The following is a 72,089-nucleotide window of genomic DNA, read 5'->3' on the forward strand; positions in this document are numbered from 1 at the left end:
TAGAGGTACGCATGTCATCATAGCCAAACTAACAAAGTAGCATTACACAAGTTCGGCAGGGACCGTGGACATCACAAAGTTTCATCGCTACAGAAAGTATACAAGTTCAACTGACACATATCATCATCATCGGCATCGTAAATCACTAGAAATTCCATCCTTCCATATCATCAAGGATGGACCCTAGCTTCTTGAACGACGTGAGGTCTTAACGTTGCATGCCTATGCGAGTTCGAACGTCATCTCATGATGTAGGGCCGTGGTGGAACACCCCCTTCTCATCGATGACTTCTTTCATGATGATCTTCGCAATGTCCCTCTGGATGCGAAAGAAGTCATCTCTAAGTTTATAATCCGCTTCTCCATGAGATTCTACCCACTTGCGGATATGATCATCATTTCTGCTTCTCTTGCAAAGCTTTTGGTGATCCGTGTTGAACTCAATCATGAGATGGAGGAGGTAGAATCCATCTTTCTTGCTTGGTTTTGGGACATGGATGCAGCAGAAGTTAGTTTTATGCGAGAAACCCAACTTCTTGTTCCTTTGTTTCCTGATCTGCAGGTGGCCACCCCTAATGCTGAAGCCTTGGAGAGCATCATCTAGAATATTCATTATGTGGGTGTAGTCCTTCTTCTCGTAGTTTCTGGTAGGGTCGAAATACACGGAGTGGGAGACTCGCGGGTAAAGAACGATAAGGATGGCATGCCCGTTGCTGCGGGGAAAAAACACCTCCAATTATTCTCCATATGAGCGAGAAGGATTGATTGAAATGTATGAAAGGGTTATCCGGCACGGACTTACTTTGGATGATGAGGCAGGAGGACAATTTCCTGGTCCTTATTCTGTACCATGAAGTTTTGGAGGTACTCCCTAGCAGTTTCACGCTCAAAGTCGCCGAGACTCAAGAAGGACTCATGCATGTAGTATGGATCCACCACACAGATTTGTGGGACTTCTTCTCTCTTCATGACAGAGCTCATATGTAGCGCAAAAAGGTGGACGATTGTAAAATGAAGCCACCTTGTCAGAAACATCTCGAAGATATGGTCAACCCGCAGGAGGAACACCTCTGCGGGCAGTGTGTCGACGTAGCACTTCCCCTAGGGCACACGAGTCGCGTATGTTGGATATCCTGGATCCTTCGAGGCTAGTAGGCTTTTCTCAGTCGAGAACACATGGTCGTGCAGTCTACTGAGATCCCCTGATAGTGCCTCCAGCGGTTTCGGCGGTAGCATCGGCTCGCCCGTGACATGGAACATGGCTGCACCTTTGACGGGTACACACTCTTCAAAATCCACCGTCTGGCTGCTATGTCCTCTAGCTTGTTTCTAGGCACCTATGTATTCGACTTGATCAGGAGCTAAATGTAAGGTGGTAAAAGAATAATTACCAATATTCTAATCAATTGCCTCGTGATCTACTCCGTGTGAAAAACCTTCTTTTCCTTGTCCCACTTGTAGCGGGCCCTGATGAAGTCACGCTCCAAGGGGTTGGTGAACTTCACAAAGGGGTCTGGGAGACCCGCAACTTCACGTTCCGCGTCCTCCTTATCCCATATGGGCCTTTTGCAAAGGTAGCCATGGCTTCCGAGGCGATGTTTCCCAGTGTTCCTTTGCTGAAGGCTCTTGAATTTTGTAGCCTTAGCCTTGGCTGCTTCGGTAGCGCAAGTGTCCTTGAACTTTTCAAAGTCCTCTTCCGTAATTTTCGGATTTTCCTCCAGAATCTTGGACAGGGGTTCCTCAGCCTCAATATCTCGTTTCACCCTCCCTTTCCATGAGGCCAAATCATTGCTGAACATGCGCATGGCATGATTGTTAATCTTTTTCATCTTCGGATCATCCCACGATTGTTCTATGCTATCATCTCGATCGGGGAACTTGAATCTCTTGTGGAACTTTGACAGGAGCAACTGCCTCAAATGTTCTTTACTCCTTAAGTCATTGTCGTTGATGCTCGCGCATTCCCGTCGGATGCATCCTACTTGGTTCACATAGCACTTGCGAGGTTCTTCCGGCTTTAATGGCTCAAGCTTGCCAGGGGCCATCTTTGTGATCACCGGTCGTTCGATGCCAAGTTTGTTAGGTTTTCGTATCGTCTGCTTCTTCTTTTCGGTTGCGGCATCGGCATCGGTACCTTCCCCGCCGGTATCTTCCCCGCCGGTACCTTCCCCGCTGGTCTCGGTGCCGCCATCGGTGCCGGCGCCGTCGGTATCGATGTCGGCGTCAGTACCATCATCGAGGCCGACCTGTAAACCTTGACTCTGCTTAGCAGACAAAAAGTCGAGGTACTGTTGTTCGCCCTCATAATCCATCTCATCTGCATCTTGGTCAGAAGGCCTGGTTTCTTCGTTGTTCGACATGTTTCCTATGATTAAGTCTCCTCGTTTAATTCTAAAACTATAAAAAAATGAGAAATGACATAAAAAAGATCTATGTTTGCCCGAATATCGTTTCCCAACAAATCCCGGCACTCGATATGCCTACTTTCTAGCACACGTCATGCCAAAATTGACGAAAAATTTCGGCATGACCTTGCTAAAAAGTGGACATATCGAGCGCCTGAAATTCACCGGAACAGAAATGAATCAACATTCCGGTGAAACATAGGCCACTCGGATCATTTACCCTACACATAATCATCATTTTCCAAATATGACATGTCCAAAACATCACATGTCCAAATATGACATGTCCAAATTCCAAATATGGCATGTCCAAATCACATGTCCACATATCACATGCCCACTTCAAAATTGCATATAGAAGGAAGAAATACTGGTTTGCAACTTAAAAAATTCAGCCTACCTAAATTTGAAACTAAAAAATTTCCAAATATCACATGTCCACATAGCACAAGTCATTTTTCTTCACAATATTTGAAACTAAATAGCAATGGTTGCTTTAACAAATTTTTCATAGGTTTCATACTAATTCTAAATAACTGACTAGCACTATAAAATTTAAATAGCAACAATTGCTTAAACTAACTAGCACTATAATCAATTCTGTTTTTTTTTTCTTTTAACTACACCTACTGCCCTAACTAAAACCTAACTAAATTAACATCATTAACCTAGATAGCAGAGAGAGGAGGAGCGGTGGGGGCTTACAAAGGGTGCAGAGGCGAGGAGGCAGGCCCGACGACGACCGAGGTTGGGAGGTCGGGGGCGACGACTAGGTCACCGGGGTCGAGGGAGAGGGCGAGGTCACCGGGGTCGGGGGGAGCACCGGGACGGGGGCGAGCGGCATGGTCGGGGGCGAGCGCAGGTGCGCGGCGAGGGCAGGGCTGTGGCGATGATGGGGGGTGAGGAGAGAGTGGGGATTTGTGGGAAGAAGCAGAGGCGGGAAGAATAAGAGAGTGGAGATTTGGGGGGTTAAGTCAACATAGCAAGAGCGCATTTCGACAAAACGCGCTATAGCTAAGTTAGCTATAGCGCTTTTAGCGAAAAAGCGCTACTGCTAGTTCTACAAGATATATCTCTTTTTCAGAAAAGCGCTACTGCTATAACCAGAACCTATAGCAGTTTTCCTGTTTTGTTTCTTCTTGTTTTCTTTTCCTTTATTTTCTTTTCCTTTTCTTTTCTTCTTTTTCTTTTCTTTTCCTTTTTTCCGACAGCGGGAACGAAGGGAAGGTGATACAATGTATATAACTAAGGTGATATATATATTGCATCATTTGATGGTTAAGTATGTATACAAAATAGGAATATATAGATTACATCATTTGACCCATGCATAACGGTTAAGTGTTTACACAAAATAGGAACATATATATTACATCATTTGACCGATAACGGTTCCTCAGCGTCGACGTTTTCTTTTTTGAGTGAGCTTCTTTCCCTTCTTGTTCGTGGAAGAATAATTGAGCCCCTCATTGTGACTTTTCCTTTTCCATGGAGTACGATCTTTCTTAGGTAATGTAGTATTGATTCTTATTTTGACGTATACTTCATCGTCATCGTCATCTTCCCTCATTGGGTTGCCGTACTGTTCGTAGTCTTCCTCATTGGCGACTCCATCCATTCCAATGATGTTCCTTTGCCTCTCCTCATGAAAACACGGCTGGGATTACACGGGTCGGTTATGAAGACGCATTGTGTCACGTGCTTAGCATGTACCCATGGCTCGTTTTTTGCGATAGCGTTCACGGTTGCGCTCTTGGCGTCGGGTATAGTCATGGTAGTGAAATACCGGTTTTCTCTTTCAACATTCTTAGCCCATCTGACATGGAACATCATCGTATTGTGTAGTCCAGAGTAGTCAAGCTCCCAGATCTCCTCGACCCTTCTGTAAAATCTCTCAGTTGTGCCGTTGTCGCTGCCGGTCATGCATTCCATCGTCACCCCTGAGTTCTGATCATCACTGTCCATATCTTTGGCCTCCATTTAGAACATGTATCCGTTGATATCGTATGCCTGATAGGTGACGAGGTTGGGCGAGGGGCCATGTGCTAAGGCGTATATGAACAATCCGTCCTTAGAGCCCTCTTCCGGGGGATTATCAATAATATGCTCTTTGAACCAATGCAGGAAAGTGGAGTTGTGCTCTCTAGTAACTTCGGCGTCCGTCCTGCATACCCCCCAGTCACGAAACTTCTTTGCGATAATTTCTTTGTGCAGTGCCATGAAAGGATCTACCTCGTCTAGGTGTTCTAGCACTACCAATTTTGCTCTGTCAAAGTCGTTGCGTCGATCTGAATATGCCACGTGCAGTTCCCTGTGACCGTTGGAGTGACCTTCTCCTTCGAACCTCCCATCGTGCTTATTAACGGGCAAACCAACACCAACACCAGGCGGCTGGTCTGCACCATATAGAAAATTCTCGCAGAAAGAGAAGCACTCTTGTGTCAGATAGGCCTGGACGATGCTTCCATCCGGACGGGACATGTTACGAACGAATCCTTTGATGATCCCATTCATCCTCTCAAACGACATCATGTTTTGCAGGAATGCCGGCCACAGGTCTATTATGCCGTCCATAATATGGACACACAGATGCACCATGACATTAAAGAACGCGGGCGGGAAGTACATCTGAAGCTCATTCAGTATCACAACGATCTCTTCCTGTAGCCTTCGGAGCTTCTGCACACTGATCGAATTTCGAGAAATGACATCGAAAAAGTTGCAGAGACCAATAAGCGTGTCACGGACGTGCTTGTCCATTTTCTTTTTTTTCTCTAAGGGCAATAGGTAGTATCTGCGTGATCATCACATGATAGTCATGGGACTTCATCCTGCTGAACCTTTTCTTGTTCGTGTCTAGATATCTGCTTATCTTGCCACAGTAACTGGAACTAACTTTGACTCCCGTAAGGCACTTCAAGAATTGATTGATCTCAGCCGGACTTAAGGTGAAGCAAGAAGGGGGGCAATAATCCTCTTCCTTTACTTTTTTGCCCTTCTTCTCCCGTGCCTCTGTCTCCGTCTCTGTCTCCTCTGACTTTTTACGGGGCGGCATGTGCAGATTTTCCCTGATTTTCAAATCTTGCAAGTCTTTTTTTGCTTTCGGCCCATCCTTGATCTTATTCGGCATGTTCATCAGTGTCGCAAGCAAGCTATCAAGGACATTCTTACAGATATGCATTTGATCAAGGAAATGAGTTGTGTCGAGTTTGTGCCAGTACTCCAAGTCCTAGAAAATAGATCTCGTCTTCCATACCTTCAGTAGCGGCTCCGGTTCCTTTTTCATCATCTTTCCCGGCGCGGGGCACTGTTCCCAGTTTTTCAACAGCTCATCGATTTCGGGGCCACTCCGCTTACGTGCAGGTCCTCGATGCTCAGCCTCACCATTGAATATATCTCCATGGTTTCTCCATGGGTCGTCCTTCTCGAGCCATCTTCGATGCCCCATGTACACGATTTTCCCAGACCCGCCATCTTTCCTTGACGTTACCTGCTGAGACATCGTACCATCCATGCACCGCGTGCATCCGCAATATCCATGACACACATGGCCTGCGACATATGCGTAACTGAGATAGTCGTGCACCGTCGTGATCAACGCGTCTATCATATAGAAATACTCGCCTTTGTTGGCGTCCCATGTCTTGGCCGGTGTTTTCCATAACGTGTCTAACTCCTCTTGAAGTAGCCCCAGATATAGATTAATATTATTTCCTAGTTGTTTCGGCCCTTGAATCAGCATGCTCATTGGTTTTCCCTTGAAGAGGAAAGGGTGATGCAGTAAAGTAGCGTAAGTATTTCCCTCAGTTTTTGAGAACCAAGGTATCAATCCAGTAGGAGATCACACACGAGTCCCTCAAACCTACACAAACAAATAAGAACCTCGCAACCAATGCGATAAAGGGGTTGTCAATCCCTCAATGGTCACTTACGAGAGTGAGATCTGATAGATATGATAAGATAATATTTTTGGTATTTTTATGATAAAGAGAAATAAAGATGCAAAGTAAAATAAAGGCAATAGAAATAACTAAGTGTTGGAAGATTAATATGATGGAAAATAGACCCGGGGCCATAGATTTCACTAGTGGCATCTCTCAAGAGCATAAGTATTACGGTGGGTGAACAAATTACTGTTGAGCAATTGATAGAATTGAGCATAGTTATGAGAATATCTAGGTATGATCATGTATATATGCATCACGTCTGCGACAAGTAGACCGAAACGATTCTGCATCTACTACTATTACACCACACATCGACCGCTATCCACCATGCATCTAGAGTATTAAGTTCATAAGAACAAAGTAATGCTTTAAGTAAGATGACATGATGTAGAGGGATAAACTCATGCAATATGATATAAACCCCATCTTTTTATCCTCGATGGCAACAATACAATACGTGTCGTTTCCCTTTCTGTCACTGGGATCGAGCACCGCAAGATTGAACCCAAAGCTAAGCACTTCTCCCATTGCAAGAAAGATCAATCTAGTACGCCAAACCAAACTGATAATTCGAAGAGACTTGCAAAGATAACCAATCATACATACAAGAATTCAGAGAGATTCAAATATTGTTCATAGATAAACTTGATCATAAACCCACAATTCATCGGTCTCAATAAACACACCGCAAAAGAAGATTACATCACATAGATCTCCATTAGAATCGTGGAGAACTTTGTATTGAGATCCAAAGAGAGAGAAGAAGCCATCTAGCTAATAACTATGGACCTGAAGGTCTGAGGTAAACTACTCACACATCATCGGAGAGGCTATGGTGTTGATGTAGAAGCCCTCCGTGATCAATGCCCCCTCCGGCGGAGCGTCGAAAAAGGCCCCAAGATGGGATCTCACAGGTACAGAAGGTTGCGGCGGTGGAAATAGGTTTTTGGCTCTGTCTCTGACAGTTTGGGGGTACGTAGGTATATAGGAGGAAGAAGTACGTCGGTGGAGCAACATGGGCCCCACGAGGGTGGAGGGCGCGCCTGGGGGGGGGGTTAGCCGCGCCCCACTGCCTCGTGCTCTCCTCATTGATTACTTTGCGTAGACTCCAAGTCCTCTGGATCACGTTCGTTCCTAAAATCACATTCCCGAAGGTTTCATTCCGTTTGGACTCCGTTCGATATTCTTTTTCTGCGAAACACTAAAATAGGCAAAAATACAGCAATTCGGGCTGGGCCTTCGGTTAATAGGTTAGTCACAAAAATAATATAAAAGTGTATAATAAAGCCCGTTAAACATCCAAAACAGAATATAATATAGCATGGAACAATCAAAAATTATAGATACGTTGGAGACGTATCAAGCATCCCCAAGCTTAATTCCTGCTCGTCCTCGAGTAGGTAAATGATAAAAACAGAATTTTTGATGTGGAATGCTACTTAGCATAATTTTCAATGTAATTCTCTTAATTGTGGTATGAATATTCAGATCTGAAAGATTCAAGATAAAAGTTTAATATTGACATAAAAATAATAATACTTCAAGCATACTAACTAAGCAATTGTGTCTTCTTAAAATAACATGGCCAAAGAAAGTTATCCCTACAAAATCATATAGTCTGTTCCCCTACAGTTCCCAGTCAAAAAAAATCATATAGTCTGGCCATGCTCTATCTTCACCACACAAAGTATTTAAATCATGCACAACCCCGATGACAAGCCAAGCAATTGTTTCATACTTTTGGTGTTCTCAAACTTTTTCAATCTTCATGCAATACATGAGCGTGAGCCATGGACATAGCACTATATGTGGAATAGAATGGTGGTTGTGGAGAAGAAAAAAAGGAGAAGATAGTCTCACATCAACTAGGCGTATCAACGGGCTATGGAGATGCCCATCAATAGATATCAATGTGAGTGAGTAGGGATTGCCATGCAACGGATGCACTAGAGCTATAAGTATATGAAAGCTCAACAAAAGAAACTAAGTGGGTGTGCATCCAACTCGCTTGCTCACGAAGACCTAGGGCATTTTGAGGAAGCCCATCATTGGAATATACAAGCCAAGTTCTATAATGAAAAATTCCCACTAGTATATGAAAGTGATATCATAGGATACTCTCTATCATGAAGATCATGGTGCTACTTTGAAGCACAAGTGTGGTAAAAGGATAGTAACATTGTCCCTTCTCTCTTTTTCTCTCATTTTTTTGGGACTTTTCTCCTTTTTGTTATGACCTCTTTTTTTTCGTCCTGAGTCTCATCCCGACTTGTGGGGGAATCATAGAGTCCATCATCCTTTCCTCACTTGGGACAATGCTCTAATAATGATGATCATCACACTTTCATTTACTTACAATGCAAGAATTACAACTCAATACTTAGAACAAAATATGACTCTATGTGAATGCTTCCGGCGGTGTACCGGGATATGCAATGAATCAAGAGTGACATGTATGAAAGAATTATGAACGGTGGCTTTGCCAGAAATACGATGTCAACTACACGATCATGCGAAGCAATTTGCCAATGATGGAGTGTGTCATAGTAAACGGAATGGTGGTAAGTTGCATGGCAATATATCTCGGAGTGGCTATGGAAATGCCATAATAGGTAGGTATGGTGGCTGTTTTTAGGAAGGTATATGGTGGGTGTATGATATCGGTGAAAAGTGCGCGGTATTAGAGAGGCTAGCAATGGTGGAAGGAAGAGAGTGCGTATAATCCATGGACTCAACATTAGTCATAAAGAACTCATATACTTATTGCAAAAATCTACAAGTTATCAAAGCAAAGTATTACGCACATGCTCCTAGGGGGATAGATTGCTAGGAAAAGACCATCGCTCGTCCCCGACCGCCACTCATAAGGAAGACAATCAATAAATAAATCATGCTCCGACTTCATCCCATAACGGTTCACCATACGTGCATGCTACGGGAATCACAAACTTTAACACAAGTATTCCTCAAATCCACAACTACTCAACTATCATGACTCTAATATCACCATCTTCATATCTCAAAACAATTATCAAGCATCAAACTTCTCATAGTATTCAACACACTCATAAGATTTTTTTTACTAATCTTGGATGCCTATTACTTTAGGACTAATTTTTCAATTTAAGGAAATTACCATGATGTTTTTTAGTACTCTCAAAATAATATAAGTGAAGCATGAGAGAACAATAGTTTCTATAAAACAAATCCACCACCGTGCTCTAAAAGATATAAGTGAAGCACTAGGGCAAAAACTATATAGCTCAAAAGATATAAGTGAAGCACATAGAGTATTCTAATGAATTCCGAATCATGAGTGTCTCTCTAAAATGGTGTGTACAGCAAGGATGATTGCGGTAAACTAAAAAACAAAGACTCAAATCATACAAGACGCTCCAAGCAAAACACATATCATGTGGTGAATAAAAATATAGCTCCAAGTAAAGTTACCGATGGTAGTAGACGAAAGAGGGGATGCCTTCCGGATCATCCCCAAGCTTTGGCATTTTGGTGTCCTTAGATTATCTTGGGGTGCCATGGGCATCCCCAATCTTAGGCTCTCGCCACTCCTTGTTCCATAATCCATCAAATCTTTTACCCAAAACTTGAAAACTTCACAACACAAAACTTAACAGAAAATCTCGTGAGCTCCGTTAGCGAAAGAAAACAAAACACCACTTCAAGGTACTGTATTGAACATATTATTTATTTATATGGGTGTTAAACCTACTTAATTCCAACATCTCTATGGTTTATAAACTATTTTATTAGACATAGATTCATCAAAATAAGCAAACAACACACGAAAAGCAGAATCTGTCAAAAACAGAACAGTCTGTAGTAATCTGTAACTAACGCAAACTTCTAGAACTCAGAAAAATCTACCAAAATAGGACTACCTATACAATTTGTTTATGTATCTGCTGCAATTGGAAACAGTATTTTCTCACGTTCTGGTGATTTTTAACAATTGTTTTCGTGAACAGAAAGTTTCTGGAATTTTCAGCAAGATCAAATAACTATCATCCAAGAAGATCCTATAAACTTGGCACAAACACTAATTAAAACATAAAAATAAATCTAACCAGAGGACAGATCAAATATTTATTCCTAAACAGAAGCAAAAAACAAAAAACAGAAATAAAATTGGGATGCCTCCCAACAAGCGCTATCGTTTAACGCCCCTAGCTAGGCATAAAAGCAAGGATAGATCTAGGTATTGCCATCTTTGGTAGGCAATCCATAAGTGGCTCTCATAATAGATTCATAAGGTAATTTTATTTTCTTCCTAGGGAAGTGCTCCATGCCTTTCCTTAACAGAAATTGGAATCTAATATTCCCTTCCTTCATATCAATAATTGCACCAATCGTTCTAAGGAAAGGTCTACCAAGAATAATAGGACATGAAGGATTGCAATGTATATCAAGAACAATGAAATCTATGGGCACATAGTTCCTATTTGCAACAATAAGAACATCATTAATTCTTCCCATAGGTTTCTTAATAGTGGAATCCGCAAGGTGCAAGTTTAAAGAACAATCATCAAAATCACGGAAACCTAGCAAACCACATAAAAATTTTGGAATCATGGAAACACTAGCACCCAAATCACACAACGCATAGCATTCATGATCTTTAATTTTAATTTCAATAGTAGTTTCCCACTCATCATAAAGTTTTCTAGGGATAGAAACTTCCAACTCAAGTTTTTCTTCATAAGATTGCATCAAAGCATCGATGATATGTTTAGTAAAAGCTTTATTTTGACTATAAGCATGAGGAGAATTTAGCACGGAATGCAACAAGGAAATACAATCTATCAAATAGAAATTATCATAATTAAATTCCTTGAAATCCAAAATAGTGGGTTCATTAATATCTAGAGTTTTGATCTCTTCAATCCCACTTTTACCAATTCTTGTATCAAGATCAAGTGGCTCATACAGTCCGATCATTATCAAAATCCATATTGCTAAACAAAGATTTAATAGGAGAAACATCAATAACTTTTAGATCTTCATCTTTATTTTCATAGAAACTAGAAGAACACGCTTTCACAAAGCAATCTTTCATAGCACGCATCCTAGTATTTCTTTGCACTCATCAATGGAAATTCTCATGGCTTTGAGAGACTCATTGATATCATGCTGAGGTGGAATAGATCTAAGTTTCAAAGAATCAACATCAAGAGAAATTCTATCAACGTTCCTAGTCAATTCATCAACGTTGAGCAATTTTTCTTCAAGCAAAGCATTGAAATTCTTTTGTGAATTCATAAACTCCTTAACACTAGTCTCAAATTCAGAGGGCATCTTATTAAAATTTCCATAAGAATTGTTGTAGGAATTACCATAATTATTATAGGAAATACTAGGGTACGGCCTAGGATTAAAGTTTCCTCTATACGCGTTGTTACCAAAATTATTCCTACCAACAAAATTCACATCCATAGATTCATTATTATTCACAATCAAAGTAGATAAAGGAATATCATTAGGATCAGAAGAAACACTTTTAGTAGCAAATAATTTCATAAGTTCTTCCATCTTTCCACTCAAAATATTAATTTCTTCTATCGCATGCACTTTTTTATTAGTAGATCTTTCGGTGTGCCATTGAGAATAATTAACCATAATATTATCTAGGAGTTTAGTAGCTTCTCCTAAAGTGATTTCCATAAAAGTGCCTCCCGCGGACGAATCTAAAAGATTTCTAGAAGCAAAATTCAATCCGGCATAAATTTTTTGTATAATCATCCAAAGATTCAAACCATGTGTAGGGCAGTTACGTATCATTAATTTCATCCTCTCCCAATCTTGTGCAACATGTTCATGATCAAGTTTCCTAAAATTCATAATATCGTTTCTAAGAGAGAAGATTTTAGCGGGAGGAAAATACTTAGAGATAAAAGCATCTTTGCACTTATTCCATGAATCAATACTATTTTTAGGCAAAGACAAAAACCAAACTTTAGCACAATCTTGATACGTCTCCGTTGTATCTAGTTTTCCAAACACTTTTGCCCTTGTTTTGGACTCTAACTTGCATGATTTAGATGGAACTAACCAGGACTGATGCTGTTTTCAGCAGACTTTCCATGGTGTTATTTATGTGCAGAAACAAAAGTTCTCGGAATGACCTGAAACTCCACGGAACTTATTTTTGGAAAATATTAAAAATGTTGGCGAAAGAATCAAGGCCAGGGAGCCCACCACCTGTCCACGAGGGTGGGGGCGCACCTGCCCCCTGGGCGCGCCCCTGCCTCGTGGGCCCCCTGGTGCTCCACCGACCTCAACTCCAACTCCATATATTCGTGTTCGGGGAGAAAAAAACAGAGAGAAGGATTCATCGCATTTTACGATACGGAGCCGCCGCCAAGCCCTAAAACCTCTCGGGACGGCTGATCTGGAGTCCGTTCGGGGCTCCGGAGAGGGGAATCCGTCGCCGTCATCATCATCAACCATCCTCCATCACCGATTTCATGATGCTCACCGCCGTGCGTGAGTAATTCCATCGTAGGCTTACTGGACGGTGATGGGTTGGATGAGATTTATCATGTAATCGAGTTAGTTTTGTTAGGGTTTGATCCCTAGTATCCACTATGTTCTGAGATTGATGTTGCTATGACTTTGCTATGCTTAATGCTTGTCAGTAGGGCCCGAGTGCCATGATTTCAGATCTGAACCTATTATGTTTTCATGAATATATGTGAGTTCATGATCCCATCTTGCAAGTCTAAAGTCACCTATTATGTGTTATGATCCTGCAACCCCGAAGTGACAATAATCGGGACCACACCCGGTGATGACTATAGTTTGAGGAGTTCATGTATTCACTATGTGTTAATGCTTTGGTCTGGTACTCTATTAAAAGGAGGCCTTAATATCCCTTAGTTTCCATTAGGACCCCGCTGCGACGGAAGGGTAGGACAAAAGATGTCATGCAAGTTCTTTTCCATAAGCACGTATGACTATATTCGGAATACATGCCTACATTACATTGATGATTGGAGCTAGTTCTGTGTCACCCTATGTTATGACTGTTACATGATGAACCGCATCCGGCATAATTCTCCATCACCGATCCAATGCCTACGAGCTTTTCACATATTGTTCTCCGCTTATTTACTTTTCCGCGGTACTGTTACAATCACTACAAAACCCAAAAATATTACTTTTGTTACCGTTACCGTTACTTCCATATTACTTTGCTACTAAATACTTTGCTGCAGATACTAAGTTATCCAGGTGTGGTTGAATCGACAACTCAACTGCTAATACTTGAGAATATTCTTTGGCTCCCCTTCTGTCGAATCAATAAATTTGGGTTGAATACTCTACCCTCGAAAACTCTTGCGATCCCCTATACTTGTGGGTTATCAGATCTCTAAGCGAAAAAGGAAATAGCTTCAATTTAACAATATCATTGTCCACATCTTTCTTCTTTTGCATATCACACAAATCGACGAAGCTATTTAGATGGGTTGCGGCATCTTCACTAGGAAGGACGGCGAATTGATCTTTCATGACAAGATTCAACAAAGCAACATTAAATTCACAAGATTCAGCATCGGTAAGAGGAGCAATCGGAGTGCTAAGAAAATCATTGTTGTTGGTATTGGTGAAGTCACACAATTTAGTATCATCTTGAGCCATCGTGACAAGCAAGCAATCCAACACACGAGCAAACAAGAAGCAAGCGAAAAAGAGGCGAACGGAAAAGAGAGGGCGAATAAAACGGCAAAGGTGAAGTGGGGTAGAGGAAAACGAGAGGCAAATGGCAAATAATGTAATGTGAGGGATAAGAGTTTGTGATGGATACTTGGTATGTTTTGACTTGACTTGACTTTGCGCGAATCTCCCCGGCAATGGCGCCAGAAATCCTTCTTGCTACCTCTTGAGCATTGCGTTGGTTTTCCCTTGAAGAGGAAAGGGTGATGCAGTAAAGTAGCGTAAATATTTCCCTCAGTTTTTGAGAACCAAGGTATCAATCCAGTAGGAGATCACGCACGAGTCCCTCATACCTACACAAACAAATAAGAACCTCATAACCAACGCGATAAAGGGGTTGTCAATCCCTCAACGGTCACTTACGAGAGTGAGATCTGATAGATATGATAAGATACTATTTTTGGTATTTTTATGATAACGAGAAATAAAGATGCAAAGTAAAATAAAAGGCAATAGAAATAACTAAGTGTTGGAAGATTAATATGATGGAAAATAGACCCGGGGCCACAGATTTCACTAGTGGATTCTCTCAAGAGCATAAGTATTACGGTGGGTGAACAAATTACTGTTAAGCAATTGATAGAATTGAGCATAGTTATGAGAATATCTAGGTATGATCATGTATATAGGCATCACGTCCGCGACAAGTAGACCGAAACGATTCTGCATCTACTACTATTACTCCACACATCGACCGCTATCCAGTATGCATCTAGAGTATTAAGTTCATAAGAACAGAGTAATGCTTTAGTAAGATGACATGATGTAGAGGGATAAACTCATGCAATATGATATAAACCCCATCTATTTATCCTCGATGGCAACAGTACAATATGTGCCGTTTCCCTTTCTGTCAGTGGGATCGAGCACCGCAAGATTGAACCCAAAGCTAAGCACTTCTCCCATTGCAAGAAAGATCAATCTAGTAGGCCAAACCAAACTGATAATTCGAAGAGACTTGCGAAGATAACCAATCATACATCAAATAATTCAGAGGAGATTCAGATATTGTTCATAGATAAATTGATCATAAACCCACAATTCATCGGTCTCAACAAACACACCGCAAAAGAAGATTACATTGAGTAGACCTCCACGAGAATCGTGGAGAACTTTGTATTGAGATCCAAAGAGAGAGAAGAAGCCATCTAGCTAATAACTATGGACCCGAAGGTCTGAGGTAAACTACTCACACATCATCGGAGAGGCTATGGTGTTGATGTAGAAGCCCTCCGTGATCAATGCCCCCTCCGGCGGAGCGCCGAAAAAGGCCCCAAGATGGGATCTCACGGGTACAGAAGGTTGCGGCGGTGGAAATGGGTTTTTGGCTCTGTCTCTGATAGTTTAGGGGTACGTAGGTATATATAGGAGGAAGAAGTACGTCGGTGGAGCAACATGGGCCCCACGAGGGTGGAGGGTGCGCCTAGGGGGGTAGGCGCGCCCCCTGCCTCGTGTTCTCCTCGTTGATTACTTTGTGTAGACTCCAAGTCCTCTGGATCACGTTCGTTCTGAAAATCACGTTCCCGAAGGTTTCATTCCGTTTGGACTCCGTTTGATATTCTTTTTCTGCGAAACACTGAAATAGGCAAAAAACAACAATTCGGGCTGGGCCTCCGGTTAATAGGTTAGTCCCAAAAATAATATAAAAGTGTATAATAAAGCCCGTTAAACATCCAAAACAGAATATAATATAGCATGGAACAATTAAAAATTATAGATACGTTGGAGACGTATCACTCATGTGTGTACTTCGACTTCATACACAACCAGGGGGGAGGTTGGACATTCGTACAAACACGGGCCATGTGCTATGGTTGGTGTTCTGGTTGCCAAACGGATTCATGTCATCGGTACACGCGCCAAGCATGATGTTCCTTGCATCACATTTGAAATACCGATATTCGTCGTTGGACGCTCTCCACTGTCTTCCATCCTGGACGTGTCTCAGCTTCGGATCATCTCTATCGTCGGGCTTCTTCCTCTCCACATGCCAGAGCATGATCTTTGCTTCCTTGGGATCTATGAAATACCGCTCGAGACGGGGAGAGATCGGTAAGTACCATACAACTTTCTGGGGAGATTTCTTCCCGGCCTTCTTGTATCGAGAAGCATTGCACACCGGACTGCTTATTTTTTCTGCGTGCTCCTTCCGATAAATTATGCAATCGTTGATGCATGCATGGTATCTAACGTGCGGCGGATCAAGAGGGCACAAGATCTTCTTGGCCTCATGCACACTAGTTGGACATAGATTCCCCGTGAGAAGAACATCCTTTAGGTACTTGAGATGCTCATCAAGGCTAGTGTTGGTCCATTTGTTTTTAGCCTTCGTCTTTAGGAGTTCGAGCGTGAAACTCAAGCGAGTCACCTCAAGATTGCAACCATGATACAATGGAGTGTTCGAGTCTACCACTAGTTGCTGCAGCTTGGCCTCCTCTCTAGAAGCCACTCTCTCAGTACTCGACTCCTTGCGAAGCAGTGCTTGAACATAGCCCCGTGTATGATGAATTTTGCAGTGTGGAGTCGGCGTTCTCTCCGCCGCAATGTCCGGTCCCTTCTCCGCCGCCATGTCTGGCCCCTTCTCCGCCGCAATTATCGATCATCTCTTCGTCTAGCCCCGTGTCGTCATTGCCTGCCCCGTCAGCATCCTCAACATCATCATCCTCATCTTCCATTATCCACCGAGTATAGCCATCCATGAAACCAGTCATGAGCAGGTGCGCTTCGACACGACCATTTTCATAGGGGTCGAGCCAAGCTCGTCCTTTGCATCTTCGACACGGACACAAAACCTCTGTTAGGTTATTTTCTTTCATGTCCTGCACGGCCGACCGCAACCACTTGTCCACCATCGTTCCACTGAACATCGTGAATGCCCGCACGGTAATAATAAACCAATTGATTATAAAAATGCATGCATGCATCAAAGTCATACAAAAATTCAGCATGACCTTCCCTAAAAATAGGACATATAGAGTTTGCCCAGAATTCGCCGAAACGGAAATAAATCAACATTTCGGTAAAACATAGGCAACTCACAAGCACAATTCGGCATCAACTCATGCCACACACGCAATTTCCATCATATCACCCGATTATGTCATATTGCACAAACATACACATATTTCCATTCTTGCAAAAGCATAAATTTTGAATCACCTATCTCGATATTGAGCATGGTGAGCTGGTGATGTAGTTAGGGATCGAAGATCGAAAGTGGACAAAGCTCTTATTGACAAGGCTAGATCTAGTTAGGGGGTACATAGGTCACTTCACTAAATGCTACATCTACCTAGCTAGCTAGTTTGGGAGGAGACAAGTTCAACTAGTGGAGGGGTAAGGAAAAAGAGAGGAGATGCATTAATGGAGGTGGTGTAGTTAGCTAGGAGTAATAAAGAGAGAGAAAGGTAGGTAGAAGGAGTGTAATGGGGGCAGAAGTAGTGAGGAAGAAGCAAAGTGAGGGAGAGAGGAGTGGGGGCTAGGGGAAAGTGAGGAAGAGAGGAGGGGGAGGGGGAGGGGGAGGGAAAAGGTGGTATGGTTGCGGCTTAGCAGTAGCGCTGGTCGCAAAACACGCTGCTCCTAATAAGATAGCAGTAGCGAGCTTTTGGCACAAGCCTTACTACTAAGCGAGGCCCGCCATGTGGCCAGTTTCAAAATTAGCAGTAGCGACCTGCGAAAAAAGCATGCTACTACTATTACTTTAGCAGTAGCGCAGTTCACACGGGCGTGCTACGGCTAAACCTAGGGTGGCGGGAACGGTCGGTCAATTTTAGTAGCAGCATGGTTCGACAAAGCAGCGCTACTGCTAAGTTGGTAGCAGTAGCGTCTGTCTGGGGCACGCACTACTCCTAATTTGTAGTAGCGCCTCTTCTTGACCTGCGCTGCTGCTAAGATTATGTGTATAAGGTTTACCCTAGTTGTGGGTGGTCGTGGTTTCCCGTGACATCTTTGGTGCGCCAGGTAGGGGCATCGCTTGCGTGAACCTAAAAGCGTGTGCAGCGCGTCATCTTCATCACCATCTTCACCTTCAACGGCGCCATCGACCATGGTGCCCAAGAAGAAATCCGATGCTTTAGCTCATCCATCCACCTCGAAGGCTCCGCCGCCCGCAGCCTCTAATGCAGCGGGGGATGCGGAGGCACGCGAGGACGTGGATGCTGCTGGGGATGTGGTTGAAGCAGGTGGCACCGTTGTCGGTCATCACACATGGGCTCGGACCTTCATGAACTTAATACTCTACATGTAGGCAGGAGTCGGTCGATGTGTGGAGTAATAGTAGTAGATGCAGGCAGGAGTCGGTCTACTTGATACGGACGTGATGCCTATATTCATGATCATTGCCTTAGATATCATCATAATTATGCGCTTTTCTATCAATTGCTCGGCAGTAATTTGTTCACCCACCATAATATTTTCTATCTTGAGAGAAGCCTCTAGTGAAACCTATGGCCCCCGGGTCTATTTTCCATCATATAAGTTTCCGATCTACAATTTTAATTTCCTATTTACTTTCTTTGAAATCTTTTACTTTCCGTTCCATAAACCAAAAATACCAAAAATATTACTTTACCGTTTATCCATCTATATCAGATCTCACTTTGCAAATAACCGTGAAGGGATTGACAACCCCTTTGTCGTGTTGGGTGCAAGTGTGTTTGTTTGTGCATGTATTCGTTGGTTTGTGCGTTGTCTCCTACTGGATTGATACCTTGGTTCTCAAAAGCTGAGGGAAATACTTACTCTGCGTTGCTGCATCACCCTTTCCTCTTCAAGGGAAAAACCAACGCAAGCTCAAGAGGTAGCAATGGTGTTTTCCTACCAATCTATCCCCCTAGGGGCATGCGTAGTAGTAGTTTGCTTCAAGGGCTAATAAACTTTTGCAATAAATATATGAGTCCTTTATGACTAATGTGAGTCCATGGAATATACGCACTCTTACCTTTCCGCAATTTGCTAGCCTCTACGGTACCGTGCATTGACCTTTCTCACCTCGAGAGTCAGTGCAAACTTCTGAGGTACATCCAAACCCCGTGATATAATACGCTCTATCACACATAAGACTTAGTATATCTTCCACAAAACAGCCACCATACCTACCTATTATGGCCTTTCCATAGCCATTCCGAGTTATATTGACATGCAACTTCCACCACTTCCGTTTTGATATAGAGTCATACTTTGTTATAGGTATCGAGTTGTAATATTTAGTTGTAAGTAAATAGAAGTGTGATGATCATCAATTTTAATTATTAGAGCATTGTCCTATTAAGGAATGGATAATGGAGACTAAGATTCCCCCACAAGTCGGGATGAGACTCCAGACCAAAAGAAAAAAAAATAAAAAAATAAAAAAAAGGAAAAAAGGAAAAAACTAAAAATAAAAAATGAAAGAAAGAAGGAAGAGAAGGGGCATGCTAGTCGCAACACTTGTGCTTCAAAGTAGCACCATGTTTTTCATATAGAGAGTCTCCTATGTTGTCACTTTCATATACTAGTGGGAATTTTTCATTATAGGATTAGATGCACACCCACTTAGTTCTCATACTGAGCTTTCATACACTCAGAGCTCTTAGTGCATTCGTTGCATGGCAATCCCTACTCCTCGCATTGGTATCGATTGATGGGCATCTCCATAGCCCATTGGTTAGCCGCGTCGATGTGAGACTTTCTTACTTTTTTGTTTTCTCTATATTTACCACTATCATCGTACTCTATTCCACCCATAGTGCTATATCCATGGCTTGCGCTTATGTATTGCGTGAGGGTTGACAAAGCTGAAGTGCGTTAAAAAGTATGAACCAACAGCTCGGCTTGTCATCGGGGTTGTGCATGATAAATACTTTGTCTTAAGAATACAGAGCATGAAAAGACTATATGATTTTGTAGGGATAGCTTTTTTTAGCGTTGATATTTTGAAAGACATGATTGTTTGTTGGGATGCCTAAGTATTGATGTCTTTATGTCAAATTATAGACTATTGCTTTGAATCAGTTGTGTCTTAATATACATGCCATGATTATACATATGATCAAGTTTATTCAAGGTAGCATTCCACATCAAAAATTATCTTTTTTATCATTTACCTACTCGAGGATGAGCAGGAGTTAAGCTTGCGGATGCTGATACGTCTCCATTGTATCTATAATTTTTGATTGTTTGATGCCAATATTATACAACTTTCACATACTTTTGGCAACATTTTATATGATTTATTGGACTAACCTATTGATCCAGTGCCCGGTGCTAGTTCCTGTTTTTTGCATGTTTTTTTGTTTCGCAGAATATCCATATTGTTGGGGATATAACTACTGAGTATGACCCGCCCAGGAGGGGCCGGGTCATGCCTCTAGCAGCTTAAGATGAGAAGGCCCAAGAGGATGATGAAGATGGCGGCCCATAGAGAAAGCTGATTGAAGGCCCAAGACCCGGGGGCGACTTGAGGCCCATGAGTATGAACCCCCATATGTTTAACTTGTATTGTAAGGCAAGCTTAGTTGGTCACCGAGCCGGACACGTTGTGTATTAGACGGCCGGGACTCTGTAAGCCGCCGGGCATCAACCTGTGTATATAAAGGGGTGACCCAGCGGCGGGTTAACTCAAGAAACAACTCCTCATGATCTAGGTCAAGAGTATTCGCTCCCTGGTAATCGAAACCCAAGCAATACAACCTAAAGCAGGAGCAGGCTTTTACCTCATTGAGAGGGGCCGAACCTGGGTAAACTCTCTGTGTCCTTTGTCCCGTTTAACCCCTTCAAGCTAACCTAGCTGTGATGGCTCCACACCTAAGTCCTTTTGCTAGGGCGTCTGCCGTGTTAAGTCCATGACAGTTGGCGCCCACAATGGGGCCAACGCACAGTGGTTTCGAGTTCTTGATGGGCGACTTCACAGGCATCAAGGGATACGTCATGGGCTGGATGACCATGAGTCGTCGCGGAGCTCTACATCGACGATGCTGGCTGGGGCCCCGACGCTGGCTTAATTGAGTATGGGTACCGGGTCCCCTTCGGCGGAATCCATGTCTTCATCGGCAAGATCGGTGAGTCGGGGCATGAGCCAGACGTCTGCACCGACATCATCGAGACGGCTCAGCGCACACGACCCGCCAAGGTTCAAGGCGCCGCAAAGCATGCCTTTGTTGGTTTCATCCATGGGGCGGATCTTGAGGAAGGATCTGTGTCCAGGGGAGAGACGGTAACCTGCTCTGATGGTGAGTCTTCAACTGGGGAGACCAATTCAATGTATCAATTGCAAGATGGCGGGTTTGGGGGCTGTTCCGATGCCGACAGTATTCTGGACACCTATGAGCCGTCGAACCAGGTTGCGATCTTCATGGCTGGTACACAACCAGTGCTCAATTCATCAACTGTTGCGGCCATGACTTCTAGTTCAACAGCTGCGGGGTCGGCTGGAGCAAGCGGCTCTGCACGCCCGCCGGCTCAGGTTTTGACCGAGCTGTTGGATGCTTTGGCAACTTTAATGGGGGGGCAGAGGTAACCCCAGAGACTGAAGAACAGCACAAAGTGGATGTTGCGAAGCAGCGAGATGAGATAGCCCAAGCCAAGGAAGAGCTTGCTGCTGACAATGCTAGGATGGCGACAGAGTGAGCCGCCTTGGACGCACAATCACAACGGATTTATTCAGAGTCATTCCGGCTCACCTTGGATCAGAACGCTTCAAACGCTATTATGAGGAGGAGGCACCAGACCCGTTTACCCATAGAGTTTGAGGCTAGAAACCTTTTCAACACGCTTGGGGTAGGGACCAGTGACCCGCCCGTGGTGAACCAGGCCGTTAAGACCCGTGACCGGAGCGCAGGTTCAGCCACGTGTTGTAGACCCGCCTCGTTTGAATTTGACTCCGCCGCAGCATGTTCCGACACTGCTGAGTCATTATTCTAACCCTCTAGACAATATGATTGTTGTGGCTACACGATTGGCGGCTCTCCCTGTGGAAGGCGAGTCACCAGCCGCGATGGAGATACGGAGCCGGAGAGCTTCTTCTGACAGCGGTGGCGCAGTAGGCGGCTTATTCGTACAGCTGTGAATGGATTCATTCAACCCCTTGTCCAAGACGGAGTTATAGCAGGCATATTGACTCGCCAGCAGTTTCTAGTAGTGAGCGACACCATAACCAGCCTCGTAGGCATGACCCGCCGCGTGCTGGTAACGATGCTCAGACTTTGGTGGATCAGGGCAGGGCCCGTCGTGAGGCTGAACTGGTGGCTCAACAACAATCTCCGATTTACCCATCGGCGTCTGTGGAGGCAGGAGTGACCTCTAGAACCCTTGGTGTGCCATGGTTAGTACCGGCTCTACGTAACGAGCGCTTTCCTAAGGATTTCAAGGGCCCCCGCAAGGTGCCTAATTACACAGCGAATCAGCCCCCAAAGGCCTTGATTGATTGTTATGAGATGGCTATGGAGATGTTGGATGTTAGTGATGTTGCATGTGCTAAGTACTTCACCATGATGTTGGATGGGCCGACATGCACTTGGCTAAAAGGATTGCCCCCTAACTCCATTAGGTCATGGGCCGAATTGAAGATGCGTTTTATCCAAAATTTCAAAGACACGTGCAAGCAGCCTATGTCGATCCTTGATTTAGACTCTTGCGTCTAGGGTGAGGGCGAGTCAACCACCAATTGGGTGCGCCGGATCTCGACCGTTATACACTTATTGGACAGTATCAACGCCGGTTCAGCCGTCCTAATGTTGGAAAAGAATTGTCGTTTCCTTCCCCTTAAGCAGAAACTAGGGCGGCTTAAGCGCCACTGCAATGATATGGGAGAGCTCATGGTGGCTCTCGTTAAATACGCCGACTCTGATAGTACTAAGGACCCCGAGTCTGATGAGGAGAAGGTTGGTAAGGGGAAGAAGAGTGGCAATGCGAAGGGACATCAACATAATACAGCGGGTCAAGGTGGCAACGGTAAGCGCAAAGCTGACGGCGGTTTAGACTTTGTGGACAACACGAATGCACAAGAATAATAATCAGCATCGTAAGGGGAAAGCGTCAACGCCCTGGTTTGGAGGGCCAAAGTTTAACCTTGAGGCAATGATGAATCAACCTTGCCCGAAGCACGGTACGCAAGAGAAGCCGGCAAGTCATCTATGGAAGGATTGCTTCATCACGAGGGAGTACAGAAATTCCATCTTTTTCCAAAATAATCATGGCCCGAATGGTGGCTCAGGGTCCGGCTCTCAAGGACCTGGCTTTGAGGGTGGCGGCTCAAGCTCCGGTTTTCAGGGCCAAGGCTATCAAGCTGGTTTTAATCAGCAATCTGGTCAAGGGAATCAACAGCAGAAGTCTGGTTATCAGACCAATCCGAAATAGCTAAATAATGGTCAGTATCATGTGTTTACCACGAGCTTGTGCAAACGAGATCAGAAGATTCATAAGCGAGCGGTGAACGCGGTTGAGCCGGCAGTCCCTCGATACTTACAATGGTCTGAACATCCTATTGTATAGAGACGTGAGGATCACCCGCCCCGGGTCGATAATCCGCGTCAGTTTGCTTTGGTGGTTGCGCCCCAGGTTGGAGGGTACAAGTTCACTTAAGTGCTTATGGATGGAGGCAGCAGCATCAATATCCTTTATTATGATACTTTTCGCCGTATGAATTTGATTGACAAAGATCTTAAGCCGTCTTCTACTATTTTTCATGGGGTGGTGCCTGGTAAGTTGGTGTACCTAGTGGGTAAGATAGCTTTGGAAGTAGCTTTTGGAGAAGATCGTGATTTCAGAGTTGTGACATTGACTTTTGAAGTAGTCAAGATCAAGAGCCCTTATCATGCCCTGTTTGGACGGCCGGCTTATGCTAAATTCATGGCACGACCTTGTTATGTTTACTTGCAGCGTAAGATGCCGGGTCATAAGGGCACCATCACAGTACACAACAACAGGAAGATAGCTTTGGAGTGTGAAGAAGGAGATGCTGCTTATGCTGAGTCTGTTTGTGCAACCGAGGAGCTTAAGTTCTACAAAGACAATGTTGACCCGACTGATATGACACCTTTGAAAAAGCCAACCACAAAGCATGACCCTTTGTTGAAGTTTAAGTCGGCAGATGACACTAAGCTGGTTGACTTTGTTCCTAGCGACTCATCCAAGCAGTTCAGTATGAGTGCTAATATGGATCCGAAATAGGAAAGCGCGCTCATCGAGTTCATCCGTGAGAACAGGGACATCTTTGCATGGAAGCCTTTAGACATGCCAGGTGTACCGAGGCAACTCGTTGAGCACACTCTCAATGTTGATCCAATGTTTAAACTGGTCAAGTAATTTCTTCGTCGTTTTAATGAAGAGAGGTGTAAGGCCATTTGTGAAGAAGTGGCCCGGCTCTTGGCGGCTGGGTTTATCATTGAAGTGTTTCGTCGTGAATGGTTGACTAACACGGTGCTGTTACTTAAGAAAAACGGCACCTGGCGCATGTGTGTGGGTTACACAGACCTTAATAAAGCCTGTTCGACTGATCCTTTTGCTCTCCCTCGTATTGACCAGATTATTGATGCTACGGCGGGTTGTGAGCGTTTGAGTTATCTAGATGCTTATTCTGGGTATTATCAGATCAAGATGGCAATTAAGGACCAAGAGAAGATGCTTTTATCACTCCCTTTGGAGCCTTCTGCTATATGTCTATGCCCTTCGGGCTCAAGAGTGCCCAGGCGACTTATCAGCGGTGTGTTCAAAATTGCCTTCATGACCAGATTGGACACAATGTTCATGCTTATGTGGATGATATTGTTGTGAAGTCTAGGAAGAAGGAGACCTTGATCGATGACTTGAAAGAGACCCTTGACAATCTCCGGGTCTACAAGATGATGCTTAACCCGGCCAAGTGTGTCTTTGGTGTGCCAGCAGGCAAGCTCTTGGTTTTTTTGGTTTTTGAAAGAGGCATTGAAGCTAACCTGGAGAAAATCAAGGCTATCACTTCCCTTGGCTAAGCCGGCATGTATTAATGATGTCCAGCGTCTGGCGGGTCATATTGCGGACTTAAGCCGGATTATAAGCCGTTTGGGCGAAAAGGCTATCCCTCTGTATCAGATGATGAAGAAGACATATCAGTTTGTCTGGAGTGATGCGGCCGATTAGGCGTTTGAGGCATTGAAAAAGGAGTTGGCTGAGCCACCGATCCTTGCAGCTCCTATTGATAAGGCGCCCTTACTGTTATATGTGGCTGCTAATAGCCGAGCCATCAGTGTGGCAATTGTTGTGGAACGGAAGGAATCAGGCAAGGAATATCCGGTTCAGCGTTCGGTTTATTATGTAAGTGAGGTACTCATTGAATCTATGCAGAGGTACCCACATTGGTAGAAGCTGGTTTATGGGGTGTTCATGGCTAGTCGTAAATTGAAGCAGTATTTCTTCGGTCATCCCATCACTTCGGTCAGTTCTGCTCCTTTGGGGGATATTATTCAAAACAGAGAAGCCATAGGTCAGGTAGCTAAGTGGGCCATTGAGCTTGGACCCCATAGTTTGAAGTATATGCCTCGGACAGCTATCAAGTCTCATGCACTTGTGGATATCATCAATGACTGGATAGAGTTGCAGATGTGTAACACCCCAAGAATCATGCTACAGTAATCTCCCCTAATGATGGCCATGTCATCATGATTACTAAGCAAATTGCCACTTGTCCTTATTCAAACTCAAATTCAAATTTTAATTGCAAGTGAAATTATTATTTCTTCAAACAATAAAAATAAAATGTTTGCATTATTCTATAAATTCCCCTGATCATTTGTCATGTTGGAACCAACATCATCTGACTCGCCAGTTAATCCCTAGTAAAGTATAAAGTGGTTCAAAAACAACAAAAATGACCTTTTCAAAATAATCAAATGTTTATGTATTTCCATTTGATTTGAAACTTTGTGAGCATCATCAGATCACTGTGTGGCATTTATGTGCTAGGTTTCATATTTTACTAAAATCATTTAGTGCCTCAAATAAATAGAAAACAGTGTCTAAAATAGAAAAGAGTAAAGGAAAAAGAGAAAAAAGAATAAGAACTAAAGTCTCCTATGCACTTTGGCCCACCGTTAATAGTACATGGCCCAGCCCAACTGGGTCTTCCCTGACCTTTCGCTACAGTAGGAGGAGGCGGGAAGCCGTGGCGGCCATCCCACGGCCATGGCCACGTGCCGGCCATCCCCTACCTCCCCGGCGCCTACAAAACGCCAACGCAAACCCTAGGCCGCTTTCGTCCATTCCCCCCGTCTTTTCCCCATCACCTCCCTCCTCATCCGCTTGAAATCGAGATCGGGCTCGATGCGGTGACCGCCCTCGTCGTCGTCATTGCCGCGGCCACCGTCGTCTCCGTCACATGGGAAGGTGTCCAAGAGCATCGCCACGGTCGACTTCGTACGTCCCGGGGACCGAATCAAGCCGAGGCACCGCGTAGACGACGCCTTCACCATCTTCTCCGCGCTCGGCCGCCACCACATCGCCATCGATTCAGCGGCTTCCAGCCATCCCCGAGCTCGCCGTCCGCTCTGTTCGAATCACCGTGAGCTCCTCCCTTGGGTCCCCTTTCCCCCTTCAATTTATAAGCCGTAGGCCGCCGTCACTGTCATGCCTGAACCCGACATACGCGTACGTGCGTGCGATTGCTGCTGCCTGTTCTGTTGCCGCTGTTACCGCTACACTCCTGCTACTAACTACTGCCTCTAGCTGTCGCTGCTGCCTCCGCTAGCAGCCGCCGCCGCTGCTTGCCTGCCTGAAACTGCTGCTGCCGCTGCTACATCCTCCTATGGCTGCTGCTCTCGCGCTGATGCCACGCTCCGATGGAATCTTGAACGCCAGGCGCACGCCCGCGACCACACGCCCACGCGCCGGTCGCCCCTGCTCCGCTCCGCCCTGACCTCGGCACAACCACCGCCACCGCCGCGGCCTCCGGCGCTCCCCCCACCCGCGCGCGCCCATCGGAGCTCTACTCCCGCGTCTGCTCACTGCTTTGGCCGGCCCTGCGTGAGCTGGGCATTAGCCACCGGCGCTCTCTGTGAGCGGTTGCGCGTGCGTGTCCCAGCCACGGCCTTGAGCCACGGCATGAAGGGGCCGGCCCTGTTCTTTTGGGATTAGCCTTGTTGTTTTAATCATAGTGTAGTAGATGCCCTATGACTAGTCGCCCCCCTGTTTAGTTGTTTTTTTACTAGTTTAGTTAATTTCAATTAGCACTTGTGTCTATTACATGTGGGACCGTTGACCCTGTTGACTAGTCAAAGCAATCTGGTCAAATGCTGCTGACTGGACCCCTGGACCCTACTGTCATACTAATGAATAGCCTACTACTATGTATAAAAAGTAAACAGGGGCATTTTTTAAATCAAATGCATAATCCAATAAACTTTGGAAATTAATTGAAATTAAACCGTAGCTCGGATTAAAATACTTTGTACATGAAAGTTGCTCAGAACGACGAGACGAATCCGAATACACAGCCCGTTCGTCCGCCACACATCCCTAGCATAGCAAACACACAACTTTTCACCTCCGGTTCATCTGTCCGGAAACTCGAAACACTGGGGATACTTTCCCGGATGCCCCACCCCCTTCGCCGGCATCGCCTAGTACCACGTTAGGGCATACCTAGCACCGCGTATTGCCTCGTTATGTTTTATGTTTTGTGATGCTTTGTTTGCTCCGTATTTACTGTTTCTTCCCCCCTCTTCTTCTCCGATAGACCCCGAGGTTGTTGCTGATGCCACTGAGTTTGACTACGTTGTTGACGACCCCTCCTTGCCAGAGCAACCAGGCAAGCCCCCCCCTTGATCACCAGATATCGCCTATTCCTTCTCTCTACTGCTTGCATTAGGGTAGTGTAGCATGTTACTGCTTTCGGTTAATCCTATTCTGCTGCATAGCCTGTCATTGTTGCTATAATTGTTGATACCTTTACCTGCTATGCTAATGCTTAGAATAGGATGCTAGTGTTCCATCAGTGGCCCTATACTCTTGTCCGTCTGCCATGCTATACTATCGGGCCGTGATCACTAGGGAGGTGGTCATGGGTATATACTATATACTTTATAAACATGACACATCTGGTGACTAAAGTCGGGTCAGCTCGTTGAGTACCCGCAAGTGATTCGGATGAGGGGGCTGAAAGGACAGGTGGCTCCATCCCGGTAGAGGTGGGCCTGGGTTCCTGACGGCCCCCGACTGTTACTTTATGGCAGAGCGACAGGGCAGGTTGAGACCACGTAGGAGAGAGGTGGGCCTGGCCCTGGTCGGCGTCCGCGGATACTTAAAAATAACACGCTTAATGAGTTCTTGGTATTTGATCTGAGTCTGGCCATTTGGTCTATACGCACTAACCAACTACGCGGGAACAGTTATGGGCACTCGACGTCGTGGTATAAGCCGAAGCCTTCGTGACGTCAGCGACTGAGCGGCGCGTGCCGCATTGGACCGTAAGCTCGCGCTTGTATTAAGGGGGCTAGGTCTGCTTCCGGCCGCGTACGCAACGTGCAGGTGTGCAATGGGCGATGGGCCCAGACCCCTGCGCCATAGGATTTAGACCGGCGTGCTGACCTCTCTGTTGTGCCTAGGTAGGGCTGCGACGTGTTGATCTTCCGAGGCCGGGCATGACCCAGGAAAGTGTGTCCGGCCAAAGGGGATCGAGCATGTTGGGTTATGTGCTGCACCCCTGCAGGTAAGTTTATCTATTCGAATAGCCGTGTCCCTCGGTAAAAGGACGACCCGGAGTTGTACCTTGACCTTACGACAACTAGAACCAGATACTTAATAAAACACACCCTTCCAAGTGCCAGATATAACCCGGTGATCGCTCTCTAACAGGGCGACGAGGAGGGGATCGCCGGGTAGGTTTATGCTATGCGATGCTACTTGGTGAACTTAGCATCTACTCTCTTCTACATGCTGCAAGATGGAGGTGGCCTGAAGCGTAGTCTTCGACAGGATTAGCTATCCCCCTCTTATTCTGGCAATCTACAGTTCAGTCCACCGATATGGCCCTTTACACATATACCCATGCATATGTAGTGTAGCTCCTTGCTTGCGAGTACTTTGGATGAGTACTCACAGTTGCTTTTCTCCCTCTTTTCCCCCTTTCCCTTGTACCTGGTTGTCGCAACCAGATGCCGGAGCCCAGGAGCCAGATGCCACTATCGGCGACGACTCCTACTACACTGGAGGTGCCTACTACTACGTGCAGGCCACTGACGACGACCAGGAGTAGTTTAGGAGGATCCCAGGCAGGAGGCCTGCGCCTCTTTCGGTCTGTATCCTAGTTTGTGCTAGCCTTCTTAAGGCAAACTTGTTTAACTTATGTCTGTACTCAGATATTGTTGCTTCCGCTGACTCGTCTATGATCGAGCACTTGTATTCGAGCCCTCGAGGCCCCTGGCTTGTATTATGATGCTTGTATGACTTATTTATGTTGTAGAGTTGTGTTGTGATATCTTCCCATGAGTCCCTGATGTTGATCATACACATTTGCGTGCATGATTAGTGTACGATTGAATCGGGGGTGTCACAAGTTGGTATCAGAGCCAACTGCCTGTAGGTAGCCCCCTTTCCAACTCCTTGGCCGAAGTTGAGTCTAGTCAATGAAAAACTTTTACTAACTTGGCTGTGTGGCTTACGGGCCCACATCGCCATTGGGTGGTATTAGGATCTTTTACTCCTCGTCTATACTCTGGGACTCTGATCTCTCTTCCATTCGGGTCAAACATTTTACTAACTCTGACATTAGGTTCTCGTACCCACTTCCTCCCGGAGAGCCCCGACATTACCGATGATCGCTTGCTTCGCCAAAAGATTCTGTGGATACTCCTCGATGTTTCCCGAGACCCTGTGCCCACTGCTTTGCAGTTCCTTACCACCGATAAGTCCCCATGGATAACATCCTTGCCGTTTGTACCTTCATCCCTAGTTGTTCTTATTATTACAAGATACCCGAAAGTATTCTTCGACTTTCGAGAATCCTTTTTCCAACCGCCTGGTAGTTCTTTTCCGCCTGAATAACCCTACGAAAAAATCCTCACACTTATCGGGGATTCGTTCATCCCCAGTTGATCTTATGTCTCACAAAATTCTTCGAATGCAATTTGATCTCCCAAAGATCCTCTATAGCCTAGTGCTCCCAAAAGTCTTGTCTGCCTGCATTATGATTAAATCCATATGTCTAGAAATATTCATTAACATCCTTTGTCCTTGTCATCCTGAGCCTATTGATTCTTTTTTGTTGCGATTGCTCGCAATCATCAGTCAAACCCTGAAATTTGACCTTCCTGCTCATACGTCATTCTAGACATGAGTTGGATCTCGGCCAATCATGTTGTAATGATTGTCCACCTAGTTCCCTTCAACTTGAACGTCGAATTATTCAGTTGTTTCCATAATCTGATGCCTTTACATTCTTTCCCTCTTCTGATTGAGTACTGATACTCACATCAGATCCATTGAGGACCGCTAAATCCTTTGTTGGATTATTATCCAACAATGTCCTTCATATTCAAAATATCATGCGCTCTTCCCCTGATACATATTGTCTTCGGTAAATTGTATCCTCTGCTTATTGTCAACCATGCTCTGCTATTGAGCTGATGTTATATGCTCTGGAAGTTAGTGGTAGGTGTTCCTAAGATACCCCTACGGGTTGAACCTATGACTTCCCTAATCCGTGTGAACTCAAAAGAGATGTGAGTCTTACTCTTCTGGTACTTCGCCAGATAAATCTTCTGCACTACAATTTCTTCGAAAACGAGGAGTGAATGAAAGGTTATGCGTTGAAGAAGTGGGAGTCGACCTTGAACCTTTGTGTTCATGCCCATGGACCCGATGTAGAACTTATCGTGGAAGCTGCTCGTAAATGATTACTCCTTGTTATAAGTTCATCTTGTATCGGTGGTTTGATCATTCATAACCGTGGTTCCGACCATAGTTTCTCCTTAATTCCATTTCCCGGACAAGTTAAAATACGTGTCTCCTGCAAGTCATTTCACCTGTCCAACTTCTAATTTGATCTACCTTCAAGTATTGCCTCATGTTATCTCGAGGATATTGTGTCATTGCACTACTTCTTGTAAATTCTTAGTTGAAGTGATACTCCTTCACATCATTCCTAGCCCTATTGGCTACATCATTATCATCCTAAATTTTAACTGTGCTACCTGGTCCTTCCCGGAGCACAATTTTTCAACGATGAGCTAAGCTTACGTCGCTCTTCCCCGTCTTATCATTTCTCTTTGAACAACAAGCTTGGTTTCGAGTTCGTGTCGTACCCGTGGTTCCAATAACCTTTCGCTCATCATTCCTTTGACTTGATGGCATCGCCGATCGATTACATCTTCATGAAACCTCTCGACAAATTTGTCATGATCATCAGCAATATTCTGAGCTCTTCTAGCATATCAATCAAATTCGTGATGAGAAATACCATCCTTGACATTCGATGATTTGAGTTGTCATTGACAACCCCCCTTGTCTTCTTTCCAACACATGTTTGATCATGTCTTGGTTATACCTTGGACTCCTTGCTATTCCTGCAATTATTCCTTGAGTATTTCTTGTGATCTTCAACTCCAACCCCTACTTGTAAGACCATGTTAATGCTACCTCGAAGCATGGCTGAGGTATTCCGAATACCAACAAGAACATTGGAAGCACATTGTCGAATGTTTCTTGATCTATTATCCAAACACCGTTGCATGGATAACATCATGAATTCCCTTGCCCCTTTATCCAAATGGCGATGTACTTGTTGATCTAACATGTATATCATGCTCTACTTTTCCACGGGAAAAGTTACACTCCTAAATCTTGTGTTTAAACACATTTTCCTTTCCATTGGTTTGCTTAACCTTTCTTGTGATCTATATATGTTATAAGAAGAAATAATTCCCTGCTTATGGAAACACCTCGGTTTACAACTCTGTCAGTGTGACCCTGTTACTATTGCTGACAACATCCTGGTAACCCCCGATAGACGAGAACTTTGCCTATTGGTCCGCCTCGTTCAACGAGCAGGAAAATGGTTCTCTTCGTCCCACGCCCTTGGTACCGACGATGTTGCCAACATAACTGACAGGCTATGCTCTGACATGCCTTGCTATCATGACCGTGCAAGATGTCAACACTCTTTCTACTTTCAACCCACATGGTGGGCCCATAACCCACAGATCCCCAGGATCGAAACCTGACTCTCCTATACACCCTTGTTGCCAAAGTTATTCCTCACTAGCTTCGTATGTAAATCACTCCCCACCTTCCTAGTGATCTATTCTGGTATCAGACGCAATACTTATTCCCATTGCTCTGAACCCCCCCTGTTTCAGATATCAAACGATTGTCCATCCGCTTGAAGCTTCTTATTGCACCTTCTAGCCTTGCTCTCGACGACTTTCTTGAATTTCAACTCGAGAGATGCCTCTATGCCACGTTCGCGAGATAGCTCCCAGGTACCTATCTTGTGTTGAGCCCCGTCCTTCCCGAGTCTTTCCCCTTACTCCACCTCTTGAATCTCGGGACGAGATTTCTTGTAGTGGAGGAGATTTGTAACACCCCAAGAATCATGCTACAGTAATCTCCCCTAATGATGGCCATGTCATCATGATTGCTAAGCAAATTGCCACTTGTCCTTATTCAAACTCAAATTCAAATTTTAATTGCAAGTGAAATTATTATTTCTTCACACAATAAAAATAAAATGTTTGCATTATTCTATAAATTCCCCTAATCATTTGTCATGTTGGAACCAACATCATCTGACTCGCCAGTTAATCCCTAGTAAAGTATAAAGTGGTTCAAAAACAACAAAAATGACCTTTTCAAAATAATCAAATATTTATGTATTCCATTTGATTTGAAACTCTGTGAGCATCATCATATCACTGTGTGGCATTTATGTGCTAGGTTTCATATTTTACTAAAATCATTTAGTGCCTCAAATAAATAGAAAACAGTGTCTAAAATAGAAAAGAGTAAAGGAAAAAGAGAAAAAAGAATAACTAAAGTCTCCTGTGCACTTTGGCCCACCGTTAATAGTACATGGCCCAGCCCAACTGGGTCTTCCCTGACCTTTCGCTACAGTAGGAGGAGGGGGGAAGCCGTGGCTGCCATCCCACGGCCATGGCCACGTGCCGGCCATCCCCTACCTCCCCGGCGCCTACAAAACGCCAACGCAAACCCTAGGCCGCTTTCGTCCATTCCCCCCGTCTTTTACCCATCACCTCCCTCCTCATCCGCTTGAAATCGAGATCGGGCTCGATGCGGTGACCGCCCTCGTCGTCGTCATTGCCGCGGCCACCGTCCTCTCCGTCGCACGGGAAGGTGTCCAAGAGCATCACCACGGTCGACTTCGTACGTCCCGGGGACCGAATCAAGCCGAGGCGCCGCGTAGACGACGCCTTCACCATCTTCTCCGCGCTCGGCCACCACCACATCGCCATCGATTCATCGGCTTCCGGCCATCCCCGAGCTCGCCGTCCGCTCCGTTCGAATCACCGTGAGCTCCTCCCTTGGGTCCCCCTTTCCCCCTTCGATTTATAAGCCGTAGGCCGCCGTCGCTGTCGTGCCTGAACCCCACATACGCGTACGTGCATGCGATTGCTGCTGCCTGTTCTGTTGCCGCTGTTACTGCTACGCTCCCGCTACTAACTACTGCCTCTAGCTGTCGCTGTTGCCTCCGCTAGCAGCCGCCGCCGCTGCTTGCCTGCCTGAAACTGCTGCTGCTGCTGCATCCTTCTATGGCCGCTGCTCTCGCGTTGATGCCACGCTCCGATGGAATCTTGAACGCCAGGCGCACGCCCGCGACCACACGCCCACGCGCCTGTCGCCCCTGCTCCACTCCGCCCTGACCACCGCCACCGCCTGCTGCCACCAACGCGGCCTCCGGCGCTCCCCCCACCCCCGCGCGCCCATCGGAGCTCTACTCCTGCGTCTACTCCCTGCTTTGGCCTGCCCTGCGTGAGCTGGGCATTGGCCACTGGCGCTCTCTGTGAGCGGTCGCGCGTGCGTGTCCCAGCCACGGCCTTGAGCCACGGCATGAAGGGGCCGGCCCTGTTCTTTTGGGATTAGCCCTGTTGTTTTAATCGTAGTGTAGTAGATGCCCTATGACTAGTCGCCCCCCTGTTTAGTTATTTTTTACTAGTTTAGTTAATTTCAATTAGCACTTGCTTCTATTACATGTGGGACCGTTGACCCTGTTGACTAGTCAAAGAAGTCTGGTCAAATGCTGCTGACTGGACCCCTGGACCCTACTGTCATACTAATGAATAGCCTACTCCTATGTATAAAAAGTAAACGGGGGCATTTTTTTAAATCAAATGCATAATTCAATAAACTTTGGAAATTAATAGAAATTAAACCGTAGCTCGGATTAAAATACTTTGTACATGAAAGTTGCTCAAAACGATGAGATGAATCCGAATACGCAGCCCGTTCGTCCGCCACACATCCCTAGCATAGCAAACACACAACTTTTCACCTCCGGTTCATCTGTCCGGAAACGCGAAACACCGGGGATACTTTCCCGGATGTTTCCCCCCTTCGCCGGCATCGCTAGTACCACGTTAGGGCATACCTAGCACCGCATATTGCCTTGTTATGTTTTATGTTTTGTGATGCTTTATTTGCTCCGTATTTACTGTTTCTTCCCCCCTCTTTTTCTCCGATAGACCCCGAGGCTGTTGCTGATGCCATTGAGTTCGACTACGTTGTTGACGACCCCTCCTTGCCAGAGCAACCAAGCAAGCCCCCCTCCCTTGATCACCAGATATCGCCTATTCCTTCTCTCTACTGCTTGCATTAGGGTAGTGTAGCATGTTACTGCTTTCGGTTAATCCTATTCTGCTGCATAGCCTGTCATTGATGCTATAATTGTTGATACCTTTACCTGTTATCCTAATGCTTAGAATAGGATGCTAGTGTTCCATCAGTGGCCCTATACTCTTGTCCGTCTGCCATGCTATACTATCGGGCCGTGATCACTAGGGAGGTGGTCACGGGTATATACTATATACTTTATAAACATGACACATGTGGTGACTAAAGTCGGGTCAGCTCGTTGAGTACCCACAAGTGATTCTGATGAGGGGGCTGAAAGGACAGGTGGCTCCATCCCGGTAGAGGTGGGCCTGGGTTCCTGACAGCCCCCGACTGTTACTTTGTGGCGGAGCGACAGGGCAGGTTGAGACCACCTAGGAGAGAGGTGGGCCTGGCCCTGGTCGGCGTCCGCGGATACTTAAAAATAACACGCTTAACGAGTTCTTGGTATTTGATCTGAGTCTGGCCATTTGGTCTTTACGCACTAACCAACTACACGGAACAGTTATGGGCACTCGACATCGTGGTATCATCCGAAGCCTTCGTGACGTCAGTGATTGAGCGGCGCGCGCCGCATTGGACCGTAAGCTCGCGCTTGTATTAAGGGTGCTAGGTCTGCTTCTGGCCGTGTACGCAACGTGCAGGTGTGCAATGGGCGATGGGCCTAGACCCCTGCGCCATAGGATTTAGACCGGCGTGCTGACCTCTCTGTTGTGCCTAGGTAGGGCTGCGACGTGTTGATCTTCCGAGGCCGGGCATGACCCAGGAAAGTGTGTCCGGCCAAAGGGGATCGAGCGTGTTGGGTTATGTGGTGCACCCCTGCAGGGAAGTTTATCTATTCGAATAGCCGTGTCCCTCGGTAAAAGGACGACCGGAGTTGTACCTTGACCTTATGACAACTAGAGCCGGATACTTAATAAAACACACCCTTCCAAGTGCCAGATATAACCCGGTGATCGCTCTCTAACAGGGCGACGAGGAGGGGATCACCGAGTAGGTTTATGTTATGCGATGCTACTTGGTGAACTTACCATCTACTCTCTTCTACATGCTGCAAGATGGAGGTGGCCTGAAGCGTAGTCTTTGACAGGATTAGCTATCCCCCACTTATTCTGGCAATCTGTAGTTCAGTCCACCGATATGGCCCTTTACACATATACCCATGCATATGTAGTGTAGCTCCTTGCTTGCGAGTACTTTGGATGAGTACTCACGATTGCTTTTCTCCTTCTTTTCCCCCTTTCCCTTCTACCTGGTTGTCGCAACCAGATGCCGGAGCCCAGGAGCCAGACGCCACTGTCGACGACGACTCGTACTACACCGGAGGTGCCTACTACTACGTGCAGGCCACTGACGACGACCAGGAGTAGTTTAGGAGGATCCCAGGCAGGAGGCCTGCGCCTCTTTCGGTCTGTATCCCAGTTTGTGCTAGCCTTCTTAAGGCAAACTTGTTTAACTTATGTCTGTACTCAGATATTGTTGCTTTCGCTAACTCGTCTATGATCGAGCACTTGTATTCGAGCCCTCGAGGCCCCTGGCTTGTATTATGATGCTTGTATGACTTATTTATGTTGTAGAGTTGTGTTGTGATATCTTCCCGTGAGTCCCTGATCTTGATCATACACATTTTCGTGCATGATTAGTGTACGATTGGATCGGGGGCGTCACAAGATGCCTAAGGAGAAGCAGGATAGCACATATTGGACTATTCACTTTGATGGATCCACGCAGTTGGAAGGCTCGGGGGCTGGAGTTATTTTGACTTCCCCATGAGGTGATAAATTTTGTTATGTCTTAAGGTTGATGTTCCCTTGTACTAATGATGCAGCTGAGTATGAAGCCTTGCTTCATGGTCTTCGGATGGCTAAAGAGATGAATCTAAGCTGGCTGAGGTGTTTTGGCGACTCATATTTGGTGGCTCAACAAGTTTCAGGAACATGGGATTCCAAAGATCCACTCATGGTGGCTTATCACCGAGAGGTTGATGCTATTGCTGGTCATTTCAAAGGTTATCAAGTGGAACATGTTGATCACAGGAAAAATGAGGCGGCTGATGCTTTAAGTCAGGTAGGGTCCCAGCGTAAGCCGGTACCACCTAATGTTTTCCTTGATACTTTGCATAATCCTTCAGTTAAATTGCCTACGGAGGAAGATCTTGTTGTTCCTGACCCGAAGGCACAATTGGTGGCGGCTCTTCATGTTATTCCTGATTGGACAGTTCCATATTTGGCTTATATGACCCAGGGTGAGTTACCTGAAGATGAAACTTTGGCCAGGCAGATAACCCAACGGTCTAAGTCAATGAATATTGTCAACGGAGAGTTGCACCGATGCAGTGTCACACGGGCGTTTCAACGTTGTGTTTCTCCTGAGGAAGGCAGTGAGATTCTACGAGAGATTCATGAAGGAGATTGTGTCCATCATGCCGACTCTAAATTCTTATGGCTAAGGCTTTTCGTCATGGGTTCTATTGGCTGATGGCTCATACTGATGCAGAGGATTTGGTCAGCAAATGTGATGGTTGTCAGAAATTTTCAAGACAAGCTCATGTGTCGGCTCAGGAATTGAGGATGATTCCAATTACTTGGCCGTTTGCAGTCTGGGGGCTGGATATGGTTGGACCTTTTAAAAGATCCAAGTATAAAATACTCACCTCTTGGTGGCGGTTGACAATTTTACAAAGTGGGTTGAGGCAGAGCCGGTCAGCAAGTGTGACGCGGTAACGTCGGTTCAATTCATCAAAAAGGTGATTTTCCGTTTTGGTTACCCTCACAGCATCATCACTGATAATGGCACTAATCTATCTAAAGGTGCGATGAAAGAATTTTGTCAACGTGAACATATTAATCTTGATGTTTCATCCATGGCCCACCCATAGTCCAATGGTCAAGCTGAAAGAGCCAAGCAAGAAATCTTGAGAGGTATAAATGCCCGTCTTATGGTCCATTTGCAGAGGACGCCGGTTTGTTGGGTGGAGGAGTTTCCATCAGTGCTATGGAGTATCAATACCACCCCCAACAAATCTACGGCTCACACGCCTTTCTTCATGGTTTACGGAGCAGAGGCAGTTCTCCCTAGTGACATCCGTCATGAGTCACCCCGTGTGGCGCCTTATGTTGAAGTTGATAATGAACAAGCACGTCAAGGTGCTCTTGACCTTCTGGATGAGGAGCGTGACCTTGTGGTGGCTCGCTCGGCAATTTACCAGCAAGATCTGCGTCGTTATCATAGCCGTCGGGTTAAAACCCGGTGTAAGGGCATATTTATCCCTAAGATGTTTTGGTGATTGATGACAATGCTTTCGCGGACTAATCGTGTGCATTGAGTGTTTTCAGAGATTCATCCTTTTGGCATGAGACGATTCCCTCCCCTCGGAGCTTGAAGCGAAGACGGTGTAGTCCTTTCGAATTAGTTTGGTGGACTAGTTTCATAGGGTTCACCGTACTATCAAGAGGGGGTCCGCTTTGGAAAGACTAGGGCGGAATCATCACGTACACTTCCTTTGCCCCCTCCGAGCCTTTCCGCTTCAATGATGGGCTCGTTCCCCTTCTCAGTGTGCCCTCTCTGGTCCCAGCGGTAGTACCGCGGGCCGGAGCGGTAGTACCGCTTGGGTGCTACAAGCGGTAGTATGGCTCTAGAGCGGTAGTACCGCTCCAGAGCGATAGTACCGCTGGTAGCCCCCAGCCGTAGTACCGCTGCGGTCTCGTGCTAGTACCGCCTCGATTCGAGGGGTCTTTTTCGTGTCGGGTTTTACGGTACTAGCCGCGGTAGTGGGGGCCGTAGTACCGCTCGTATGCGGTAGTACCACTCTAGGCCCAGCGGCAGTACCGCGAGGGGGAGCGGTAGTACCGCTGGCCAAGCGGTAGTACCGCTCTCTCGGGGCTGGTGTGGGGGGTAACGGTTGGATTGTTCCCCCCACTATATAAGGAGTTCTTCTTCCCCAAAGTTGACTTACCTCTTCCCCCAAAAGCTCCATTGTTGCTCCAAGCTCCATTTCGCCCAATCTCTCTCCCTAGCCAATCAAACTTGTTGATTTGCTCGGGATTGGTTGAGAAGGCCCCGATCTACACTTCCACCAAGAGAAATTTGATTCCCCCCACTAATCCCTAGCGGATCTTGTTACTCTTGGGTGTTTGAGCACCCTAGACGGTTGAGGTCACCGCGGAGCCATAGTCCATTGTGGTGAAGCTTCGTGGTGTCGTTGGGAGCCTCCAATTAAGTTGTGGAGATTGCCCCAACCTTGTTTGTAAAGGTTCGGTCGCCGCCTTCAAGGGCACCAATAGTGGAATCACGGCATCTCCCATTGTGTGAGGGCGTGAGGAGAATACGGTGGCCCTAGTGGCTTCTTGGGGAGCATTGTGCCTCCACACCGCTCTAACGGAGACGTACTTCCCCTCAAAAGGAAGGAACTTTGGTAACACATCCTCGTCCCCACCGGCTCCACTCTTGGTTATCTCTTACATTTACTTGTGCGCGCTTATATTGTGTTGTATCCCTTCCTTGCGTGTGTGCTAGTTGTTGTTGCATCATATAGGTTGCCCACCTAGTTGCATATCTAGACAACCTACTTTGATGCAAAGTTTAAATTGGTAAAGAAAAGCTAAAAATTGTTAGTTGCCTATTCACCCCCCCTCTAGTCAACTATATCGATCCTTTCAATTGGTATCAGAGCCTCGTCTCTTTTTAAGGACTTTACCGTCCGAAGAGTATGGTTGACGTCGTAGACGGTGTGGATGAGCACTCCGGTGTGAATCCGGTCTCGTCTACGGCAGAGGGGGGAACCGCGGTCTCTTGTGAGGAATTAAATGTGGCGTTGGACACATTGAAAACCTCCATGACTATTGAGGTCGAAAGCATGTTTAATAAATACTTAGAAGGGCTTAAGCTTTCCACCGCACCGTTGAAAGTGGGTGATCCCGCCAACAAGGTGACGGATGCTACCTCCGACAAAGGGGAAGCTACTAGCGAGAAAGCTCCTGCTTCTAGTGGTAAAAGGGCAACGACATCTTTGCCCATGTGGAACCTCCACATGTCTATGGTGGACCGCTCCCTTCCACTCATTTAAATCATGCCGGCCCGGCTCCTAAGATTGAGAAGAATGTAGATTTTGATTCTTGGGTCTATCGTTTTAAGCGTCATTTAAATCATGTGAACACTAACCTTTGGAGAATCATTGAAGAAGGTTTCTATCCGCATGACCGAAGAAACTTCACTCCTAGAGAAGTTGTGGATGATCAATTCAATGAGAATGCTCTCTTCAACATCCAAGAAGCAATCCCACCCGAAGATCTTCCTCATCTCCGGCCTTACACCGTGGCCAAAGATGCTTGGCTCCAAGTTGTTTCCCTCTATCGGGGAAGCGCAAGCATTCAACGCTCCAACTATGAAGTGGTGCAAGATGAAGCCGACGAGTTGCAATAAAAGAAGATGAAGAACCTCGTGAGCTTTTTCGGAGAGTAACCAAACTCGCGGTCTCTCTCCGAGATCATGGAAGTAAGGACACGGATGACAATTGGATCAAGCGCAAATTCCTCAAGGCAATGATGCCCTACCACAAAGCCATGTCCTCCGTAATTCGTCAAAGGCCGGACTTCCACACCTTGTCATCAAGTGAATTGTTGGATGAGTTTGTTGCTGTGAGCATCTTGGACAAGACCGCCGACAATGCGGTTCTTCGCTCTCAAAGAGTAAAGAAGCCCAACCTTGCTCTAAAGGCCAAGGTTAGTATGGAGGAAGAGGATGAAGAGGAAGAAGAGGAGGGCAACCTCGAAGATACGAAGTATGCCTATCATGAACACATGGCTCTTGCTTCAAGGCAATTTTGGAGCAAGAAGAACACAAGGCCAAACTTCAACAAGAACAATTCAAGTGGCGCAAAGGGCAAGAAACAAGTGAGAACTTGCTTCAATTGTGGCAATGTGAGCCACTTTGTTGCAGAGTGCCCTTACGAGAAGAGGGAGGACAATGGTGGCAAGCTCATTAGAAAGGACAAGGCCAAGTCGTTCCCCAACAAGAGCAACTTCACTAAGAAGACTCCTCCCAAGGAATTGGTGGTACAAGAAGAGTACAACGAGGATGATGACGATGATGAAGATGGTGAGTCGGTTGCCATGGCCTCCGTTGCCATTGCGAAGACTCCACGGATGTCTCTCTTCGACTCACCCAATGAGAACATCACCGCCAAGTGCCTCATGGCTAAAGCCACCAACAAGGTAACCTCCAACATCAAAACTACCATCATTAATCATCCTTCTTCGACGGATATCATTGATGAACATGAGGGGACAAATGTGGAGGAAAATGAGTTTGAGACCTTTATGGGTAAACTCAAGGGTAAATCCAAGAAGCACTTCGTTGCTCTCTTGGAACAACTTGGTGAAGCCAATGACATGATCGAGGCTCACGAAGATACCATCTCTAAGATGGAGGGGCATAGTCATGACTATGCCGATGAGATTTCGGATCTTTCCAATGCTCTTGACGAAGAGCGTGGTCTTCGTTTGGCTCTTGAGGAGTCATGCAACGATGATCATGCTAAGTTAAAGAAAGATCTTGATCATGCTCTTGTTGTGTCTCGTGTGCTAAACTCCGAGAAGGAAAAACTTGGGGTTGATCTTGCTAGACTTAAAGAGGAGTTTGACATTCTCGACAAGGCTCACAAAGTCTTGAAGGGCGTTCATGCTAGCCTCAAGGAGTCTCATGATCAACTCCAAGTAAAGCTAACTAAGGAGAAAGCCACCTTTCCTCATATGGTGTTAATTGATAATGCAAATGCTACTAGCCCTTGTTGTGAGCATGTGCATCTTGTTGAGGAGAATGCTAAGTTGAAGGAGCAACTTGAGAAAGGCCTTGTGTCATGCATACAAGCTGAGAAGAACCTCAACGACCTTTTGAGAAACCAAAAGGAAGTTGTGGCCAAGGAGGGGATTGGGTTCGCACCCAAGCCCAAGAACAAGAAGAAGAATGACAAGACCAAATGACCTCCTCCTCTCAAGCAAACTTTTGTGAAGGAGGGAGAGGGTGCTTCCAAGGAGAAGAAGAACAATGCAAAGGGTGATGGTGTCAAGAAGGGCAATACCACCCCATCCAACAAAGCCGGCGACTTTAATCCTTCTTATGTGTTATGCCATGCTAGTGATGGGCATGTTTATGCCAAATTTGTTGGTTCTCCTCATGAGTATATTGAATGGTCCATTTGGGTTCCTAAGACCCTTGTTACTAACATCAAAGGACCCATTACAAAATGGGTACCTAAAACCAAGCATTGATCTCTTGTAGGTGTTTGCTTCCGGTGGGGGATCATGGTTGCTCGATAGTGGAGCTACAAATCATATGACCGGAAGCAAGGACTTGGTGGTAGACGTGCACAAGATTCCATCTATGCCCACCAATGTCGAGTGGGGTGATGCCTCGTCTTTTAAGGTATTGGGACTCGGCAAAGTTGTCATTTCTCATGATCTCACGATCGAGAAGGTCATGCTAGTTGAGTCCCTTGCATACAATTTACTTTCCGTTCGTCAACTTGCTATCATGGGCTTTGCCACTTTCTTTGATATTGATACCGTGGCCCTCTTGTGGAGCAAGACTCTTAAAGTAGCCTTTGTTGGGCATGTCGAGAACGGTCTCTATGTGATTAACTTTTCGGAGCGACCCACTAAGACAGCGGCATGCCTAATGGCTAAAGTTGACGTGGGATGGCTTTGGCATCGCCTTTTAGCCCATGTCAATATGAGATCTTTGCAAAGTCTTCTCAAGGGGGACCATGTCCGTGGACTAACGAATGTTAGTTTTGCTAAAGATCGTGCTTGTAGTGCTTGTATCGAAGGAAAGCTTCATGAGAAGGCTCACCCTCCCACGACTCTCATTTACTCGAAGAGGCCTTTGGAGCTCCTTCATTTGGATCTCTTTGGGCCTCCATCCTTTGATAGTCTTGGGGGTAAAAAGTATTGCTTGGTAATTGTGGATGACTATTCAAGATACACTTGGGTGTATTTCTTCAAGAGGAAGAGTGAGACCCAACAAACCGTCATTGACTTTGCAAATGAAGCCCAACGTCAACACAATGCAAAGATCTTGACAATAAGAAGTGACAACGGCACCGAGTTCAAGAACTACACCTTGGATGAGTTTCTTGGTGATGAGGGGATCAAGCATCAATATTCCGCACCTTACACCCCTCAACAAAACGGTGTTGCGGAGAGGAAGAACCGGACGTTGATGGATGCCGCAAGGACCATGATGGCGGACTTCAAGTCTCCATACAACTTTTGGGCCAAAGCCATCAACACCGCGTGTCATGCATCCAATCGGCTCTACCTCCAGGCCACCCAGCATCGAACCAGGTCGATTCTGGTCAAACAATTAGCCATTAAGGCTCTAGTCTTTGAAAATACGGGCATATATTTGGCCCATTCTGCTGTGCTGATCCGATCAGGGAGGGGGTGCCTGTTGCTAAGCCGGGTCTCATGATAACCCGACAGAGGATTTTCCCCTTCTGGAGAGGTGTCTTGACAGTAAAACCAAGTTTGGTTCCAGTCCTTGGGGTGACTGAGCAGTTTGGCGGCTGGGAAGGTGGCGTCTTTCTGCCTTGAATTGAAATGCCGCCTAATTCTAGGCTGGGCCCGTCCATAAATTCAGTCTGGCGGTTTAAGTAGTAGAACTCTCTAAATAGTTCTACAGTGGGTTCCTGCTGAAGGTATACTTCGCAAAACACTTGAAAATTAAAGATATTTGTGACAGAATTTGGTCCGATTTCTTGAGGATGGAGTTGGAAGAAGTGCAGTACATCACATAAATTTTTTGAACCGGGCGAAATGAACCCCTGGAGCAAGTGATCTGTGAAGACGACAACTTCGCCCTCCTTGGTTTCAAGGATGGTTTCTGCTCCTGGGGCTCTCCAATGAATGACATTCTTTGCGGCTAAAACGCCTACTTGAACATGTTCATCCAACGCTTGCTCGGTAACCCAGGAAGCGACCCAGTTGCAGGAGGTGATGGTCTTGGTCATTTTGGAGGAAGAAGGTCTAAAAAGAAAATATTGCCGGTTTAAGATTATGTTGTTAAGCCGGCCATTGATTCAGAAGTAAGTGCTATAAAGAGCCAACGTATTAAGCCGGAAGATAACACCGAGTTATGCAGATACATATATTGGCGTCTTAAAAGGGACTAATGGTACATGGCAGGTTATGGTTTATTAGTTAAGCCGCACAAATAGTTGCCATATTTCAGATCCATAAATGAGGATTTGCTAAGTGATGGACAAACAAATTTGACAGATCGACGCTACGATTTTGGATCTGCAACAGTTTAGAAAAAAATAAATTCTAGACCTAAAGTGAAGGCAGTGGAAGAACTCATGCGTTCGGATGGATCTTATACATAAAAAATGCCTACTACAACTGGAAAAGGGATGCTAAGCTACTACTGCGCGTTTTCAATATCATGTTCAGATTCAACTATACGATCTAAAGAGGAAAAAACGAAGAACAGCGAAGAACTCCGATGAACTAGGCAAACCCTAGTATGGATCTGATGTAGGGTAAAGCGGGTACCTGTTGATGCCGATGAATTGAGGGAGTGCGCCGCGTTTCTCTGATCCGTTCAGGTTGATGCAGCGGCCGGAGTTGGAGACGCTGGAGGAAGACGGCGGCGGCGGCGGAGCTCGGGCGCTGTGGAGTCGCAAGAAGGAAGAAGACGCAGCGGCAGGGGGTAAAAAATGAAAAGGACCCCACATCCCTATTTATAAGGCAGTGGATAGATGGCATGCACGGGAATCGAGGAGGCCGGAAAATGATTATGTGGCTGCACGGGCGCCTCGATTTTTGGGAGGTCCATTAAAGTTAAAAATATGCTGAGATGTTCTTGGCTTCGTGTGAAGTTAATGTGAGATGACGTCATGGCGGGTTAACACAATTCTTTGAGCTGACATCATGGCGGATTATAGCAAGATCATAAAAGTTGATGATGGAAGATTTTTCTAAGTCAAGCACTGAAGATTGATGTGAACAAGTTCAAATCAACATGGGGCCTAATGTTGGGGATATAACTACTGGGTATGACTCACCTAGGAGGGGTTGGGTCATGCCACTGGCGGCTTAAGATGAGAAGGCCCAAGAGGATGATGAAGATGGCGGACCATAGAGCAAGCTTATTGAAGGCCCAAGACCCGGGGGCGACTTGAGGCCCATGGGTATGAACTGCCATATATTTAACTTGTATTGTAAGGCAATCTTAGTTGGTCACCGAGCCGGACACGTTGTGTATGAGCCGGCCTGGACTCTGTAAACCGCCGGGCATCAACATGTGTATATAAAGGGGTGACTCGGCGGCGGGTTAACTCAAGAAACAACTCATCGAGATCTAGGTCAAGTGTATTCGCTCCGTGGTAATCGAAACCCAAGAAATACAACCTAAAGCAGGAGTAGGCTTTTACCTCATTGAGAGGGGCCGAACCTGGGTAAATTCTCTGTGTCCTTTATCCCGTTTAACCCCTTCAAGCTAACCTAGCTGCGATGGTTCCACACCTAAGTCCTTTTGCTAGGGCATCTGCCGTGTTAAGGCCGCGACACATATCAAACGAGGTCCAAACGCAATAAAATTTTACGGATAATTATGTTGGAATTTTTGTGATTTTTGGGAGGTGGAATCAATGTAAACGGAGGCCCATGGCCTCCACAACCCACCAAGGCGTGCGGGCACCCCCTGGCGCGCCAGGTGTCTTGTGCCCTCCCCATAAGTCGGTTGGGGCCCTTCTTCGAGCGCAAGGAAGATAATTTATGGAAAAAATCTTGTCAAAATTTCAGCGCAATCGGAGTTACGGATCTTCGGGAATTTAAGAAACGGTGAAGGGCTAGAAAATAGGAACGCGAAGCAGAAGAGAATAGAGGGATAGATCCAATCTCGGAGGGGCTCCCGCCCCTCCACTGCCATGAAGGCCATGGACTAGAGGAGTAAATCTCCTCCCATCTAGGGGGAGGCCAAGGAAGAAGAAGAAGGAAGGGGCCTCTCTCCCCCTCTCTCCCGGTGGCGCCGGAACGCCGCCGGGGCAAGGATTGTGATGGCGATCTACATCAACAATCTTGGTACCGTCAACACCAACTCTCTTCTCCTCTATGCAGTAGTGTAACACCTCTACTCCCCATTGTAATCTCTACTTAAACATGGTGCTCAACTCCATATATTATTTCCCAATGATATATGGTTATCCTATGATGTTTGAGTAGATCCATTTTGTCCTATGGGTTAATAGATGATCATGATTGGTTTGAGTTGTATATTTTATTTTGGTGCTGTCCAACGGTGCCCTCTGTGTTCGCGCAAATGGAGGGATCCCCCCTGTAGGGTGTTGTAATATGTTAATGGTTCTCTTATGGTGGGTGGCGTGAGTAACAGAATACACATACCCGAGTTTAGGGGTCATTGCATATGGGATAAAGAGGACTTGATACTTAATGATATGGTTGGGTTTCACGACCTTAATGATCTTTAGTAGTTGTGGATGCTTGCTAGAGTTCCAATCATAAGTGCATATGATCCAAGTAGAGAAAGTATGTTAGCTCATGCCTCTCCCTCATATGAAATTGCAACAATCATCACCGATTTAGTTATCGATCACCTAGGGACAAATGACTTTCTTGTTGACAAAAGCTATCCACTTTTATCACCTTGCGATTGATTTGTAGTTTTATTCTCGCAAAGTACTCGTAGTTTTATTCTTGCAAAATAGTTTCATACTTGTTCTAGGTAAGGCAAACGTCAAGTATGCATAGAGTTGTATCGGTGGTCGATAGAACTCAAGGGAATATTTGTTCTACCTTTAGCTCCTCGTTGGGTTCGACACTCTTATTTATCGAAGAAGGCTACAAATGATCCCCTATACTTGTGGGTTATCACTCCCGTCTCCCTATGAGAAGGCCATCCATAGCACTCACACTTATCTTGCGCATTTTAGAGTATCCACTTCCCGTTATCTATGAACCATATAAGTCTACAAGTAGTCCATATCCGATGATGCAGCTATTCAAGTAGTTTAGTTAACCCTGTAGATGCGTCCTTCTTCACACATGCTCCCACCACTTAGCGCGATTACATGTCATGTACTCGGCAACCTTCAAGCGAAAGCCCGGTGAGGGTGTCAGCCATGATCAGACTAACCACACAAGACTCTAGTTCAGGTTTATCGCCTATCTGAGGCTGAACCCGCAAGGGAAGTCCGGCCGAAGTTTCCATTACGACCCCAAACAATGTGTGCAGGGTTCCCAAGTCTACCTCGATAGATGGTTCGCTTGGTACACTAGGCCATGGTGTCGAGTCTGTCCCAAGCCCACTTGTACCGGGTGCCACTTGGTAGACTACTAGCACGACCTACAAATACCAGAAACTAGTTGCAACTCCTGGACAGAGATCGAGGCATTAATAAGTCGAGCGGGGTCATAATTCAGGGCCCAAGATGTGGTAGTAGCTAGTCTTGGATAACATACACATAACTTAGTTCTTAAGGACAGTCTCAATGAGACAACCCACCATGTATTCCTACATGCCTCTCATCGCTACCTTCACCAAATCGTGTTCACACACTTAGCTTTCAACATCAGAACATGATCACAACACTCCAATTCATCCCCGACGAATCAGACCTGGCACAACGCTAAGCCATAGCAGGCATAACAAGCAAGCATGAATGGGTAGGCACATCATGGCTCAAACAACTCCTACTCATGCTAGTGGGTTTCAACTATTTACTGTGGCAAATACGGGTCATGCAGAGGAATGGGTTGAATTACCGTAACATGTAACAGTTGAATCGTTGTTGTCCTAATGCAGTAAAAGAGAGCAGGAGCGAGAGAGTGGGATTGTAACGGAGTGATCAAGGGGGTTTACTTTCCTGGCACCTCTGAAGATAGTACTGCTCTTCATCAGTGACAATGATCACAATGACGGAAACATCGGGTACCGAGAAGGAACAACACCGACTAGCAAAGAAGGAACACAATCAATGCAATGCACATTCACATGAATGACATGTCATGTTAAAGTACTGAATTCACCTGATGCAATTGATATGTCCATTTTGCATCATGCTTTTATATTGATATTTATTGTAGTATGGGCTGTTATTACATGTTATATCTCCATACATATGCCTATTCTCTCTTATTTTGTAAGGTTTACATGAAGAGGGAGAATGCCGGCAGAAGGAATTCTGGACTGGAAAAGGAGCAAATATTAGAGACCTATTCTGCACAACTCCAAAAGTCCTGAAGCTTCACGGAGCTTATTTTTGGAATATATAAAAAATATTGGGCGAAGAAAGAACCAGAGGGGGGCCACCAGCCAACCACAAGGGTGGAAGGCGCGCCCTACTCCCCTAGGCGCGCCCCCGAACTTGTGGGCCCCCTGGCAGGCCCCCGGTGCCCATATTTGGCTATATGGTGTGTTTTGACTTGGAAAAAAAATCAGAAGGAAGCTTTCGGGATGAAGCACCGCCGTCTCGAGGCGGAAGCTGGGCAGAACCAATCTAGGGCTCCAGCGGAGCTGTTCTACTGGGGAAACATCCCACCGGGATGGGGAAATCGTCGCCATTGTCATCACCATTGATCCTCTCATCGAGAGGGGGTCAATCTCCATCAACATCTTAACCAGCACCATATCCTCTCAAACCCTAGTTAATCTCTTGTATTCGATCTTGGACCCAAAACCTCAGATTGGTACCTGTGGGTTGCTAGTAGTGTTGATTACTCCTTGTAGTTGATGCTAGTTGGTTTATCTGGTGGAAGATTATATTTTCAGATCCTTAATGATAATTAATACTCCTCTAATTATGATTATGAATATGCTTTGTGAGTTGTTACGTTTGTTCCCGAGGACATGGGAGAAGTCTTGTTATAAGTAATAATGTGAATTTGGTATTCGTTCGATTTTTTATGAGATGTATGTTGTCTCTCCCCTAGTGGTGTTATGTGAACGTTGACTACATGACACTTCACCATTATTTGGGCCTAGGGGAAGGCATTGGGAAGTAATAAGTAGATGATGGGTTGCTAGAGTGACAGAAGCTTAAACCCTAGTTTATGCGTTGCTTCGTAAGAGGCTAATTTGGATCCATATGCTTCATGCTATGGTTAGGTTTACCTTAATTCTTCTTTCGTAGTTGCGGATGCTTGCGAGAGCGGTTAATCATAAGTGGGAGGCTTGTCCAAGGAAGGGTAGAACCCAAGCACTGGTCCACCCACATATCAAATTATCAAAGTAACGAACGTGAATCATATGAGCATGATGAAAACTAACTTGACAACAATTCCCATGTGTCCTCGGGAGCGCTTTGCTTTATATAAGAGTTCGTCCAGGCTTGTCCTTTGCTACAAAAAGGATTGGGACACCTTTCTGCACCTTAGTTATTCTATTTACTTGTTACCCGTTACGATTTATCTTATCACAAAACTATCTGTTACCGATAATTTCAGTGCTTGCAGAGAATATACCTTGCTGAAAACCACTCGTCATTTCCTTCTGCTCCTCGTTGGGTTCGACACTCTTACTTATCGAAAGGACTATGATAGATCCCCTATACTTGTGGGTCATGAAGAATCTTATCAGGCGCCGTTGCCGGGGAGTGAAGCGCCTTTGGTAAGTGAAATTTGGTAAGGGAACATTTATATAGTGTGCTGAAATTTACTATCACTTGTTACTATGGAAAATAATTGTTTTAGGGGCTTGTTCGGGGTATCTTCACCTCGTCCGGAAGAAGAAAGAGTTTCTCCTCAACCTACTGCACCTACTGAAAATATTTATTATGAAATTCCTTTGGGTATGATAGAGAAAGTGCTAGCTAATCCTTATGCAGGAGATGGAACATTACATCCTGATATGCACCTAATCTATGTTGATGAACTTTGTGGATTATTTAAGCTTGCAGGTATGCCCGAGGATGTTGGCAAGAAGAAAGTCTTCCCTTTATCTTTGAAGGGAAAGGCATTGACATGGTATAGGCTATTGGATGATATTGGATCATGGAACTACAACCGATTGAAATTGGAATTTTATCAAAAGTTTTATCCTATGCTTCTGATTCATCATGATCAGAATTATATATATAGTTTTTTGCCTCGTGAAGGAGAAAGTATCACTCAAGCTTGGGGGAGGCTTAATTCAATTTTTATGCTCGGCTTTCAAGAGAAATTATTATTCAGAATTTTTATGCTCGGCTTTCTCATAATGATCGATCCATGCTCGATACTTCTTGTACAGGTTCCTATATGAAGAAGGATATTGAATTCGAATGGTATTTATTGGAAAGAATTAAACGCAACTATGAAGATTGGGAACTCGATGAAGGTAAAGAGTCAGGTACAAACCTTATGTTTGATTGTGTTAAATCTTTTATGGACACCGATGCTTTTCGTGATTTTAGCACTAAATATGGACTTGAATCTGAGATAGTAGCTTCTTTCTGTGAATCTTTTGCTACTCATGTGGATCTCCCTAAGGAGAAGTGGCTTAAATATCATCCTACCATTGAAGTTAAAGTAGTTGAACCAATTAAAGTTGAAGAAGAAACTATTACTTATAATGTTGATCCTATTGTTCCTACTGCTTATATTGAGAAACCACCATTTCCTGTTAGAATAAAGGATAATGCTAAAGCTTCAACTGTGGTCAACAAAAGTAATATTAGAACACCCAAACCCTCTAAGAAAATTAAAGTTGAACCTAGTATCGCTATGGTTAAAGATCTCTTGGTCGATAATACTGATGGGCATGTTATTTATTTCTATGATGAAGCTGCTAGAATTGCCAAACCTGATACTAAAGATAAACATAGACCTGTTGTTGGCATGCCCGTTGTTTCTGTTAAAATAGGAGATCATTGTTATCATGGCTTATGTGACGTGGGTTCTAGTGTTAGTGCAATTCCTTATATCATATATGAAGAAATTATGAATGATATTGCACCTGCTGAGATAGAAGATATTGATGTTACTATTAAGCTTGCTAATAGAGATATTATATCACCAATTGGGATTGTTTGAGATCTTGAAGTCTTGTGTGGGAAGATAAAATACCATATGATTTTTTTGTTCTTGCTTCCCCACAAGATAATTTTTGTCCCATTATATTTGGTAGACCCTTCTTGAATACTGTTAATGCTAAGATAGACTGCGAGAAAGATATTGTTACTGTTGGTTTGGGGGATATGTCTCATGATTTTAATTTCTCTAAATTTCGTAGACAACCCCATGATAAAGAACTGCCTAGTAAGGATGAAATTATTGGTCTTGCTTCTATTGCCGTGGCTCCTGCTGATCCTCTAGAACAATATTTGCTAGACCATGAAAATGATATGTTTATGAATGAAAGAAGGGAAATAGATGAAGTATTCTTTAATCAGGAACCTATTCTGAAACACAATTTGCCTATTGAAATCCTTGGGGATCCTCCTCCACCCAAGGGTGATCCTATGTTTGAGCTTAAACAATTACCTAATACTCTAAAATATGCTTATCTTGATTAAAAGAAGATATATCTTGTTATTATTAGTGCTAACCTTTCAGAGAGAAGAAAAGAAATTACTGAAAACTCTAAAGAGGCATCATGCCGCTATTGGATATACTCGTGATGATCTTAAGGGCATTATTCCCACTACCTTTTATCGATAAAGAGGCATCATGTCAGCACAAAATTAAATTCGATAAAGATGCTAAACCAGTTGTTGATCATCAACGACGGTTAAATCCCAAGATGAAAGAAGTGGTAAGAAATGAAATACTAAAGCTTCTGGAAGTAGGTATTATTTATCCTATTGCTGATAGTCAATGGGTAAGCCCTGTTCATTGTGTCTCTAAGAAGGGAGGTATTACTGTTGTTCCTAATGATAAGAATGAATTGATTCCTCAAATAATTGTTACAGGTTATAATATGGTAATTGATTTTCGCAAATTAAATAAAGCTACTAGAAAAAGATCATTACCCTCTACCTTTTATCGATTAAATGCTATATAGACTATCCAAACGTACTCATTTTTTTGCTTTCTAGATGGTTTTTCTGGTTTCTCACAAGTACCTGTGTCAAAAGAGGATCAAGAGAAAACTACTTTTACTTTCCCTTTCGGTACCTTTGCTTATAGACGTATGCCTTTTGGTTTTTGTTATGCACCTACTACCTTTCAAAGATGTGTGACTGCTATATTCTCTAACTTTTGTGAAAAGATTCTTGAGGCTTTCATGGATGATTTCTCCGTTTAAGGAACTTATTTTGATGATTGCTTAAGCAAACCTTGATCAAGTTTTGCAGAGATGTGAATAAACTAATCTCGTCTTGAATTGGGAAAAGTGCCACTTTATGGTTAATGAAGGTATTGTCTTGGGGCATAGAATTTCTGAAAGAGGTATTGAAGTTGATAAAGCTAAAGTAGATGCTATTGAAAAGATGCCATGTCCTAAAGATATCAAAGGTATAAGAAGTTTCCTTGGTCATGTTGGCTTCTATAGGAGGTTTATTAAAGACTTCTCTAAAATTTCTAGGCCTCTCACTAATCTCTTGCAAAAAGATGTTCCTTTTGTTTTTGATGATGATTGTGTAGAAGCATTTGAAATACTTATGAAAGCCTTTATTTCTGCTCCTATTGTTCAGCCACCTGATTGGAACTTGCCTTTTGAAATTATGTGCGATGCTAGTGATTATGTTGTTGGTGCTGTTCTAGGACAAAGAGTAGATAAGAAATTAAATGTTATTCAATATGCTAGTAAAACTCTAGACAGTGCCCAGAGAAATTATGCTACCACTGAAAAAGAATTTTTAGCAGTTGTATTTGCATGTGATAAGTTCAGACCTTATATTGTTGATTCCAAAGTAACAGTTCACATTGATCATGCTACTATTAAATATCTTATGGAAAACAAAGATGCTAAACCTAGACTTATTGGATGGGTTCTCTTGCTACAAGAATTTGATTTGCATATTATTGATAGAAAGGGAGCCGAGAACCCCGTTGCAGACAACTTGTCTAGGTTAGAAAATGTTCTTGATGACCCACTGCCTATTTGAGGATAGCTTTCCTGATGAGAAATTAAATGTCATAAATGCTTCTCGTAATACTCCATGGTATGCTGATTATGCGAATTATATTGTTGCTAAATTTATACCACCTAGTTTCACATACCAGCAAAAGAAAAAGTTTTTCTATGATTTAAGACATTACTTTTGGAATGACCCACACCTTTATAGAATGAGTAGATGGTGTTATTAGACGTTGTATACTTGAGCATGAACAGGAACAGATCCTACGCAAGTGCCACTCCGAGTCTTACGGAGGGCACCACGCTGCAGATAGAACTGCACATAAGGTATTGCAATCCGGGTTTTGTTGGCCCACTCCCTTTAAGGATGCCCGTAAGCTTGTCTTGCCATGTGATGAATGCCAAAGAATTGGCAATATTAGTAGACGTCAGGAAATGCCTATGAACTATTCATTCATTATTGAACCATTTGATGTTTGGGGCTTTGATTATATGGGACCTTTTCCTTCCTCTAATGGGTATACACATATTCTAGTTGCTGTTGATTATGTTACTAAGTGGGTAGAAGCTATTACAACTAGTAGTGCTGATCATAACACTTCTATTAAGATGCTTAAAGAAGTTGTTTTTCCGAGGTTTGGAGTCCCTAGATATTTAATGGCTGATGGTGGTTCACATTTTATTCATGGTGCTTTCCGTAAAATGCTTGCTAAGTATGATGTTAACCATAGAATTGTATCTCCATATCATCCTCAGTCTAATGGTCAAGTAGAATTGAGCAATAGAGAGATCAAACTAATTTTGCAAAAGACTGTTAATAGATCTAGAAAGAATTGGTCCAAGAAACTTGATGATGCTTTGTGCGCTTATAGAGCTGCTTATAAGAATCCTATGGGCATGTCTCCGTATAAAATGGTTTATGAAAAAGCATGTCACTTACCTCTTGAGCTAGAACATAAGGCATATTGGGCTATTAAAGAGCTCAATTATGATTTCAAACTTGCCGGTGGGAAGAGGTTATTTGACATTAGCTCTCTTGATGAATGGAGAACCCACGCCTATGAGAATGCCAAGTTGTTTAAAGAAAAAGTTAAAAGATGGCATGACAGAAGGATACAAAAGCGTGAGTTTAATGTAGGTGATCATGTTTTGCTATACAACTCTCATTTAAGTTTTTTGCAGGAAAGATTCTCTCTAAATGGGAAGGCCCTTACATCATCGAGGAGGTCTATCGTTCCGGTTCCATAAAAATTAACAATGCCAGAGGCACAAATCCGAAGGTGGTAAACGGTCAAAGAATCAAACATTATATCTCAGGTACTCCCATAAATGTTGAGACCAATATAATTAATATCGTAACACCGGAGGAGTACATAAGGGACACTTTCCAAAACATTTCAGACTCCAAAAAGGAATATGTACGTGGTACGTAAGTAAACCAACTCCAAAACGTTTCCAATGATAAATTTTCTCCATTTTGGAATATTTAAAAAATTAGGAAAATTAAAAGTAGTCCGAAAGAGACACGAGGCCACCACAAGGGTGGAGGGCGCGCCCCCCGTCCTTGTGGCCACCTCGTGTGCCCTCCAGACTCCGTTTTCTTGCATGATACTTCTTTTGGTCGGTAAAAAATCATTATATAATATTCCAAAGGTTTTGACCACCGTCCCACGACAAAAGCCTCTGTTTTTGTTTTGAGTTGTTCCTGCAGCAGAATTGGAGCAAGATGTCGTCCCAACATTCGGAGGGAGAGAGCTACAGGGCTGATTATATCACAAACCCAAAAGTATATGGGGATGTGGAACATTATGGTTGGACCACGGAGGAATAAGAAGACTATGAGCCAAAGGGGAAGGAAGAGACGAGCTCTGATGAAGAGGACGATCCACTACCCCAACCTGGCGATATGCATGTGGAGTTCAAGAAATCAAGGCTCCCTAAGGTCCAAACTATCCCACCATGTTATTCGCAGGACAACAAAGCAGCATTATGCAAAAAGATAATGAAACTCGAGCTCGAGAATGAGGATCTAAGGGGGGAAATTTTTAGCCTCAGACGTAAGCTAGAGAATAAAAATTCAATAACTCCATCATCACCACCTGCGAAGAAAGAGATCTAAAAGCATGGGTATGGGCACTCCCCTTGGCAACTGCCAAGCTTGGGGGAGTTGCCCCAGAATCGTATCACCATCATATCTTTATCTTTATCGTTTTTCTTAGTTCGATGCTTTTGGTTATATCTTGATCTAGTAGAATAAAGTTTTTAGTATGATCTAGCCTTGAGTTTTGCTTTACGTTCCCTCTATGTAATCGAGTCCTTGAGATATATAATAAAGTGTAGTTTTGAGTTAAGGGCTTTGCTTTATTGCTATGATCTTGAGGGAATTAAATAAAAATAAAGAATAAAAAGAAATAAAAAGATCATATATTGATCTTATGGAGAGTAATGACTTCACATATAAAGAGTATGATGAATAAAAGTATTGAGAGTTGACAAACATAGTTTTGGTCATTGTTGAAATTATAGGAAGTAATAAAGAAAGAGAGGCTTCACATATAAATATACTATCTTGGACATCTTTTGTAATTGCGAGCACTCATTAAAATATGACATGCTAAAAAGTTGATGTTGGACAAGGAAGACAACATAATGGGTTATGTTTTCCTATATCCGAATAGAAGTTATATTGTCATGGATCATCCAACATGTTGAGCGTGCCTTTCCCTCTCATGCTAGCCAAATTCTTTGCACCAAGTAGAGATACTACTTGTGCTTCCAAACATCCCTCAACCCAGTTTTGCCATGAGAGTCCACCATACCGACCTATGGATTGAGTAAGATCCTTCAAGTAAGTTGTCATTGTTGCAACCAATAAAAATTGCTCCTCTAAATATGTATGATCTATTAGTGTGAAGAAAATAAGCTTTATACGAACTTGTGATATGGAATAAATAAAAGCGATGGACTGCATCATAAAGGTCTTTATCACAAGCGGCAATATAAAGTGACGTTCTTTTGCATTAAGATTTTGTTCATCCAACCATAAAAGCGCATGACAACCTCTGCTTCCCTCTGAGAAGGGCCTATCTTTTACATTTACCTTCTATCCTTATACAAGATTCATGGTGATATTCACCATTCCTTTTTATACCTTTTCCTTTGGCAAGCTCTATCTGTTGGAGAGATCCGGATATATATCCACTCGAATGTAGGTTTTCATAAAGTATTATTGTTGACATTACCCTTGAGGAAAAAGGTTGGGAGGGGAAATATAAGCCCCTATCTTTCTCTGTGTCTGATTAAAACTTTGAACCCAAAAGTATCGGGTGAGTGTTAGCAATTGTGAAAGATTATATGATAGTTGAGTATGTGGACTTGCTGAAAAGCTCTTATTGACTCTTTCCGATGTTATGATAAATTGCAATTCCTCCCATGATTGAGATCATAGTTTGTTAGTTCTCAATAAAGTTTCTGATTCATACTTTACCTTGTGAACGAATTGTTACTTGAGCATAAGAAATTATATGGTATTTTATCGATACCTATATCTCTAAAAATGTGGACATATTTTTTGATTTTGGCTTTCGGTTGAGGACAAGAGAGGTCTAAGCTTGGAGGAGTTGATATGTCCATTTTGCATCATGCTTTATATTGATATTTATTGCATTATGGGATGTTATTACACGTTATATCACCATACTTATGCCTATTCTCTCTTATTTTATAAGGTTTACATGAAGAGGGAGAATGCCGGCAGTTGGAATTCTGGACTGGAAAAGGAGCAGATATTAGAGACCTATTCTGCACAACTCCAAAAGTCCTGAAACTTCACGAAGCTTATTTTCAGAATATATAAAAAATATTGGGCGAAGAAAGAACTAGAGGGGGGCCACCAGCCAGCCACAAGGGTGGAGGGCGCGCCCTACCCCCTTGGGCGCGCCCCCTGACCTTGTGGCCCCCCTAGCAGGCCTCCGGTGCCCATCTTTGGCTATATGGTGTGTTTTGACCTAGAAAAAATTTTAGAAGGAAGCTTTCGGGACGAAGCACCGCCGTCTCGAGGCGGAACCTGGGCAGAACCAATCTAGGGCTCCAACGGAGCTGTTCTGCCGGGGAAACATCCCTTCGGGAGGGGGAAATCATCGCCATCATCATCACCATCGATCCTCTCATCGAGAGGGGGTCAATCTCCATCAACATATTCACCAGCACCATCTCCTCTCAAACCCTAGTTCATCTCTTGTATTCGATGTTGGTCCCAAAACCTCAGATTGCTACCTGTGGGTTGCTAGTAGTTTTGATTACTCCTTGTAGTTGATGCTAGTTGGTTTATCCGGTGGAAGATTATATTTTTAGATCCTTAATGGTAATTAATACTCCTCTGATTTTGATTATTAATATGCTTTGTGAGTAGTTACATTCGTTCTTGAGGACATGGGAGAAGTCTTGTTATAAGTAATCATGTGAATTTGGTATTCGTTCGATATTTTGTTGAGATGTATGTTGTTTCTCCCCTAGTGGTGTTATGTGAACGTCGACTACATGACACTTCACCATTATTTGGGCCTAGGGGAAGGAATTAGTAGATGATGGGTTGCTAGAGTGACAGAAGCTTAAACCCTAGTTTATGTGTTGCTTCGTAAGGGGCTGATTTGGATCCATATGCTTCATTGTATGGTTAGGTTTACCTTAATTCTTCTTTCATAGTTGCAGCTGCTTATGAGAGGGGTTAATCATAAGTGGGAGGCTTGTCCATGGAAGGGCAGCACCCAAGCACCGGCCCACCCACATATCCACTTACCAAAGTAACAAACGCGAATCATATGAGCATGATGAAAACTAACTTGACAACAATTCCCATGTGTCCTCGGGAGCGCTTTGCTTTATATAAGAGTTCGTACAGGCTTGTCCTTTGATACAAAAAGGATTGGGCCGCCTTGCTGCACCTTAGTTACTTTATTTACTTGTTACCCATTACGATTTATCTTATCACAAAACTATCTGTTACCGACAATTTCAGTGCTTGCAGAGAATACCTTGCTGAGAACCACTTGTCATTTCCTTCTGCTCCTCGTTGGGTTCGATACTCTTACTATCGAAAGGACTACGATAGATCCCCTATACTTGTGGGTCATCAGCAATATTTAGCCAAGTTAATTGAAGTGGAATTCAAATATATAGTAAATTCCAACTCCAAAACTAATTACCATATATTCCATAATCATGAATTGTCCTAGTTGGTGATGTTAACTTTCTCAAACATGCATGAACATGGCATAAATAGATTCTTCATATTTTTTCTGATCATTTTTCATATATAAATTATTTTCATCTGAGTTACGGTTTAATTTCTATGATTTTTAGAAGTTTGCATCATTTTCTGAAATTCATAAATCATTTTTTGACTTAATTTTAATTCCAGAAACATTTATGACGTTAGCCTGGTCAAAAGTGATGTTAGCAAGTCAATTTGATTGTCCACAGAGGAAAACTAGTGGGTCAGTCAATTGCTGACTGGGCCAAGTCAAACACTGACAGTGGGGTCGGATCAATGATGACGTCAGCGAGTCAATAGTGACGTGTGGGGTCCACTGGTATTAATACTATTCTAAACAGAAATAAAGTTGGGTTAATTTGCGAAGTGGGGCCTACTGTTAGTGACTCGTGCGCTAATTATCTACATCATTATGCTGGTAATGATGATGCCACGTCATCATTGCCGGAGTTAAGCTGGCGAGGACCAAACCGACGACGGATGACCATTGTGCGCTCGATACAGGGCACCAAAACGCATGAGGTTTGCGGCGTTGGGTTGCCGGCATTGCGTGCTATCGAATGGTGGTGGAGTTCGACCAAATGGTCGCTGGAATCAAAGCCAGCGATAAGGTTTGGCGGCGGCAGAGCTAGGGACTCGGAGCAGGCGGCGACTGCGATGCACCAGACAGCGATCTGATGGTCCGGATAGGGTCCTCGGAGCATGGTGAGTACGAGGATCTACTCGGAAGCAAGCGGCAGCAACTGTGGTTGCGCGGTGACATGGCCGGTGGCAGCGAGCTCTCAGGCATGGTGACTAGCACGGTTAGATGTCGAAATCAACAAACGGGAGAGAGGGGTTGGGACCATGAGTTCACGGCGAGTCGGACGGCGGTCTCAGCGGGCTCGGGGAGGACTCGGAGAGGAGGAACGGCGGAGGCAATCTCTAGCGGTCGAGGAGGAAGAAGACGATGTTCGCAGCGCTACAAGGCAATCCACGATCTCGGGCTTCAGCTTAGAGATGAAGTGCTCGACGACGGATCTTCCGAATACGATGGGTGGGCATGGGGACGACGGTAGGCACGACATCGACAAGCGGCGGTGATAGGGATGCTCGGGGGAGAGAGCTAGCGAAGGGGAGAAGTCTAGGGAGAGAGGGGAAAGGCAGAGAGGGTTGAGGGTGTTCCAATGGCGCTGGAAGGGTCAAGGGCGGTTGGGAGACGTTGAAGCAGGAGGTGGTGGCCAGCGACGGGCGTTCTACCACAACTTGTCCTCCTGGTGAGGGGTTGAAGATAATCCTGCCCCTCGCTAGGCTAGGCTGGGCCGGCTAGCTACAGTAGTAGCCTGGCTATAGGTAAGTTTCTTCTCTCTCTCTCTCTCTCTCTCTCTCTCTCTCTTTTCTGTCTCTTGTTTTCTATTTTGCAACTTTGTTTGAATTTGGTTTTCAAACCAAACTACTTTATATGCTTCTAAAAAGTAATATGTGGTCTTTTAAAGTATAAACATAGCCACTCACAAGTTTTCAGAGCCATCAGAGCTATAAACTCATTTTATATCATTTATTAGCCCCAATTCAAATACAATATGAGTTAATTCAAAGACCAAAAATCTCCTAGAAAAATACGCATCATCTCTGGATAAGGTTTCCACCTTTTCCCCTAAATCATGAACATTTTTACGGGATTTTGGGTTCACTGAAAAGATTGAAATTTGAACCTAGTTGAAAAAATTATCTGCTAGGGTTTGATCATCCCCATTTCAAATTCATTTGAATTTAAACATGATGACATGATGCTCACTGATGCAACTATTTACAAACAAAATTCTAGGGCTGTGACACCTTATAAAAAGCCTTATTTATTTAGCTATTTCTATATGTGACCATTTTTCTTGCTTATCACAGGATCACATGCATAGATCATTTTGTTAAATGGATTACGGAGAGGTTCCGTCGAATTGCGACTGATGAGATAGAGCAGGCTACTGTTGCTCATCTAACAAGTGTTTTTCCGCAGTCTGCGAGTAGTCATGGTAATTTTTGATTTGGTTTCTTAATTTGCTTCACTATGTTGTTTTCTTATTGTTGGTGTTTTCTACAGAACAAGGTCTTTAGATGTAAGCTAACTTTTCGGGATATAGCTTCCTCTCATGTGATCAATTAGTTGTAAGGTTGTGCAGGATGATGTATATTGATGCTTGAACCCAAACTGTGTTAATAAATCAGCTATCCCTAGGTTATTCGCCTAGACTTTATCTATTTTTGTCTTACATATTGCACAGTTCCTTGCTGATATTTGCTTCATTATAGGTACAAAATCCCTCTAATTTGTGTCTGATGATAATGCTACAATGGAGATAGTGTTGTTTGGTGATGTTGACAATGATGTGGTTTTTATTGCTTGGCAGTTTTCTCTTTCTGGCAAGCAGCTTGATCATACTGTCAGAGATCATGGCTCTGCTTGGAAGCAAATAAGCTGTTGAAGTTACTATGTGACGATACTCCTTTAGGAGACATAAGGATTAATTCCTTGCCTCTCTAGGTTGGCAAGTTCTTCCTAGAGGGTGGATCTATTTACCATAATTTTGTCATAGCCGAACTGCCTGTTCATCTTGGTATGTATATTTAGGTGGTTTCTTTTTTAAGTCAGTGCATTATGTGGTTCTATAGTTGTTTGCTTTCTGATTCTGTACAGAGGGGGTGTTGCTGAATCTTTGGGACGCTGCTACCGAGCTTGATAATCTCCCTACACATGTGTTCACATCATCGAAGGATGTGTTGGTAAGTTTAGCTTCATGATCTTTCAAACTATGCCCATGCTAGATGTTGAGTTCTTCTGAAGGCCACCTGTCCTTATCATCTGTAGTTGTTCACAGGAAACCCAGACGCAATATGAAGATATTGATGATACAACAGAGGTAAATGAGGACGATCAATAGAAGAAAAATAAGAGTCCCCAATAGATCATTTAGCATTCCTTAATCTGTGAGTGTTGTGACACCCCGAGACCGACGCTCGAGATGCCTTTAATTTTTTTGACATGCGTTTATTTTGTTTGTTGCATTATCATAATTATTTTTGCATATTTCATTCCTCTATGTTGATGTCATGATCATGTTGAGTGCCTTGTCATATTTTTCTTGTTCTTGCATCATGTTCATCATTGGTTATATTGCAGTGCGCCATCCTTGTTGTTGCCATGTTCATCTCACTTCGTTATGCTATATGTTTTGATATGTGTGGTGTCATTTTATTGCATTTCATCATGATCTATGTGGGCTGCATTCCTTGTGTAGGTGAGTTGTTTGTGTGCTTTCCATCTTCCCTTCTCCTCATATGGTTGTTTGCATCTTCATCTTTTCCACAAGGACCTTCTCCAAGTGCAAATCATTTCACTTCTTCCTTTCTTTCAAATTCCACCCATTTATGAAACTGTCTTTTTCCTGCCCCCAATAATGTTCATTCTTTCCTCTATATATTACACCATGCCCTTAACCCCTCTGTCAAATTTTAGTTCATTTGGGATTGATTTGGTTGGAATCAAAATTGCCTCAAGTTTGAATTTAATTCAAAATTGTGATAATTTGCTTTCTCTAAAAATGTCCAAAGCAATTTATTCTAATGCTACATCAATCCAGGACCTCAGATATATCCTTCTCTCATCCCACTTCTTTGCCAAACTCCATGGACATTTCCTTTTGCTTTTGTGTTTATCTATGTAAACAAAAATTATAATAACAGGAGAGGTCTTTTCCTGAATCTCACTTGGGCCAGCGCACCCATTACTCAGTAGCTTGGGCCTCTTCCTTCTTCCCTAGGCAGCCCAGCTGAGCCAACCAGTAGCCTACCGCCACTTCCCCCTGGGCCTCCTCCTCCTAGCGCAGCCCACCTAGCCAGCAAGCGACGAGAGGGTCGTCTTCAACCTGTATGGCAGGCCATCCAGAGGAGCCACGTCGGCACGCCCGATGATTTGACGGCCAGAGACTACCCTAGAGCCCTATTTAGCGCATCTTGTGCCTTGCCCTAGACCTTCTCTTTCCATTCCCTCCTTCTCCTGCCCTCGCCGCCACCCAGGTAAGCCTCTCCACGCCAAGGCATCGCCATGGCCGAGAGGGAGCCTGAGCTCCTCCCCGATGTGATCCGACAAGCAGCCACCGTCTTCTATGCTCGGAGCCTCGCGAGCCTCGTCGTTGTCTTCCTCGACTACGCACGCGTCTACACGGTCCCCATAGCTCTTTCCACGACATCCTCTATGTCGTCTTCTTTCTCGGGCCGAGACCCTTCGCCATGGTCAGCGCCTTCTCTGCCGCCTTTGTTCACCGTCGAGTTCGTACGACTCCAGCAAGCACGCCACGGTGAAGCTCCGCTCCTCCCCGTCTTTCTCTCCCGTCTTGTTGTCCGCATATTCGTTGATCCCTGCAACCCCGAGGCCGTCCGCCATGGCGGACCAGGGGAACGAGTTCAAGCTCGTGCCTTGCATCATTTGCACATGCACACACACTCAACAACCTTGCGACCGCCCTTGCCACAACCACGCATGCGTCTGGACCATCCCGCACGCCCTCCACCATCTCTGTTTTGCGCAGTAGCCGCAGAGCACCACCCACGCGGCTCCGGTCGTCTTCTTCTCTGTAGAGAGATGTTTTGCCAATACAATAATCATTGTATTGATGGGGTGACGTTGCACGTATATATAAGTACAGGTAGGCCTCAACCTCAACTATACACAACTAGGAGGTGGGTCACAATACGAAATACATGCAACACAAATATATATTCAACACCCCCCGCAGTCGAAGCGTCGCCGGAGACGCAAATACTGGACTGAAACTCCTCAAAGATGGGATTAGGCAATCCCTTAGTCATCACATAAGCAAACTGTTGCTTCGTCGGAACATGGAGAACTCGAACATGGCCAAGGGCAACCTGCTCTCGCACGAAGTGACTATCGAGCTCAATATGCTTCGTACCTCGATGGTGCACTGGGTTAGCAGAGAGGTAGGCCATGCTGACATTATCGCAGTAGACAAGAGTAGCTGACGGATCCAAGAGCATTCGGCCACGATGTTAGCCAAGGCCCGGTACTCTGCCTCGGTGCTGGAGCGGGAGACTATGGGTTACTGCTTCGATGACCAAGAGATCAACGAGGGCCCAAGGTAGACGCAATAGCCGGACATAGAACGATAGGTGTCGGGGCAGCCTGCCCAGTCGGCGTCCGAATAGGCGACGAGGTCGGTGGAGGCGGAGGCCGTTAGGGTGAGTCCCAAGGACATGGTGCTGCGTATGTAACGGAGAATACGCTTCACCAAGGTCCAATGAGAGTCACGCGGGGGGTGCATGTGAAGGCACACCTACTGAACAGCGTACTGCAGGTCGGGTCAGGTCAGCGATAGGTACTGTAAAGCACCAACAATGGAGCGATAGAATGCCGCATCGGACGCGATAGACCCCTCCAGAGCAGAGACCTTCGCCTTCGTGTCGACGGGGGTGGGCGCCGACTTGCATTTAAGCATACCAGACGCTCCAGAAGCTCGTGGGCGTACTTCTGCTGATGCAAAAAGAAGCCGTCAGCCCGATGGACTACCTCGATGCCAAGGAAGTAGTGTAGAGGCCCCAAGTCCTTGAGGGCGAACTCATCAAGAATACAAGCTGTCAGCCGCTAAAGTAGCTCGGGGGCGGACGTCGTGAGGATGACGTCGTCGACGTAGAATAGCAGATATGAAGTGTCAGCTCCCTGATGATACACAAAGAGTGAGGCACCAGAACGAGTGGACCGAAAGCCCGGACACCGTAGGAAGGCTGCGATACGCTAGTACCAAGCCCAAGGCGCCTGCTTCAACCCGCAAAGAGAATGGGAGAGCAAGCACAAGAAGTCCGGATGCTCGGCGTCGACGAAACCAGTGGGCTGCTCACAGAACACCTGCTCGGCAAGATAACCGTGCAAGAAGGCATTGGAGACATCCAACTGATGCACATGCCAGGCTCGCGAGACCGCCAACTAAAGCACGATGCGGATCGTGCCCAGTTTAACAACCGGAGTAAAGGTGTCGGTGAAGTCCACACCCGCACGCTGCCGAAATCCACGAACCACTCACCGAGACTTGTAACGCTCGAGAGAACTGTCTAGGCGGGTCTTGTGGAGAGACACCCACTTTGCCAGTGATGACGTTGGCACAAGGGGGCCGCGGAACAAGTTGGCTCGTGCAGTTGCGCTACAGGGCGCCGAACTCCTCCTGCATCGTGGCGAGCCAGTGGGGACCCCGAAGGGCAGCATGAGTGGAGGCGGGGATGGGTGACGGCGTCGACGTCGAGGCGGCGCACACATACTCATCGGAGGAGTAGCGTGTGCTCGGCCGAAGAACACCGGCCCAGGCACGGGTCGTCACGCCGAGTGGCGAGGCAGCAACAGCAATGGGGCCCGTGGCGGGGGCTGGGCCAGGGGCGGCGGCGGGAGCTGGGCCATTGGCAGGTGCAGAACCAGGAGCCGCGGCAGAGCCCGTGGCGGCCGAGGCGGCGGCCGAGCCAGGGGCGGTTGCCGAACAAGGAGCCGCGGCAGAGCCCGCGACGATCGAGGCGGCGGCCGAGCCAGGGGCGGGTGCCGATCCAGGAGCCACAGCAGAGCATGCGGCGGTGGCCGAGTCAGCAGCGACGGGCGAGCCGGCGGCAGAGGCCGAACTAGTGACATAGGTAGCGACGAGTGAGGTGGTGGTCGAGCCTGTCGCGGGGGTGGGGGCGCCGACCGGGGTGGTGTGGGCGGTGTAGCCGCCGCGGTGCTGGGGTGGGGTGCCCGATCTGGCTCAACCTCGTGGGAGGGAGTCGGGAACCCAGGGGCCCGGTCGGACTCAGCCTCGGGGGAGGGAGCTGAAAAACCAGGCGGCAGTAGAAGGCGCCGTGCTGGAGGGGCCTCCGGGGGTCGCCGCTGTGCATCGCTCCAAGTAGGGGGCACGAAGGTCGGCGCTGGTGGGACCAGAGCCAGAGAAACCTGAAAAAAGGAAACACCATCTCAACAAAATACACGTGCCTCGAGGTGTACACATGATGAGTGACAGGATCATAGCACCGGTAACCTTTGGTGTTAGGGGGATAGCCAGGGAAGACGCATGGGATGGATCGTGGTGCGAGTTTATGTGGGGTGGTGGACGCGGTGCTAGGGTAGCAAAGGCACCCAAAGATGTGAAGACCATCATAGGACGGCGGTACACCGAAGATAAGGTGGTGAGGAGCATAGTTCCTATGAGGACGACATGGACGGATGTTGATGAGAAGGGTAGCAGTGGCAAGTGCATCCGGCCAAAACCGTGCGGGCACGTTAGAGTGAAAGAGTAACATGTGGATGCAATTATTAAGATTGCGGAGAATGCGCTCAGCGCGGCCGTTCTGCTGTGAGGTGTATGGACAAGTTAAACGGAAGATGGTGCCGTGAGAGGCGAGAAGTTTGCGAAGAGCAACATTATCAAAATCTTTACCGTTGTCAATTTGGAGTGCAAGAATGAGGCGACCGAACTATGTGGTGACATAGGAGTAAAAGGATCTGAGTGTGTCTAAGGCATCGGATTTGCGACGAAGAGGAAAAGTCCACACATAATGAGAACAATCATCTAAGATCACCAAATAGTATAGGTAGTCCGTGTTGCTTGCAACGGGAGACGTTGAAACATCACTATGAAGTAATTCAAATGGAAAAGTAGAAATAATTATAGACTCACTAAAGGGAAGATGAACGTGGTTGCCTAAGCGACAAGCCTCACAAGCATGCTTGCCGAGCTTACTGCATGAGAAAGAAAAACTCCTAAGAATTTGACGTAAAACGGTGGGGTTGGGGTGACCCAAGCGAGCATGCCAAAGGTTGATGCCGGCGGCAAGGGAGACGGGTGTGGAGGTGGAGGCACCAGCGTGCACGGGGTAGAGCTCATCGGGACTGTCACATCGGTGAAGGACCATCTGGGTACTGGCGTCAAATTCAACAGTAAGTGGGTTCTCACGAGTAACACGATGAACGGAAACTAGGTTCGTGACTAATTCAGGTGAAACAAGAACATGAGACATAGTGATGGATGTGGAAGTGGAGGGAAAACTAGTGCTACCGATATGAGTAATAGGTAAGGAGGAGCCGTTGCCAACGGTGATACGAGTGGGTGTGTGAACGGGAGTGGAGGACGTTAGGTTACCAGGATGAGCTGTCATGTGCGCAGTAGCACTAGAGTCCATGTACCAGTTGTCTCCACCGCCAGAGCTACGCGGCGACGGTGCGGAATGCAGTGCGGCAAGGAGGGTGGGGTCCCATGGCATAGGTACTAGCGGTAGCGGGAGGCCCCCGTAGGGTGGCGCCGGGGCGGGCGGGTGTAGAATCGAAAATATGTCTAGAGGGGTGGTGATTATACTACTTGACCAAATAAAAATGTAGCCTTTTCCCAATTTTATGTCTTGGCAGATTTTAGCAACTTAGCACTAGTAAAGCAACCAACCTATACATGCAAGTCTAAGAGTATAGCAGCGGAATGTAAAACATTGCACATGAAGGTAAAGGGAGGAGTTTGGAGGGAGCAAACGCCATGCAGACACGGAGATTTTTGGCGTGGTTCCGATAGGTGGTGCTATCGTACATCCACGTTGGTGGAGACTTCAACCCACGAAGGGTAACGGTTGCGCGAGTCCACGGAGGGCTCCACCCGCGAAGGGTCCACGAAGAAGCAACCTTGTCTATCCCACCATGGACATCACCCACGAAGGACTTGCCTCACTACGGTAGATCTTCACGAAGTAGGCGATCTCCTTGCCCGTACAAACTCCTTGGTTCAACTCCACAATCTTGACGGAGGCTCCCAAGTGACACCTAACCAATCTAGGAGACACCACTCTCCAAAAGGTAATAGATGGTGTGTTGATGATGAATTCCTTGCTCTTGTGCTTCAAATGATAGTATCCCCAACACTCAACTCTCTCTCTCACAGATTTGGATTTGGTGGAAAGATGATTTGGATGGAAAGCAACTTGGAGAAGGCTAGAGATCAAGATTCATATGGTTGGAATGGGATATCTTGACCTCAACACATGAGTAGGTGGTTCTCTCTCAGAAAATGTATGATGGAAGTGTAGGCATGTTCTGATGGATCTCTCCATGAATGAAGAGTGGGTGGAGGGGTATATATAGCCTCCACACAAAATCTAATCGTTACACACAAATCACCAAACTCGATGAGACCGAATAATCAAACTCGGTCAGACCGATTTAGTTCAAAATGTGAACGTTAGGTTTTTCGGGGGGACCGACATGTCAACTCGGTGAGACCGATTTCATTAGGGTTAGGGCATAACGTAATCTCGGTGGGACCGATTACACAAACCCGGTGAGACCGATTTTGGTAATAAGCTAACCAGAGAGTTGGTCAGGCAAACTCGGTGGGACCGATTCGCTCATCTCTGTTTGACTGAAACGTTACGAAGGGGAAACAGAGAGTTTGCATTGCGAACTCGGTCGGACCGATCGCTCATTTCGGTTGGACCGAAATGTTACGAAAGGACACAGAGAGTTTGCAATCCCATCTCGGTGAGACCGAGATCCCTATCGGTGAGACCGAAAAGACTAGGGTTTTGTGGCAGTGGCTATGTCAACTGAACTCGGTGGCGTCGGATAGAAAGTTTCGGTGGGGCCGAGTTTGACTTTTGGTTTGGGACATATGTGGATATGAGAAAGTGGTTGAGGATTTTGGAGCATATCACTAAGCATTTTGAGCAAGTAACTCATTAAGGAACACCTCATCCCGTTTTAATAGTATTGGCTTCCCTATGGACTCAATGTGATCTTGGATCACTAAAAGTAAAATGTAGAGTCTCGAGCTTTTGAGCTTGAGCCAATCCTTTGTCCTTAGCATTTTGAGGGGTCTACATTTCTAATCCATGCCATGCCAATCATTGAGCTTTCCTAAATTATTTATCTTGAAATAGTATTAGCTCAATGAGCTATATGTTGTTAGGAATTACCAAAACCACCCAGGGATAGTTGCACTTTCAGCGGGCCATAACCATCGAGGGGCGGTGACGCAAGGAGGCGCCGTAGCCGGCGCCAGTCGGCTGGTAAGGCGCGCCGTTGAATGCCTGGTAGACCGCGGGGAGAGCCTGCGGGACGGGGATGTGATGGGAATGAACGACGCCCGTCCATGGGTTCTGCCCGGCTGCCCACGGCGGAGGGGGCTGTTGGTAGCGCGGTGCCCCCCGGCGCCCTGGGCCAGTTGCTGCTGCAGGCAGCGGCCGCCGCCGCCATGCCGGTTGCGTTGGCCCCCTCCTCCTTGCGGCTGTAACTGGGGAGGCGCGGGGGGCGTGGGTGGTGGCAACGGGTCATACCCGACGGGTCTAGAAGGACGCGGCTAGGCCGACGCGGCTGGGCCGGCGAGGCCGGTGGAGCAGGGCCACCACGGGTGGTGAAGGAGACCGGAGAATCCATGAAAGGCGGCGAGGTGGAATGTAGCGGTGGCAGGAGGTTGCGACGGCTACGACGTGCGGTGGCTGCGGCGGTGGGAAGAGGAAGCAGGTGGTGGCGGCACGCGGGGAGGGTGCGGCAGTGGCTCGACCTAGTAGGGTTATGGTTTTGGTTGTCGGGTGCGAGAAAGGAGCAGCGGTGGCAGGGGAAGGGCGACTGCTGCCGGTGCGGCGACTGCGGTGGCAAGAGACGGCAGCGGCGGCGGCGCGATGGGTCAGCGGCGGCGGCAGGTCAGCGCGGCGGGTTGGAGTGGAAGCGGCGCGGCGATGCGGGGCGGCGGCGGCGTCAGAGGAGGACACGGCGGTGGGGAGCGGCGGCGGCGGCGCCTGGCCCTAGGTCAGGACCTTCAAGATGATACCATGTAGAGAGTGTTGGAGATCGTTGCAGAAATTAAAAAATTTCTACGCATCACCAAGAACAATCTATGGAGTCTTCTAGCAACGAGAGGGAAAAGAGTGCATCTACATACCCTTGTAGATCGCGAGCGGAAGCGTTCAAGTGAACGGGGTTGATGGAGTCGTACTCGTCGTGATCCAAATCACCGACGACCGAGCGCCGAACGGACGGCACCTCCGCGTTCAACACACGTACGGTTGGGGAAGACGTCTCCTCCTTCTTGATCCAGCAAGGGGAGGGAGAGGTTGATGGAGATCCAGCAGCACGACGGCGTGGTGGTGGAAGCAGCGGGGATCTCGGCAGGGCTTCGCCAAGCTCAGCGAGAGGGAGAGGTGTCACGGGAGGGAGAGGGAGGCGCCAGGGGCTTGGGGTGCTGCTCCCATGCGCCTCCCCACTATATATAGGGGTGGAGGGGGCTGGTTTCTTGCCCTCCAAGTCCATTGGGGCGTTGGCAAAGGTGGGGGAAAGAAATCCCATCATTTCCCTTCCCCACCGATTGTTATCCCCCCTTTTTAGGGATCTTGATCTTATCCCATCGGGATATGGTCTTATTCCTTCTAAGGTGGGATCTTGGTGTGCCTTGACCAGGGGTGTGGGGCCTTGCCCCCACTACCCACGTTCATGTGGGTCCCCCCATGCAGGTGGGCCCCACTTCGGAACCTTCTAGAACCTTCCCGGTACAATACCGAAAAATCCCGAACATTTTCCGGTGGCCGAAATAGGACTTCCCATATATAAATCTTTACCTCCGGACCATTCCAGAACTCCTCGTGACGTCCGGGATCTCATCCGGGACTCCGAACAACTTTCGGTTAACCGCATACTAATATCTCTACAACTCTAGCGTCACCGAACCTTAAGTGTGTAGACCCTACGGGTTCGGGAGACATGCAGACATGACCGAGACGACTCTCCGGTCAATAATCAACAGCGGGATCTGGATACCCATGTTGGCTCCCACATGTTCCACGATGATCTCATCGGATGAACCACGATGTCGAGGATTCAATCAATCCCGTATACAATTCCCTTTGTCAATCGGTACGTTACTTGCCCGAGATTCGATCGTCGGTATCCCAATACCTTGTTCAATCTTGTTACCGGCAAGTCACTTTACTCGTACCGTAATGCATGATCCCGTGACCAAACACTTGGTCACATTGAGCTCATTATGATGATGCATTACCGAGTGGGCCCAGAGATACCTCTCCGTCATACGGAGTGACAAATCCCAGTCTCGATTCGTGCCAACCCAACAGACACTTTCGGAGATACCCGTACTGCACCTTTATAGCCACCCAGTTACGTTGTGATGTTTGGCACACCCAAAGCACTCCTATGGTATCCGGGAGTTGCAGAATCTCATGGTCTAAGGAAATGATACTTGACATTTGGAAAAGCTCTAGCAAACGAACTACACGATCTGTGCTATGCTTAGGATTGGGTCTTGTCCATCACATCATTCTCCTAATGATGTGATCCCGTTATCAATGACATCCAATGTCCATAGTCAGGAAACCATGACTATCTGTTGATCAACGAGCTAGTCAACTAGAGGCTCACTAGGGACATGTTGTGGTCTATGTATTCACACATGTATTACGATTTCCGGATAACACAATTAGAGCATGAACAATAGACAATTATCATGAACAAGGAAATATAATAATAACCATTTTATTATTGCCTCTAGGGCATATTTCCAACAGAGAGATGTTTTTCCAATACAATAATCGTTGTATTGATGGGGTGCCGGTGCACGTATATATAAGTACAGGTAGGCCTCAACTTCAATTATACACAACTAAGAGGTGGGCCACAATACGAAATACATGCAACACAAATATAAACTCAAAATTCTCCATGTCCGGGACGAGTTGCAGCTCGTGCCCGAATGCCTGCACACGCACCACACCCGCAGCCGCCATGACCGGCGGTAGGCCAGCACCCTCCCTTGTTTCCGCACGTCCGCCATGGCTTAGTAGCCCCTGCCACTGCCAGGGTTGCTTGCCGGAACCATCTCCGGGCTCCCTGTGCGCCATGGGGAAGAAAGCTTGGTCTTTCTGCTATTCAAATAGAGCCTTGTTATGCCATGTTAGAGTTGTGTCGAATATAGTGTACAAGGTAGGTTATAGTTGGACTTGTAGTTGTATTGTGTTCAGATAGGATATGGAGTCGTGTCCTAGTAGGACTCTTGTATCCTAGGACTCTCATATATAGCGAGGGTAGACACACGATGTAACCTATGCCAACATAATAGCACAGGAACGCAAGAGAAGCCAGCGGCATGTGCCGGCGTCCAGGGCGACCGGGTGAGGTATTCTAGCGGTGTCATGGGGAGGAGCTCGCATAGTCATGCCCCGGGGATGTAGCAGTTTCGGTGAACCTCATTAACAAATCTCGGTGTCATGCTTGTGTGATTGCTTGGTCCTCATATGATCGACAGCATGCCTCGGATTTATTCTAACAAGTGGTATCATGAGCTAGGTTGTTCAGAGGTTGCTGGATTGTTGGTCTAGAGGTGGAAGAACATCGACACAAATCTATCGGAAGTGATCCTACTACGGGACGAAGTTCGTCGGCGAGTTATGATCAGAAACAAATGTGGTCGAGTTGAAATCTTCGTGAAGTGATCGGAAGCAGCAATGATGGCATCGGTCGCTGGTACACAAGCATACTGGTCAGTAGTGTCCATCGACTCGGCGTTGAGGCATGATTAGGTGCAAGCGTCCTTAGATCGGGAGCACCCAGGATCTGTTGGTCGGCGAGATCGGATTGTGGCGGCTGCGCGCAAAATCACAGCAGGAGTCGTATGGCGATCGGACTGAGCTTACGAGGTGGAGCCTGAAGCTAGTCGAAGAGGCCCAAGGCTGGTGGGCAAATGTGCACGTGTCGCAGGGGACTGCTGAGACATGCCCGTTGTTCAGGACCGAAGGAAACCTAGATGCGAGATTTGTTTTGGTGAAAAAAAGGATGTCGTTCCGCTGCAGTCAAGGGCGTTGCTTTGGTGTTTGTCTTGTCACCAGAGCATTGACTTGATGGCTACCAAATTGGATTGATTAAGTACGTGTGCAAAGGAAGAA

General features: G+C 45.7%; 1 long non-coding RNA gene across 1 annotated transcript; it reads left to right on the plus strand.

Annotated features, from left to right (window-relative positions):
• The first annotated feature begins 32,101 nt into the window (after positions 1-32,101).
• On the plus strand, positions 32,102-36,468 carry LOC141042342 (uncharacterized). The gene is made up of 2 exons (XR_012204722.1): positions 32,102-33,551; positions 36,140-36,468. It is a non-coding gene; the product is annotated as an uncharacterized lncRNA (long non-coding RNA).
• The last annotated feature ends 35,621 nt before the right edge of the window (positions 36,469-72,089 follow it).

Source organism: Aegilops tauschii, chromosome 3 (assembly GCF_002575655.3).
Source record: "Aegilops tauschii subsp. strangulata cultivar AL8/78 chromosome 3, Aet v6.0, whole genome shotgun sequence".
Taxonomy (NCBI): Eukaryota; Viridiplantae; Streptophyta; class Magnoliopsida; order Poales; family Poaceae; genus Aegilops; species Aegilops tauschii.